The sequence below is a fragment of the Furipterus horrens genome, unplaced genomic scaffold (genome assembly GCF_987537825.1).
Source record: "Furipterus horrens unplaced genomic scaffold, mFurHor1.1.pri manual_scaffold_13, whole genome shotgun sequence".
Lineage (NCBI taxonomy): Eukaryota > Metazoa > Chordata > Mammalia > Chiroptera > Furipteridae > Furipterus > Furipterus horrens.
In genome coordinates, this window is record NW_028327183.1 from 45,907,550 (window position 1) to 45,977,489 (window position 69,940).

A 69,940-nucleotide genomic window follows, 5' to 3' on the forward strand; every position below is an offset into this window, starting at 1 on the left:
CGATTCGCAGGGAGCTGACTGAGGAGGAGGCAGGGGCTGGAGGGCCAGGCGGCCTGGGTTCAAACCGCAGCCCAGCCCTGCCATCCTCCCACCGTGCCAGCTGCACGCTGGTGCGCAGGTCACTTAACCCCTCTGGGCCTCAGTCTCATCTGGACAATGGGGGTGACCGCAGGGCCCACCCCACGAGGCCACCGCCACAGTTCACCCAGCCAGTCGACGTGAGGGCCCAGAAGGTGCCCGGCACGAGGGGGCGCGCTCGCTACGTCCTTCCGACTGTCTTTACCGTTATCAGAGCAATCACAGCGCAGGGAGCGCGGAGGAGGGCACAACTCGCGAATCCTCGCCGTCCTCTGGGTCTCCTTCCTTGTCGCCTCGATACAACCCGTCCCCCGTCTGCGGTCCCCCAGAGCACATCCCCTACTGCACTTTCTCCCAGCTGTGTCCCCATCTGCACTGCCTCTGGTTCCGTGTTTAATGACACGGTTGGTCTGCTCTCCTCTGAACTTCCAGCTCCGTGGAGGAAAGGCCGTGGTGCTCGCTCACCGCCCACAACGACAAGGCCGTGACCGCTCATGGGCACCCAGCACTGACTGCCAGGAGCTGCTCTAAACGCCTAAGAAGCAGAAACGCTGGTCCTTCTCAGCAACCCGCAGAGGCAGGCCCTGCTGCCCTTCCCCTTCTCAGAGGTGGGAAAGGCGGCACAGGCTGGCAAGCTGGCCAGGTGACCAGGTGAGTAATGGCACAGCCAGGACGTGAACCCGGCTGGTCTGCTGCAGGCCCGGGGCCCCTGCGCACTTGCTGCAGGAGCGGATGCTGAGCAAGGCGCCCCCCCACCGCCCCCGCCAGGCAGGCACCCGAGGAAGCCCTTCCCCCGCCCGGCCCAGGCGCTGCCTGCTCCCCGAGGCCCGGCTCACCGTCTCGTAGTCACGCAGGGCGGCCCGGAACTTGCACAGCGCCATGTTGCTGGCGGCCCGGCGGTAGTAGCCTTTGATGTACTTCTTGTCGATCTCGATGGCGCGCGTGGCATCAGCCAGAGCGTAGCCATAGCACTCGGTGCGCAGGTAGGCCAGGCTGCGGTTGCCATAGTAGATGGCACTGCTGGGGTTCAGCTCGATGGCCTGGCTATAGAACTTGATGGCGTTCTCGTAGTCCTTGGCTGTGGGGACAGGAGGAGGAAGAGGAGGAGGAAGAGGAGGTGTGAGGCAGGGCTGCCACCACCCAGCAGGAACAGGCCAAGGCTGCAGACAGGCCCCTCTTCCCCATTTACAGATGGGGAAACTGAGGTCCAAAGCTGAGCTCATACTTGTCTCTACTGCTTGCCCCTCTTCCCTGTCCCAAAGGTCCCACCCTTGTCTCTTCAGGTCCAAGTCCCCAGGACCCAAGGTCATTGCCACACACCCGCCCACCCGCCCATCACTGCTCCAGGCCCCAGACTAGGTGATGCTTCTTCCAGGACTTCAAGAGGGCCTCACTGATCCTCCCCATGACCCAGACAGGACATGTTACATCTGAGCCTGCCCTGAGCCCCTTGATTGTCGGGCCCCCAAACAATGACACAAGCTCAAAGAGGGGGCCCAGAACCGACTTAGGCCTCAAGAAGTGGAGACATATCAGCCGAGACCCAAAGAAAGCCACAAACCAGGGTAAAGAAGAGCATTCCCAACAGAAGGTGCAAAGGCACCGGGGGGCGGGGAGGCTGTGTGGCCGGGGCAGATGAGGGCAGGGAGGCTGGCAGCCCGCAGGCATGGCAGGGTCTGGACACTGATGGTCTAAGTGTGGAATGACAGGATGGTAACATCTGGTCAAGAGGAAGAGATCGGTTTTATTTAAAATGAGCTATGGCTGTGCCCTGCACTTTATTTTTTAATTTTTTAAAACTGATTTTGAGAGAGAGACAGACAGACAGACATCGACCTGTTGTTCCACCCATCCATGCAGTCATTGGCTGACTCTTATAAGTGTCCTGACCGGGGATCAAACCCACAGCCTTGGCGTGTCGGGAGGATGCTCCAATCAACTACTTGGTTAGGGCTGTGCCCCGCACTTTGTTATCTCAACCCGTGGCATCCTCACATTTCCATGGCATAAGCACTGTCTGGTACTCACTTTATAGATGAGTCACTAGGTCTTGTTCAAGGTCAAACGCCCAGGCTATATTCGCAGAGCCAGGCTTGACTCCCTCCCATGCGGCCATGCGACAGGCAGAAGACCAAGGCTTGCCAGAAACGAGGGACCATGACATACCATGTGCCAGGCAGGGCTCCTGGTACATCAGTCCCTTCACTGGACCCTCACAACCACGCCGGGACAACTGCATTAGCCCCACTTTCCAGATGAGGGGACGGAGGCCCAGAGCGGCAAAGCCCATAATTGAGGTCACACCGGAAGTGGAAGGCGGGAATTCTGAGCCAGGCCAAGACCCAAGTGCCCCCACTCTCTCGCACTCTCCACACCTGGTAGCCTCTGGGGGAGCCCGGCACAGGGGCAGGTGGCCTAGGCCCACCCCGGCTCTGCCTCTTACTAAATGGGTGTCCTTGGGCAGTTTACACACCTCCCTGGACCTGAGTTTCAGAGTCCTCCTCGTACCCGGCTTAAAATGGGAATGGCTGCCCGAACTCCCACTTTACTTTTCTCCAGTCATCTGATAAACCATCAGATGTTTTCTTTGTTTGTTGATAATCTATCTCCCCAATTTCAACCTAAGCCCCATGAAGGCAGGGCCCTGCTTGTCTTATTTCTTTTTGGCCCCTGCCACGTCTGTGGACACAGCACCCTGGCCCTGCCCTGCTGGGGCTCACACTCCAGTGGGGGCCACGTGGAGGGGAAACAACACACAGATCCATCCCCAGAAAGTGATGACCGAGTGTCAAGGGCTGGGGAAGCCAGAGGGAATGTTGGAGCTGAGACCTGGAGGGTGAGAGAGAGTCAGGTAAAGAAATAGAATGTAATAGGGTTTCAAAACCCATGAGTGATTCAGGAAGGAAGGAAGGAAGGAAGGGAGACCAACGCAACACTAGAGAGAGAAGAGGCCAGGACCTAGGGAGATGGCCAGGAACAATATAACAACGATTCCTTCTGTAGGCCAACATCTGGCAATCTTCCAAATGGCTCGGTGTTCCCTCCTTTACCCCCAGGCCGGGTCAGGTACCCCTCTGGGCTTACCTATCACAGCCCTGCCCAATCTGGGTTGTCACCCGGCTGTGGTGGGCATGTCCCCCAAGGCCTGTGAGCCTCGGAGGGCAAGCCCAGGACTTCCCAGAAACAAGCCAGGGCAGCACCAGGCAGCCCAAGTCAGATTGGCCCTCCCTGGAATGTCAGAGCCTTCGAGGACTCCCTCCAGCTTCCGGGCCCGCTCTCTTGCCGAGTGAGGTGTTGCTGGAATGGCCGCCTGGTGTGGCGCAGAAAGTCTGGGGTCTCGGGTCTGACACCCAGCCCTGCGGCTGCTGACCATGAGACCTCAGGCAAACGGCCTCCCCTCGCTGAGCCTCAGCTGGATTAGCTGAAATGTGGAGTCACAAACGCCCCTGCCTCACGGGGTGGCTGTGAGGGCTACATGAACTCATGCATGAAATGTGGCTACAGAGGATACTGGTGTGAAAAACAAATGAATGACTAAGTGAAGGGAAGAGAACGGAGCAGAGGAAATGGGAGGGGCCGTTACTTCATACATGTGCCCTAAAACGCCACATCCTGGCCCTGTTCTATATGTTTTACAGATATGAGCACATTTAATCATCAAGACAGTCTCCAGTGTAGAGACGAGGAAACTGAGGCACAGAGAGGTTAAGTCATTTGCTCAGGAGTCACACAGCAGGGAAGAGAAAGAAACAAGATTTGAACCAGGCAGCCTGAGCTCTAAACCACATCTACAAACTCTTAGACTCCAAGGCTTCCCTGGGAGTTAAATACCACCTCTCCCATTTTCCAGAAGGGGGTTGATGAGGTCCAGAAATAAAGGGAAGGGAGCTGAACAACATCGGGGACCAGGCTCTGGCCAGAGCCTCTGGGATGGGCCTGAGCTGACAGAGGTGACCCAGCCTTGCTAGGGGACAGGTGGGCAGGGGCCAGGACAGTCAGGGTAAGGAGACTGAATGCGGGAGCCAAGCACGCGGTGAGGAAGGGGCACATCCGCCTCTTCTGCTCCCACACTCTGACCTTGGCCACGTGGTTTCGCTTCTCTGAGCCTCAGCTTCCTCTATAAAACAAGCGGCACTGCTCCCTCCCACCTACGTCCCAGGGCCCCGGGGAGGATTAAACACAGCGGTGTACCTGGCCACCACAGGGGTTCAATTAAGGGAGCTGCAATTATCCTTTTTATTGCTATTCCAGAGCCTGCCACTGCCTGCCACACGGAGAGGGGCCTGGGCCAGGAGGGGCATTCTCCTCCATGGCAGCTCAGTGCCAGGGCCTCGGGCTGCTCACCCAGCCCCAGCGCTCCTGAGAGCTCAGACCCCAGGTCCTGGGGGCCGAGGGGCCTCAGCATCAACCCCCATACCTGCTGCTGTACCCAAGCCCATTTCAGGGATGACCCCACCTCCCACGTCACCCCCCAGCTGAAGACAGGGCCTTGTCCTGGACACCTCCTGACCCCTCAGTCCCCAGAAGCCGGGCAGTGGCCACGCTCTGTCGGGTCAGCCTCTGGAACGCTTCTCAAATCTATTCATTTCCATCCCCTCTGCCCCGCCCTGCCCTGGTCTGGCTTCTGTCCTCACCTGCCCAGGTTCCCGCCCCAGCCTCCAGTCCTGCCCCTCCAGAGGGGTCTGTCTGAAGCACAAACCTGACTCTGTCCCTGCTCAGATCAGCCCCAGCTCCCCAGGGTCCTCAGCAGCAAGTTCAGGCTCCCCGGCAGCCTCGCCAAACGAACTCTTGCCTCTCCCGCTCCAGCCCTGCGCCCTATCTCAGCCCCAGGCCTTTGGACCTTTGCCATCTGCTCTTTCTGCCTGGAGTTCCCTCTTCCTTCTCTCCAGGCAGCCACTTCGAAACATTTCTTGAGTCAGTTTCCGTCTCCCCAGCCTGGCTGGCAGCCCCGCCACCTCTCACCTGTCAACCATTAGTCTCCTCCCTGGTCTCCAGTCTGACCCTTGTGTCCAATCTCCACAAGGCAGCTGGGAGATCTTTTTCAGATACTAATCAGACCACGTTGCTCCCCCTCTTGAAACCCTCCATGGCTCCCTACCACCCCAGGACGACATCCACTCTCCCTGCCCGGCCTTCAGGGCTCTGCCTCCCCATCTCTCCCTGGTCCCACCTCCTCCTTGTTGCCCGAGCCTGATCCAACTCTCCTCCCCTCTGAATCTGTTTGTGCTCCCACTGAAGGCCAATTCTCCTCTATGGCTCCTGACTCAATTCCACCCCTCGCCCCTTCTCCAGGGCTTTGCTGAAGTCTCTCCTCCCTCCTATAGGATCAATTCTCCCTCACATGCACCAGACTCATCTCTTCCATCCTTAAAAAAAGCAGCCCTGGCTGGGGTGGCTCAGTGGATTGAGCACCAACCTGCAAACCAAAAGGTCACCGGTTCGATTCCCAGGCACGTGCCTGGGTTGCAGGTTGGGTCCCCAGTTGAGGGCGTGTGAGAGGCAACCACACATTGATGTTTGATGTTTCTCTCCCTCTCACTCCCTTCCCCTCTCTCTCAAAACAAATAAATATGTAAAAAAACTAGCAGCTCCCTCCCCTTTAGAATCAAAATACTTGAAACACTGTCAACATTTGACCAAAATACTTAAAACTCTGTCAACATTTGCCGTCTCCACTTCCACACCTCCCATTCCCTCTTCAGTGAGCTCCTAGCTGGCCGCCACCCGCCCTCATTCCCCAGAGGCTGCTCTTGTCACGACGACCACCAACACTCGTGAAGCCAGATCCAACGGGCGATGCTCCCTGACCACCGTGGCGGCATGGGACCCAGGTTACAGCCCCCTCCTTCTAGAAGCACACTCTTCTCTCATGTTTCCTGACACTGTTCCTGATTTTTCTTCAACTCACTGGCCACCCCTCCTCTGCCTCTACCTCTACCTCTTCTGCCCTAAGCATGAGAATTCCTCAGGGTTCCATCCTAGGCTCCTGCTCCTGCTGGATGACCTTGTCCATTCCCAGCGAGTTCTAACCCATCCATAGGCTGTTCACGCCCAAATTCCTCTCCTGGGAGCTCCAGACTGGCCGATCCATCTACTCACTGTCACCTCTCGGAGAGCTGAGTAAAACCCCAACTAGTCCTTGCAATGACTTATGAAACCCTACATGATTTGGTCCCTGTTCCCAACTTGTCTTTATCAGTCTCCCCACTATCTTGTTGAAGTTCCAGGTCCCCCAGCATCCTTTCCTTTCCTACCTCAGCATCTCTGCACACGAGGCTCCACCGCCCCCCAGCACCCCTCCCCAGTTCTCCTTCTCAAATTCAGTGCCTTCTCCGCAGCAAGGCCTTCCCTGACCACCTACCTAAGCTAGCCTCCAACCTTTACTGTCTACTTTGCACTCTGTTGGTTTTTTTTTTTTTTCTTAAAGCACTCATCGCAACTTCTAAGTAATTTATTAATTTGTGTAGCTACTCATTGTTTGAGCCTCCTGCTACGGTACAAGCTGTGTAAGGGCAGGGCTGCATCTGTCTCATTCGCTGCTCTATCCTGAGTCTAGCGCCGTCCTCAGCATATAGCAGGTGCTCAACAAACACGCTGGGCACCTGAACAGATGAATGAGTGCCCCCACATCTGTCTCCTGCTCAGGCTCCTAAGTCACACTCTTCTTGGGAGTCCCTCACCTCTACTCCCAAGGCCTTCCACACATCCCTTTTCCGAGTGGAACCTCACAGCTCCTACTTCCTCACCCCCACGATTCCCTGCTCTATTGGACCTGTCCCCCTTAAGCCCCACTTGGTGCTACCCACCTCCCAGCTGGGTAGAGCGATCACTCCCCCGCCCCCTGTCAAAACTTGGTAGCGTCGTCTTCAGGTCTCATCGTAGGCTAGCACCTCTCTCTTAGGGTCTCACATCTGGTGGAACCCTCATCCCCCCCCCCTTACCCTTCTCAGTCTCCCCAATTAGTAGCATCCGCTCCGTCCGCCAGTTCTAGGTATCACGTTTCCTCTCTGAAGCCCCCTCTGTCGCCCCGGGGTAGCGCCATCCTGGTCCTCCCCACGCCTGCTCTCTTGGTAGTGCCTGGCCCGCGCCCAGGCTGCCGCTCCGCGTTGCCATGGTTCCGCGAGGGCCCGGCACCCCTCGACCTGGGCAGCTGTCCACCCACCCTGGCCCCCTCCGGGCCGGGCGCACCTTTGAAGTAGTCGTTGGCCTGCGTCTTGAGCTCCTCTGCCCGCTTCAGAGCGCCATCAGCCGGGGGTTCGTCCTGGGGGGGCTCAGCACACTCAGCCCGCTCGCCCTCCGCCATCGCCATGCCGCAAAGCGACCCCCACCCTGGCAACGGCCACCAGCGGCACCCGGCCGGATCGTCGCGAAGGAGTGCCGAGTTACAGCTGCCGCTGCTGCACAAGTGTCGTAAAGCGCGGGCCCCGAAGGCTCCCTTCGCGCGCCTGCGCAGGGCTCTTTTGCCATAGAGCGCTCTGAGGACAAGGTGACCAAGGAAGCCTGCAGACTCACCCTTCCTAGAATGAGCCAATGGGAAGGTGCAAAGGGGCGCGCGGCGGAAAAAAGGCCCGGCGTGGCTCCTGCTCCCCAAGTTGGCACGTTCCGAGACCGAAGATTCTCGGGGCTTAAAGTGGGATATACGCGCCGTCTTCCGGAGTCGGTGGGTGACGCCGCTGGGACGTGTGGCTTCTCTGCGAGGCACACCGAGCCCAACGCGGAACCAGAGCTGGGAGTCCGGCCCTAGTGTCAATTACCTGTGTGACCTTGAACACATCCCCTCCTCTCTGGGCTCTGTTATTCCTCTCTGGAAATGGGTGGTTTCTCAAACCAACAGAATACGTTTCCAACCTTGAGGGTCAGTGTTTCTAAGTTATTAACTGAAGGCGCCCTAAGGCCCAGAAGCTTGTTGCACCATTTCCTTTCTTCCTCATGCCCCCCACTCCGCAGCCTTCCATAGCTCCTCGTGCCTGGAGGAGAAAATTCAAGTCCGTTTTGATGACCTAAGAGACCGCGAATAGTCTAGCCTTGTGCAAAATATCCAGATGCCACCCCTCCCCCAATCCCCACACGCTGTGCACGCTTCCAGACCATTTTCAAGTCTTCAACCGCTCCTCATGCCGAACTGTAGCGCTAAGTCCTTTAGGGCTCTTCTTGTGGCAGTCTGGCACCCACTCCCCCCAACTAAAGCCAGTCATGACCCTAGAAGATACTAGTATCATTTCCTTTTTACAAATGAAGACACAGATTTGCAGAGGTCAATGCACTTGTCCAAGGTCATACAAGAAAGTGGCAGAGCCAGGATTTGAACCTATTCCACTTTAATTCCTGGGCTCATTATTCCTCTTCTGCTGTCTGTGTGCTCCAGAGCCCACTTGATGGGACAGATTTTTGAGATTATTTTGGAGTGTGTGTGTGTGTGTGTGTGTGTGTGTGTGTGTGTGTGTGAAGGCTGCCATCATGGGTTTGAATCCTGGATTCAAGTCCAGCTCAGCCCTTTCCTCTGTTGTGACCTTCGGCAAGTGATCCCCCTCTGAACCTTGGTTTTTTTCCTCTGTAAAATGGAGATAATAGTTATGCATGTTGTATAGGATTAGTGGAGAATTTGATAAGATCACACAAGTAAAGTGTTTGGCAGAGGGCCTGACACAGAGTAAGTACTTTCTACATTCACTCCATTGTAAATCCTCAGAGTGGGACAGAGGACCTAGAGCTGTGATGGGGACAGGGGGACTCCCAGGAGGCTGAGGGAGGATCTTACCCAGCTGGGGTAGCAGGGAAGACTTTCTGGAGGAGGAGCTCTTGGAGTCTACATCTAAAGTACTAGTAGGAGGAGATAAACAAATGAGAAGAGAGTGGCAGGGAGAAAGGCATTTACGATAGAGGGAGCAGCAAATGCTAAGTCTGGAAACACAGGAGAGGAGTTATAAGGGTGATACACAGAGACATGACGGAAGAGGCCCAACCATTTGCACATAAATCTGTAGACATGCAATCTCTCTCTCTCTCTCTCTCTCTCTCTCTCTCTCTCTCTCTCTCTCTCTCTCTCACACACACACACACTGAAGTACAGAGAATCAGGTCACACAGACACCAGTGCACATAATTAGTGCCAAACAGTTCTACAAATGTACATAGATTCTCAATACCACACACACACACACACACAAGAACCAAAAAGTAAATAAGAACCAAACAAACCACAATACTTCCCATACTCAGGAACACAGAAACCCAAAGTAACCAGAAACACACATGAGGCAGAAGCCTTTCACTCAGGTACTAACACACATGTAGAAGGAATTGCAACCTCCCCATAGGTCCATAGAATTAGGTAAAAGACACATGTACACAGAATGACATCACCAGACATATGTGTTACATAGGCCCACATAGGAACACAGAGTCCCATACATTCACATAGAATCACAAAGTGACATGGACACCTGTCACCCAGTGTCCCCATACCCCCTGAGCAACCCGACAGACGAGTCAACACAGAGTTCTGGTGCCTGTCAACGCAAGGTCTTTATGGTGGTATCGAGATGAGTGGGTTTCAGCGCCAGCATGGCTGGTCCGGTCCCTTCCTGTCCCCCAGCCTAGCACAGTTCTCTTTATCGAGGGCCCAGGTCATCCCCTGAGGGAGGGCGGGATGAGATCCTTCTCCCCACATAGCACCACTCTAGATAGGCAATTCCCTCAAAAAACAGTGAAAAATGCCTTTCAGAAAGGGGGTGACTTGGACTAAGGGAGGAAGACATTTTCCTGTGGGAGATCAAGAGTAGCACCATCGTAGAAAGGGGGCTGGGGTCTCAGCCTCTCTCCCCACCTTCTGATATGTGGATAGGGCTGTGCGTGTGCCTGTGCGGCTGGGGAAGTCTCCTGGATTGTGAACCCCCCAAAGGGGGCGAGGGAGCCCCAGGTTCCCCAGACACCTGGGGGTAAAGGTAAGTGCATATCTGGAGGGCTGAGGTGGGGAGTGGAAGGGGTTCTAGGACAGAGAAATTTTAGGGGTTTGAGATTGATAAGGAAGAGGTTTGAGCGTGAAGTCCATGAGCAGAGAAACCTGGAGGATAAGGATCTGGAATGGGAAGGCTTAAGAAAGAGAGTAGGAACTGGGGCAAGTTGAGCAGAATGGGAAAGCCAGAATAGAGTCAGGAGGTTGGAGTCTGGATTCAGGGGCTCAGGGGCTGTAAGATTCAGAACCAGAGGAATCTAGTGGGTGAGGTTCGGATTCTAGCACCAGAAGCATTTGGAGGCTGAGTTTCAGAACCAGAAGAATTTGGATCTGAAATCAGAGGCAGTTGGCAGCTGTGAAGCCTAGAACCAGAGGGATTTAAAGAGTAAGGACCAGAATTAGAAAAAGCCTGAAGACGGAGTTCTAGAGGGATTGTGGAGCCATAAGAATCAGGAGTTGGGAGTTGTAAGGTCTAGAACCAGATAAATTCCTAAGGCTAGGTCTATAATCAGAGGATCTTTGAAGGCTGACTTCTAAACCCATGGTAACTTGGAGTCATAAGATCGGCAATGAGGGGGAATCAGAGACTGTCTAGGATCAAGGGAATTTATAGCATGAGGTCTGGAATCAGATACCTTTAAGGCCAAGTTCTAGAACCAGAGAAAAGGCAGATGATCATATCTAGAATCACAGGGTCCTGAAAGTTGCAAAGTCTAGAAGCCATGTAGTCTAGAACCAGTGAATAGTAGAGGTCATGAGGTCTAGAATAAAAAAGAACTGGAGTATAATGTCTGGTTTTGGAGGTCCTTGTTATAAGATCAAGACATAAAAATCAGTTTACTCTTTTTTGATGGGAAAAGCACATCTTGAGTGTGGAAAGTTAGAAGGAATTAGCAGAGACTCATTAAGATTTAGATATTAGGAAGTCTGGATTTGGAACCAAATGTGTTACAGATTGGGAAGACCAGAGCCAACAGGAAGCTTGGGGTTGTGGGGTCCAGAATCAGATAAAATAATCAGTTGTGAGGTCTGGAACCAGCAGGAATTGGAGACTGTGACATCTAGAACAAAGGAGTTTACAGGAAGAGGTCTAGAATCAGAGAAAATCAGGGAGTGAGTTCTAGAACCAGAGAGTTCCAATGGTTGGAGGCTATAGAACCAGAGAGAGTTGGAGGCTGTGAGACCTAGAACCAGACAACTTTGGAGACCATGAAGTGTGAAAACCAAGTTGGAGGTTGTGAGATCCAGAATGAAAAAGCTGAAGATTGTGAGAGCTGGACGCGGAGGGCTTTGGAGGATGCGAGGTCTGCACTAGACCGCGTTGGAGGTTTGTGCAGTCTAGAAACAAAAAAAGGTGGGGGCTGCGCTGTCCGGAACCAGGGCAGGCTGAGCTCGTATGGTCTAGAACCAGAGACGGCCCAAAGTTAGGGGGTCTTGAATCAGAGAAGGTTGGAGGTTGTATGGTCTGGAAGCAGAGGAAGTTGAAGGCTACACCTGAAAAAGGAAATCCACAAATGAATTCAGTGTCCAGGCAAGGTGGGGGGCAGCAGAAATCCAGAATGCAGGAGGGGAGGCAGGGAGGTAGAGCTGGGTGGCAGTTTGAGAGGCTAAGGGACCAATCGGAAATCACTGGGTAGGGGGAAGGTCTGACCCAAAGATACGCCTCCCCATTGACACCTGAGTGAGGAGTGGGTGAGGATTGGAGTCCCACATTCTTATGGACTCCGGGCAGTTCATAGCTATTAAAAACATATCGTGAAAACAAAATTTAAAATGATAACAAAAGAAAGACATATAGGAAGAAATGTGACTACGGTTATCAATATTTCCCAGAGCCTGGAAACACAGATCTGAACCCCAACCTCCCCCACCCCTAATTACCCAAGATAAAACCAAGAGAGTTGGAGAAGGGGGTGAGGTAACCAGTATCAAGAACCCCAAGGGAAGTCCTGAGAGAAGGAGGAGGCGGGGGCCAGGAACCCCCTCCAGAGGTCACTGAGCTGAGACCACCCCAAAGAACCCCCAGATGGCAAAGGGGCAGAAGGGTGAGGACTGAGTAGGCCCCAGGTGGGCAGAGGCTACTGAGAGGAGAGAGAGAACCCCTCTCCTGGCTCCCCCGTCCTGTGCTGCATTGGCTGCCAGCTTGGAGTGTGGTTGAGGTCCTTGCCGGGAAGAAGAGGGATGGGAAGAGGGGCTGGCTCAGTCCACCTGAGCCAAGCTTGTTGCTGGCTGGAAGTGGCTCTTGGGTTGGGTGGTGTCCTCATCCGGGTAGAGACAGAGCAGTGAAGGGCCCAGGCCTGTAGGGGAAGATACACAGTAAACCAGGAGGAATTATCACCCCAGCCCGTCTGCCCTTCTTGACAATTAAAAGTGGGTGATGGGGTAGGCACACCTGGTTTCAAACAGCAACGAAATCTTGGACAAGTTCTGCTCTCTGAGCCTTGGGCATCCAGGATATTTAGAACAGTAACTAAGGAGCCTGGAGCCAGACTCTGCCTGAGTTGAATCCAAGCTCCACTATTTACTTGCTGTGTGACCTGGGGTGGGTGACTTTACCTCTCTCTGCCCCAGTTACTGCATCTGTAAAATGGGCTAATGACAGTGCCTCTCTCCCAGAACTGCTGTGAGGAGTCAATCAGTGAAGTGCTTTGAACAATAACTAGTGCTGTTGCTACCTGGAAAACAGAGATACTTATAGCTACCTCATTTATTGAGCACCTACTATGTGCCAGGCACTGGGGACACAGCAGTGAACAGGGAGGATGAAACTCCATGACCTCGTGGAGCTGGCATTCAGTTAGGGGAGTCAATTAGGTCATGTACATAAATTTAGCACAAAGCTTGGCAGAGTGAATGTTAGCTAAATGTTAGCTCTTCATTTACAAATGTCCACTGAGGATCTGCTCTGTGCCCAGCTGCTGACCAGCCTGCTCCCACCTCCCACAGCAGAGTGCAGCAGTGACCAAGACAGGCCTGGCTCCTGACCTCACAGGGCTCACACGCCCAGGGAGAAGAGAGGCAATAATCAAACAACCACACAAACACCTATGTAAATATGGTCCGTGATGAGTGTTAGGAGCCCTGAGTTTAGGAAGTTAAGGAGGGCTTCATGGAATGAGTAATATTTGATCAGAGATCTAAAGGATGCAGTCAGTAGACAAAGAATATATGGAAAAGCATGTCAGGTACATGGATCAGCATAGGCAAAGGCCCTGAGGCAGCCTCCTCAAGGAAAATGATTTCAAAGTCATTGCAATGCCCTACAGAGGCCCTATGTAATCTGCCCTACGCCGCTCTCCCCACCTTTCTCTGCTTTAGCCACATTGACCTTGTTTTTTCCTAAATAAGACAGATACACTCCCTCTACCCCAGGACCTTTGTATTTGCTGTTCTCTCCCCCTGGAATGCTCGTCCCTCAGAAATTGCCATGGCTCACTCCCTCACTCCTTCAGGTCTTCGCTCAGATGCCACCTTCTCAATGAGACCACCATGCCTCAGCATACTTACAGCTGAAATCGCCCCACCCCAGAATTCCCTTTCCCTTTATGCAGTATTTTTTCCAGTAGTGTTTTTCGTCTCTTGCCCTCTTTCCTGTCTGTTTCTTTGTTCTTGACTGTCTGCCTCACTAGACTGTCAGCTCTGCACGGGCAGGGATTTCTCCGTGTTTTGGTCACAGTTGTGTCTCCAGCTCCTAGGACAGTGTCTGGCATGTACTGTATGCCCTATATCTATTTGTTACACAGGTAAAGGACAGAATGAATCAAGACTGACTGTGGCTGAAACAGGACGTGAAGCAGGGCGTGGTCTGAGATGAGACAGCAGTCACACCCCAGAGCTTTGAGTCCGAGGTGAGGAGCCTGGTCAGTCTCGGAAGAGCAGAGGCAGGCCAGGGTCATGCCTGGGGGTTTCAGGCAGAGCTACGGCTGCTGCCAGTTGTGCTGGGAGACCGTGACAACAGTAACACGGACAAGAGAGCGGTTTGCCCCGCGCCCTGCGGAGCGGCTGCGGAAGCAGCCTGGCGCCTGGGCAGGCTTCTCTCTCGCTCGCTCTTTCTTTTTTACTATTTAGGGGTGAAGTGTCTTTTTTAAAATGTATTTGTTTATTTATTTAAAGAGGGAGCGGAAGGGAGGGAGGAAGGGAGGGAGAGAAATATTGAACAGTTGCTTCTTGCATGCACCCCAAGCCTGCACTGAAACCACAGCCCAGGCATGTGCCCTGACTGGGAGTCAAACCGGTGACCCTTTGCTCTGTGGGATGACGCCCAACCCACTGAGCCCCACCAGGCCGGGCAAAGCAGGTATTTCTTGAGCATTTACTATAAAATAGGCCTCGTGCTAAGCTCTTTCTGTGCAACATCTTCACGGGTCCTCAAACATCTCCTTAAGGTAAGAACTATTACAACAGGTCCTCATGGACGCAGTGGGCTGGGCTGGACTGGGGGAAACAGAGGTGGGACTCAGCCCCAAAGCGTAATCAGATGCAGATTTCAGGAGAGCTAGGCTCGGGGCTGGGCCCAGCTTCCATGCCTCCCTCAGTGCCTCTTTCCCCCCACAGTGCCCCTGAAAGGAGGGAGGGGCTGCACAGTTCCACCAAGGTCACATCTGGGTACTGACAGCTCCCCACCACCTTCAGGATTGTTCCACCCAGGGGAAGGGGCACCCAGGGCCTCTGCATACTCACTGAGGGGCTCATTCAGTTGCAGGTGGGTGCTGGGATCCTGCTGGCTCACTGGGGCCGGTCCTCCTGTCAGAAGGAGACTCTGTAGGGCAGAGACAAAGCCAACACTATCATCATCATGATCACCATCATCACCATCATGATCGATATCCAAGGAGGCAGGGTGGCGCAGTGGTTAAGGGCACTGTGGGGTTCAGTGGCTGCTTATCCGCTGTGTGACTGGGTGAGTCACTGCCCCAGACACCTTCCGCATGTGCCTGCAGAGCCTCGTTCTCCCATCTTCTGTGCCCAGCAGGCTGGGTGTGGACCCCGTCCCCGTGAGACCTTGCTCTGAGTGGTCCTGTCGGGTTCATGCCGTGGGACATGCCAGCAGGTGGGAAGAAGAAGAGGAGGCGTGTTTGATCTTCTAGCTGCTGGGTTGTCCTGGGCTGGCTATGTCCCTCCACAGAAGGTTTCAGTTCTTACGAGGTCGACCCTCCTGTCTCCAAGATCTGGTGACCGTCCCTTGTCCTGTGCCTTCAGGGATGGTGCCAGCTCCCCGCCCTGCAGGCCCCGGGTACTGTGCCAGCCCTTGTTGATTGTTGTCCACACCTTTGCCAACAGTCCCGTTGTTCAGTTCCCCTCAACACCCCATTTCATCATGCTTTCTTCTGCCCAGACTCTGATACAGTTGCCTAAACTCTCATGAGTACATGAGGATGATGATGATGATGATGATGATATCATCATCATCATCCAAGAATGGTCATTGGCATTGAACAATTCAGTCACATGAGGAATTAGTGCAGTCAGCATGTGGCACATGGTAGGCACTCATAAATACAAGCTATTGATATTATCAATCACTCCTCTCATGTTCAAACAGTCCTGCTGGGTAAGGAACCAGAGAGCTCTTCTATGGGCAATAGGGAACCATAGAAGGTCCTGGGGGCAGGTCTTGTGGAAGTTACACAGTCAGGGCTGGCTTTTAGAAAGGGTGTTCTGGTTGCTGCCATGCAGAATTGGCAGCCAGGGCAAGACTGGAGGCAGGGAGACCGCGGGGGGTGGGGGGAGGGGTGCTGCTTTAGTTTGGTTGTGTTTATACCTCCCCCCTATCTACAGCCCGCTGAGGATCAGTGAAGGGCCTGGTTTCACGTGCTTCTTGTGGCAGTCCTGTGAGATGTAACCATCCCAATTTCCAGATGAGGAAACTGAGGCTCAGCGTGGTGACATCACCTGCCCAAGGTCTCAGCTACTCGGTGGCTGACCTGGACTTGAACCCAGGTCAGTCTCACTCTGGCGTCTGTACTCTTAACACCACACCAACCATCCAAGGCCAAGGCCTGTTCCAGGCTGCCCAGGGGAGCAGAGGAGATTCCTGCAGATACCAACCCTGTCACTTCCTCCCTTCCCTGCTCAATTTTCTTTCTTCTAAGCGCTTCCTACCAACTTACATAAGTATGCAATGCCCTTTCACACCCATTCCCTGGCTAGAATATCAAGGTCCTAGCTTCAAAACGACCTCACTTATAACTGGAAGCTAATGAATGAAGTAAGTTAATGAGAAAAATAGAACCAGAGACATGGAAACATGGACTGATAACTGGAGGAGGGAAGGAGGGGAGGGAATGGTGGAAGGAAGGGGAAGGGATTAGTCAAAGAACATGTATGAATGACCATGGACGATGGAGAGGGGATTGACTGTGGGCAAGAGAGGTGGGCTGGGTGGAGGGAGGGAAAAGGGGGGAAAAAATCCCTGACCACTGTAATAGAATAAACAATAAAAAGTAAAGTAGAGAGCGCTGACTGCTGTGGCTCAGTGGATTCAGCGTCAGCCTGCAAGCCAAGTGTCGCTGGTTCGATTCCCAGTCAGGGCACATGACTGGATTGCACGTCAGGTCCCCAGTTGGGGGCGCGAGTGAAAAGCAACCACACAGTGATGTTTCTCTCCCTCTCTTTCTCCTTTCCCCTCTCTCTAAAAATAAAATAAATAAACAAATAAATAAGTTATTTTTTAAAAAATAGTAGAGAAAAAGAACAAAAACGTCCTAGCTTCAGCCGGATCGCTGACGTCCCATGTGACCGCCAGCCAGCCCCGTGCCCTCCGGTTCTCCCCCCCACAGAACAGCAAGCGTAAGCCTGCTGGGTTCCGAGGGCCAGAGAACCCCCCGAATCTCTACACATACCAGGCTGAGAGGAGGCAGGAGGAAGTGTTCAGGTTCTTGGCTGGGGGACCGTTTGGGGGGTCTCACGCCCAGCAGCTCCACCCCCTCGTCCCCGTCCTCCGAGCTCTGGGCCAGGGTCCTAGAGCAAAACAGATAATAATCTCAGAACACAGCACACACGGGCAGGGGGGCACCCGTGTGAGTGAATGACGAGCAGCCATTCACCACCCCCAAGCATCTGTGTGTCTCCTCATCCATCCACCCATCCATCTTGTCATCCATCCATCCACCCACCAGTCCACCTTCCCATTCATCTACCCAATGATCCACTGCCCACCCACCCACCCAGCCATCCAATCTCCATCCATCTTTCCTTCCATTCGTCCATGTTTCTGTCCATCCACGCACTCACCCACTTGCCGTCCATACATCATCTATCCATCCCGCAACCTGCTGTATTCATTAATGTCCTCCCTCCTCCATTTAACACGTCTTTATTTTTAATTTCTTTTTGATTGTTGTTCTATGACAGTTGTCCCAATTTTCACCCTGTTGCTCTTCACTGCCCCCTAAAAAGTCTTTATTAGGCACCCAATCTGGGGGCCTCAGAGAATACTGAGCTCTATGCATAACAGCCTCGTAAGGATAGTAAAGAGACCACTCTGGAGACTAAATGGGCACCTGCCCGCCAGCTGGAGAGCAAGAACTTAAGTATTAGGAAGCTAACATCTTTGGAAGAGGGACAAGGACCCTCTGAAACTATATGCAACACATGTGTCTCCGCGTGTGTGTAAACTTTCTTGGGAAAGAGTCCATAGCATTCAACAGATTCTCAAAGGTATCAGGAAATGTAGCTCTAGACTGTTTCCCTGACATTGTGGCAATGTCCTCTCAACGATGACAAGAACGGTCACAAGGCCGGACATAAATATGTTCCAAAGGAGAGGGCCCTGGTTGACCGGGGGGACTTAGGTAAACAGTGAGAACAAAGGGAGGGCCCAAACGTGCCATGTGCGGGGCATGAGGTCGGCGGAGGAGGGATGATGAAGGCTGAGGCTGGAGTAGGAGGAGGAGCCAGACAGGGGGTCAGGGGCCCTCTTGATACTCCCTTCCCATCCATCCCCCCTCTGGCAGTGGCTCACCTCTTCCGAGCCCCAGCCATGGTTGGGGCTGAGGGGTCCCCTCTGGAAGGGCTGGAGCAGCTCAGCCGGGGGTCACTCCCCCAGCGCGGCAGCAGGGAGGGCTCGGGAGGTGGGGGTGGCAGGCCGTGGAAGCTCCGTGCGCGGGGCCGGGGCGCAGCCCCCGGAGGCCTGTGGTGGGTTCGGGGCAGGTGCTCACTGGAGCTGAGCTGGAAGTCGTCATCCATGGAGATGTAGGGGGCCAGCATTTCCAGATCCAGGGCATCGACGTCCTGCGGAGGGCAGGAGGGAGTTGGGAGCATGAGCCTTGGCCTTGGGTGGGCCTGGGCTAGCATCCGTCCCAGCTCCAGCACTGCTGAGTTGTGTGCCTAAGTTCTGAGCTTCGGTTTTCTCATCTGTAAAGTGGGTACAAGGACTCTTTGGTAACCAGTCACCAACACGGCCCCCAAGGATCCTGTCCTCTTGGTACTCACACCCAGGACGGTCCCCGACTACAGAGACTAGGGCTGGCCGGGCATTGATGAGATGTTGGTGTGTGACTTCCAACATTAGGCTACAAAGACACCATGACTTTTGTTCTCTCTCTCTCTCTCTCTCTCTCTCTCTCTCTCTCTCTCTCTCTCTCTCTCGGATCACTTGCTCTTGGGGAAGCCATCTGTGAGCAGCCGTATGGAGAGGTCCACATGGCAAGAAGCAGATCTCTTGTCAAAGGCCAAGTTAGTGACCTTGAAAGTGAATCCTCTAGTCCCAGGCAAGCCTTCAGATGACTGAAGCCCTGGATGACATCTTGACTGCAACCCCATGAGAGACTCTGAGTGAAAGCAACCCAGCTACGTGGCTCCCAGACCCCTGAGCCTCAGAAATTATGTGAGGTAATACATGATTGCTATTTCTTAAAAATATATATTTTATTCTGCAAGCCAAGTGTTGCTGGTTCGATTCCCAGTCAGGGCACATGACTAGGTTGCATGTCAGGTCCCCAGTTGGGGGCGCGTGAGAGGCAACCACACAGTGATGTTTCTCTCCCTCTCTCTAAAAATAAATAAACAAATAATTATTTTAAAAAAAAATTGCTAACCTTTAAAAAATATATATATATATATATATATATATATAACTTATTTACTTATATTTAGAGAGAGAGGGAGGGAGGGAGAAGGAGAGGGAGAGAATCATCAATGTGTGGTTGCCTCTCCTGTACCCCTAACTGGGGACCTGGCCCACAACCCAGGCATGAGCCCTGACTAGGAACTGAACCAGTGACCCTCTGGTTTGCAGGCTGGTGCTCAATCCACTGAGCCTCAGCAGCCAGGGCTGATTGCTGTTTTAACTTTCTCAGTTTTAAGGTACTTTGTTATCCAGAAATAGCTTACAAATAAGATTTTGGTATCGTGGGGTGCTGCTGTTAGCAAAAGCCCACTGCCCAGAAGAGCCTGGTAGAGGAAGCCTAGATTACCTTGAACAAACTATTAGGCGAAATCCAAACTGAGTGAAGCCTGCCAGGGGGAGCTCACAGGGAAGTGAGGAACAGGTTCATGGGAAACGGAGGAAAGGGGATTCCTGGTGGGCAGCGGCTGAAGGTTTAGCTACACTGCCCTCTGCCGTTGTGTGGAAAGCAGGCAATGTGACTAGTGAGCTGGTGAGCTAGCTAAGGAGACTTCTAGCCAGATTGTCAAAGAGCCTGCCTGATTTCTTCTTGCTGCTTGGAGTGAAAGGCAAGAGGAGAGAGGAGCTAAGGGAAGACATGTTAAACATGAAGGAGCAGGGACTCAAAAGTCTTGAGGATTCTCAGCCTCCCTGTGTCCTGAAGAATTAACTGTACCCCCAAAGAGGTCCGGCCCTTCTTCTGGCTCCTGGGACGTAACACCTTCACCCCTGGAACTTCCTGAGTGACAGGCATGCCTTTGCTGTTCACGGTGGGCCCCTTGGGCCATGCCTGATAGTTTCTGCTAAGATGACTCAGGACGGGGGCTGGCTCTGCCCGAAAGATCAACCACGTGACTGATTAGAGGGTTGGGGCTTTGGGCCATATGACATCAGCCTGACCTCCCAAGAAAGTGTGAGTCTTGCGCGAGGAAGAGATGCTGATCAAGTTAAACTACACGGGCAATAGCTCAGTCAGTAATGCTTACATCACGAAACCTTAATAACAGCTTTGGACACCAACGCTGGAGTGAGCTTACTGGAGGGGCAATACTCCATGGACAAGCTGCCACACATCAAGGTCAGGAGGGTAGCACCTCCCTGGGGACATGGAAGCTTTGCATCTGGGACCCTCCCGGTCCCAGATTCCACCCTCTACATCTGGTCTTCGGGTTATAATATTCTTTTGTTATAATACAACTGTAATAATAAGTATGGCACTTTCCTAAGTTCTATGACTAATTCTAGAAATATATTAAACTTGAGGGAGTCTGTGGAAATCTCTGATTTTTAACCCAGCTTGTGTGACGTGAGGGTGGCCCTGAGAACCCCTGAACTTGGGCAGACTTGGCAGTCTGGGGCTCTGTGTCTCTCCCTTTGGGTTTAGCTGACTCTGGGGACTCCCCGGATGGCAAATGATGCTAAAATTAAGAAATGGTTTCTGAGCAGAGAGGGGTGCTCTCAGAAGAACATGGCCTGAAGAGGAGGCCAGGGTGTGACTGTAAAATTCCTTGTTCAGACCTCAGAAAGATCAAAGGTGGTGCCTAACCGTCTCCTTCAGTCGAGACAAAAGCCTCTAGAGTTCAGGGATTATGCCTCAGAGATCTTCTCAAACCACAGGGCTTCTGTGAAATATCAGGGCACTGTCACTCAGCCATCTCGGCAGAAGCACAAGGTAGACAAGGATATATCTCAGTGATATTCATGGATATGACTTTTGCTTAACGGTGTGAACTCCGAAGAGATTCATGTAAGACCCACAAAATTTTTTTAAGAAAATTATACGAGTAGAAACATGGCTCATTTGGACTGAAAGGGACAGAGATGATACAAAATGAAGAGAGACCTTGGACCACCACAGTCCTATAAGGAGGAAGCCAGTTACGAAAACCACTCATCTGGGAATACATGTCACATTTTATGAAAAAGGAAGGATGACTGAGAGTGAGGAGCCGAGAGCCCAGAGCCATTAAGAAAAACTCCTGGGAAGTACAGTAGTCCCTCTATATTGTGATTCACTTATCGCGGGATTTTTAAAAATATTACATTTAATTATTTATCGCGGATTTTTCGCTATATCGTGGGATTTTGCGGTAATGTATATGTATGTTGTTAAAGTTACGTACGTTTAAGAGTGTAGAATATGTTTAAGAACATAAGTAGTGTTTATAAAAGTGTGGGAAAGGTTAGTAAGGGAGTGGGAAAGGTTAATAAGGTACTGGGAATGATTTATAAGTGTGTGGGAAGGGTTTATAAAGCCTTAAAATATATATAAATACTAAAATAAGTGTAAGGTTCCTTCTTCGCAGATTTTCACCTATTGCTGGGGGAGTGGGGTGTGTGTGTCTAGAACGTAATACCCGTGATAAGTGAGGGAATACTGTAGTAGAAATGAGTTCCGATCAAGGAACATTTGGTATTTGCCCAACTGGATTTCTTTTTTCTTTTTAATTTTTTTAAAATTGTTGTTCTATTACAGTGGTCCCATTTTCCCCCCGTGGCTGTCCCCTGCCCCGCCCACCACCTCTCCCACAGTCAGTCCCCAACCTGTGGTCCGTGTCCATGGGTCACTTGTACTAGTTCCTTGGCCCAACTGGATTTCAAAACTGCTGTGGGCCAGTGACACCTCTGTGTTCTCCTTTCACTTTTTTGGACATGCCTACATATGGCCGTTATTCTCTGCCCCTCCCACCGTGTGGGTGGCAGATAATTTTTCTCTTCAATTCACAGGCCAACAGATTGAGATGTACTGTATTTGAGGAACTTCACCACACCCAGATCTGATTTGGGGGAGGAGATTCTGGAATTCAGGCCGATACTGCAATGGGAAGCGACTTTGTAATGGAGCGCCCATGACCCTTGCATTTTGGTATTCACACCTGTACGTGGCTGCCTTTCACGTGTATTTAGGGTTGGTCGGTCTGACTAATACAATACAGCGGAAGTGTTGGTATGTCACTTCTAAGATTAGAGTATCAAAGACAGACAGCATCTTCTGCCTGCGACTCACGCTGTCTCTTGGATTATTTGCCCTGGGGCGATGCAGCTGGCATGTTGTGAGGACAGGTAAGCAGCCTTTATAGAGGCCCCTGCGGTGAGGAACCCAGGCCTCCAGCCACAGCCAGTGAGGGACTGGGTCCCACCAACCACCACATGCGTGAGTTTGGAAGCGAGTCCTCTGTAGCCCCAGATGACTGTAGCCTTGACTGGGAGGTTGGCTTCAGCCTCATGAGAAAGTCTGAGCAAAAACAATTGAGCAAAGCTGCTCCCAGATTCCTGATTCTCAGAAACTGTGTAACATAATAAACGTGAGTTGTTTTAAGGTGTTAGGGTTTGGGGTAATTTGTTATGCAGCAATAAGTAATTAATACATCATGCCGCTATTATTTATCTGTCCACTCAACCAATCATCCAAATGTGATCCATCCATTTATCATCCATCTAATGAACCAATGGTCTGTCTATCCAACTACCCATCCAAACATGGCCTTCATCCATCCATCTATCCCAACATCTGTCTGAACAGCACCCATCCATCAATCCACCATCACCCACCTGCTGAATACAATGGTCCGTCTATCTGTCCATCCACTCATCCTTCTAACCATCTCACTTATCTCTGAAGCCCACATTAGTCAGCGCTCATGCCAGCCCTTACCTGAGCTATATCTAGATCTGTCTCAACTGCCTCAAGGTCTTTCCCAGAGGCCAAGACTTTCTGTGCATTTTCCATGTCCCCAAGTAGTTCATCTGGGAGATCAGCCTGTGAGGAGACAGAGTAGAGACTTAAGGAAACCTTGAGCCTGGGAGATGTCAAGAGTAAGGCAGTCTAGACATCTGAGCTCAGCGGTAGAAGCAAGTCAAATGTCAAACAGCTGGATACCAAGGGCGTCAAACAGCAAATGCAAATGAGTTCTAAATGTAGCTGTTCAGAGTGCCCGCATACAGATCAATACAAAAAACATCAAAGGTTTGAAAGACCAGAGCCTGAGGCCAAGACATTCAGGCCCTCTGCGGTCAAAGGTCTTGGAGTCTGGGGGGCAAACATGCAGAGTCCAGCTATCCAACGGGTAGAGAATGAGATAAAAGATTACAGCCTAGTTCTCTGGTGGAGAGAAGGCATTTGGGGGGCATAGGAAAGTCAGCCCAGGAATATGGACCCCAGAGTCAAAGGTTAGACTGTCTGGACTCTTATGTAAAAATAGTCACCGCTGTGGTCTATTGAACACCTACTAGGTGTCAGGCTCCTACTAAGGTCTTCCCATGAATAACCTCATTGAATCCTTACAATAATCAATGAGGCGGCTATTTGCTACTATCCTAACTTTATGGGTGAAGAAACTGAGGCTCCACTTGTCCAGGGTAATGCAACTGGTAATGGCAGATTCAGGGTGTGAATGTAGATCTGTGTAATTTAAGACATTAGATGTTCTTGACTCATGGAGGTCAAAGTTCAGAGAGCCTGGGTGCTTGGCCACAAGCCAGGAAGGGGCTCACCCATGCCAATTTCAAATATCCCAGGTTTTGGTCCAGATCATAGTTGAACAGTTTAGAATCTAGCTCTTAAAGGAACACCAGGCCCTGTCTCACACCAGCCTTCCCACTACGCAGAGACGCTGAGGCCCAGAGGACAGCAAGGGGCCAGTCAAAGGGAAAAGTAGCCTGGATCCTGAGGGCTCAGTGTGAGCGACGGCTTACCGGAAGGGGGCTCTGGGGACGCCAGGTGACTGGGGGTGCGCTGGGGGTGGCGGCTACTGAAGTCCCATCTAGGATAGGTGCCAGGAGGCGACGGAGGTCAGGGCTACAGAAACGGCGGGGATCAGCGGCCAGGGTGGCCTCGCTCAGGGCAGGGGGGTGCAGGAAGGCCAGGATCCGGGGACCAGAGGCGTCTGCAGGACACACTGAGATGAGAACACAGGATGGTCACCCAGGGTGAGGGGCAGAGCCCGCCACACCAGCCCCAGGGAGCACTGCCGACACCTTCCGCAACCGACCAGGATGAACGCTATTCACAGCGCTGGGGCGTTGACCCTTAAAGACCCCTGCTGGGCCAGGTGCTGTCCCTCTGGTTGTCAGATTATGGCCAGTCCCTGGAGATGTCTATGGGAGGGGACAACATGGGGAGTGGGCCCACAGTAGGCTTGAGATACTAGCAATTGCCCAGAGGTGGGGAAATACTGTATTTCAATATTTAAAATCGACATGGCTGGAGCAGGGCACATGACTGACCCGATTCTCCAGCAGCACAGAACAGCATTTGGCCACTCAGCTGTGGGGGGCTTGAATGCTAGGAGACAAGACTGGCCCAAGGCCCTCAAGGAGGGTCCAAAGTCCCTGCAGGTCAAGAAGTGGCTGAAGCCAGTTCTGAGCCAGAAAAGGAAGGGATACCATTGACTCCAGCAATAGCTTGGAGAAGGTGAGTCCTTGAAGAACACATAGGGAGGGAAGCTCATCTAGGATTGGGGGGAGACCAGGGAGGGCCGGGGTAAAGAGGTAGTAAGGAACGCAATTTGGGGGGGGGGGGGTCAAGGTTACTGGAAGCCAAAGAGAAGTGAGGGGGAGAAGGGAACAAACTGAAGGATGGGGGCAATGGGAGCCACAGCAGGATTTGGAGCAAGAGCAACAAGACTGAAACAATCATCTCAGGGACCCAGGAGAAGAGGGAGGGCAGAAGAGAGGAGAGCACTCTGGGCAGATGAAACTGCATGTGCAAAGGCCCTGAGGCACGGAAGATCTGGCACGTTCCAAGAGGTCCAAGGGAGATGCTGTGGTTCACAGTGAGTAAGAGAAGGAAGGAAGCTGGAGACACGGGGTGAGCCAGGTTGAGGCCCTTAGGCTTTCTCCTAAGCATCCTGGGGACACAACCCCTCCCGGCCCCAGCCCTGCCCCATACCAAGTCTGTTCCCAGGATTAGGGCTATCCTTCTGAGAGGGGATGGCCCGCTGAACGGGTCTGCGAGAGTGTCGCTCCGTTTGCTCCAGGGATAGCACCACTCCAGTCTCTTCCACCCGGCTGGGGTACAGGGCAGAAAGGGGAGTGGGAGTCAGGGAGGGTCCTTGGCCCCACCCAAGCAGCCCCCTCCGATGATGGCTTGTCATAAGAGGCAACCCCATCCAGGGGCAGGAGGACATCGTGAAGAAAATAATTGGCCACATTTACTTGGTTCTTTTAAGAATTTAATTTTTCTTTCATGCTTGTATTATAATAGCATTTAAAATAAAATTAAATATGTCTTCCCAAGCTCCCTCTGTGGAAGGAAAGACAGAAAAAGAGTTGGCATTTAGTACAGTTTGGGTAGAGAGGCTGGAGGGGGTTGGGGACTGAGGCTCAGAGAAGGGGGAGAGTAAAAGGTATAAAAACTAAATATTCCCTTTATAGATATTTACTCATAAACATATTTATAAAAATGTATTAATGAAGAACATATATTTAACATTCCTATGTTACCAAATATGAAGAATCAATAGGGATATATTTTAATGAGTAAGATTTTATTGCTGAAGATTCTATTCATAGACATCCAAGGGAATGGATTTATAAATACATCCTTCATCTGTGTCCCCCATGTCTCCCCTCCCCACCGTCCCGAACTGCAGAGACAATCCAAATGTTCCCTGAGCAAATTGGCTTTTGGAGAATTGGTCTAGGGTTGAGGACCAGGCCCTCATTTGCATCTCATTTGCATAACATTCTCCAGCATAGAAGGTGGGAGGTCCTCCTGTCAGCTCTTAGAGAAGTTATGATCCTTTACCACCCTTACTAATCCCCTTCTGGGCTGAAAAATCCCAATTTAGACGGGACCAAGGCCACCCCATCCCCTTTGAAAAACACAAGCATGCACAGTGCACATACACACTTAGTACACACTGGCACAAACGGCAACACTCACATATATATATATACGCCCATGCATATACACGGATGGACAAGTGCACATGTTCCATAATTTTGGGCTGCCGCACGGAGTTCACTCATTCGTTCATTCCACAAGCATTTCCCAGACCATCAGTACTGCTAACCAGCTAAGAGCAAGGGCTCTGCAGCCAGTGCAGCCTGGGTTCAAATCCCAGCTCTGCCACTTATGAGTTGTGTGACCTTGGCCATGTGGCTGAACCCCTCTGGGCCTCATTTTCCTCTTCTGTAAAGAAGGAATAATAACAGTATCTCCTCCCCAGGTTGCCATGAGGCTTAAGTGAGTTAATATATGTACAAGGGGAAGGAGGTGGAATCTACAAAGTACAAGCACCTGAACACACACCAACACCCACACAGCCGCACACTATACAGTATGTACACAGCACTAAGCATGATTAATATCATATGCTCCTCAATTCATGGTTACTAAGTAAACTCCTATCATTCCTCATCCATTTTGTGCCAGTAAAACTGAAATCTCCAGGCCTGCTCTTTGCTTAGAGTACAAAAAAATGAAATCCCAGGGCCTGGCCATAAAAAGGCAAATCTTTATAATGAATAAAAGGAGTTTCCAGAAGAGATGGAGGCAGGTGCCCCCTCTCTCTCTCTGTAAGTTACTCAAAGACTGATTTGAAAAGGTGTTGAAGTGAGAATATTCAAAAGGTGATCAGTTTAGAAAGACGTGTATGTGTGAATACTCCTGTTACCACCTTCTGTTTTCTAACAGAATCTCTCCTTGATTAAAAAGACTTGGGAAAATTCCTAGGACTTTAGAAATTGGTGGCATGTCCTAGAAGGTAATCTTCAGAGAAAAGCTATACTTATCTGTTTTGTCTTGTTTTGTTGCTGTTTTTTAAAAAATAGATTTTATTTATTTACTTTTAGAGAGAGGGGGAAGGGAGGGAGAAAGAGGGGGAGAGAATCATCAATGTGTGACAGATACATGGATCAGTTGCCTCTTGCACACCATCAGCTGGAGGCCTGGCCCACAACTCAGGCATGTGCCCTGACTGGGAATCGAACCAGTGACCTTCTGGTTTGCAGGCCGGCACTCCATCCACTGAGCCACACCAGCCAGGGCAATTCTCTCTGTTTTATGTGATAATTTGTTTTCATCACCATGTTGTTATGGTGGGAAACTTCTAAGCTACACAGTGGGGTGGGGGCTGTGGTTTACCATTACACTTCCATTTGAATGGCTAAAATGAAACCAAACAAGAGAAAATATAAAATGCTGTCAGAGATACAGCTGGAGCCTTCATACACTGCTGATGGGAACGCAGCATTTACAGCCACTTGGGAAAAATAGTTGGGTAGTTTCTTATGAAGTTGAATATACACTGACCGTATGACCCATTCATTCCACTCCTAAGTGTTTACAGAAGGGAAAGGAAAACATATGGTTCACAAAGTCCTGGATGAGAATGTTTACAGTAGCTTTTTTCATAATCACCCAAAATAGGAAACAGCCCAAATGTCCTCCAACTGGTGAATGGATAAACAAGCTGGGGTCCAGTCAGATTCAAACCACAGAGTCAAACCACAGAATACTACTCAGCTTTAAAAAGGAACTAGGCATACACACCACAACATAAATTTTAAGTACATTATACTAAGTCAAAGAAGCCAGGCTCCAAAGGCTACATATTGTAGAATTCCGTGTACATGACAATGTGGAAAAGGCAACATTCTAGAGCCAGAGAACAGATCAGCGGTTGCCAGGGGCTGCGGTGTGACTCACTATGAGAGAATCTTGGGGGTGATGAAACTATTCTATAGCTTGACTGTGGTAGTGGTTACACAATTCCATGCATCTGTCAAAACGCATAGAACCATATACCAAAAGGAATGATTTTTCTTAAGTAAATTACACCTCGACATTTTTAAAAAGCAAAACAACTCCCCATGAATCTCATAGATTTCTCATTTTAAGTTGAATATAGACCTTTTAATTTAAATTCACAGCATACACACCAATTAAATTCATATGTACATGCAGACCCATGTATGTGTTCAGTCACACACGTTCCATACACATGTATGCATGTACACTCTCACACACAGCTACACAATATACATACACACTTGTGCAGGCACACATACACATACACACACACCTATGCACACACATGCAGACCAGACCAGGTACACAGTCACTCCACCCCCTCCCACTTACCTGATCAGGAAGTGGACGCAGATGATACTCTCAGACTGGGGGCCCCGGCCCCCTGACACCACTGTGGCCTGGGTCTGGGTCCACAGGTAGCCACCACTCCGTGCCAGGAAGCGATACCGCCCCGTTACTGCCTGTCCCTTGCTCAGCACTGAGGAGGGGGACGGGGAGGGCTCAGGGCCACCGAAGGGGTGATTGGGAAGAGAAGGCTCTGGGGGCAAAAGGGGTGAGGCACGAAGGGGCCAGGGGACCGGGCAGCAGGGAGCTAGCTGGAATTGGCTAGGGCCCCGCAGCGGAGGCTCAGGCCCAGGGAAACAGAACTGGAACACATACGGGTGTGGATGCTCTGGCCGACTGCATCCGAGTCCAGCGCGTGGATGTACTCGTAAGCAGAACAGCCAATCAGATCATCAGGGCTGTAGCCAGCGACTTCAGCAATCCTGGGGGTGAGTACAGTGGAGCCTGGTCAGTCCAACGGGGTGAGGTGAAGGGTGGGTGGGGGCAGAGGCGGATTTAACGGCGGTGGCGCACCGGGCGCTCACCCTGGGCCCCGAGTTCTGAAGGGCCGCGCAAAACCCCAATTTTACCCTTTTTTCTAATGACACCAAGTTTGGTTTCATATGTGCAATTTTAATTACGTACAAGGTTACAATCGGCGGTGAAACCTGATAGTATGTTTATATTCGCTTATTTTCATCACATCATTGCTGCGCTGCACAGGCCCCGCGGTGGCGCTACCGCCGCTCGGAGCAATAGAACCGTAGTTGCTACCTCGTACTTACAAAGGTTCTCCTGCGGTGCAGACTTACCACACACGCAAATACGCAGGGGTGTACATTAGTTTGTGGGTATGTACTTGTTTCATTTACGGTTTTAAAAATAGTTTTCTGTGCATATAAATATTTTTATTTTCCCTGTCTCTCTCTTTTTTTTTAAGGGGTCCAATATCTTCTTCTGCGCCCGGGGCCTCAACCGACCTTAATCCGCCTCTGGGTGGAGGGAAGGGGGATGGGAACCCAGGAACCAAGCCAGCAAGACAGACAGAGACAGGGTTGTAATTGAGAGAAAGGGAGAGAATAAGAAATAGAAAAAGAGTGTGGTAGGCTGAATAATGACCCCCAAAGGTGTCCTGTCCTAATCCCTGAACCTGTGAATATGTGAGCTTACACGGCAAAAGGAACTTTGCAAGTGTGATTAAGTGAAGGATCTTGAGATGGGGAGATTCCTAAATTATCTGTGTGGACCCAATGTAGTCACAGGCGTTCTTATGATTGGGAGGCAGGAGATCAGAGTGAGAATAGGAGATGTGGTGATGGAGGAAGATGCTGGAGTGATGTGCTTTGAAGATGGAGAAAGGGGCCACAAGCCAAGGAATGCAGGATGTCTTCAGAAGCTGGAAACAGATTCTTCCTTGGAGCCTCCAGTAGGAACACAGCCCTTGATTTTAGCTCCACGAGACTCGTTTCAGACTTTTCACCTCCAGAACTCTGAGGTAAGGAATTTGTGTTGTTGGGAGACACTGTGTTCATGGTACTGTTAGAGAAGCCACAGGAAACTGATACAGTGGGAGGGGGAGGAAATGGACGAGCGAAGAAAAGAAAGGGTAAAGTAAGAACGTCAAAGAAATGGGAGAGGGGGAGAGAAAGGAAGAAAGAAAAAGCACAAAAAGAAAGATCAGAAAGAATGAATAGAAATAAAAAGTAATAATGGTGATAATGATTTTAGAAATATACACATTTGTAGTGCTTTGTACCAGGCAGCTCCCTGAGTGCTCAGAACAGCCGCTCACAGCGGGTTCTGTCCCAATTCCGGTTCCGTAAGGACAGACGAGGGAAGTGTGGCACAGAGAGGTAAAATCACTTGCCCAAAGCCACACGGCCAGGATTTAAACCCAAGCAGTCTGAACCCAGAGTCGCCATTCCTCAGTGCAACTCCAAGGCAAGGGAAAGAGGGAAGATGCAGAAAAATGAAAGGGGGGAGGAAGGAAATGAAGAGCAGAGGGAAGACAGGGAAAGAAAAAAAGAGAACAAGAAAGACAGAGTGAGAATTAATAATGAGTGTTTGTTATTACGGCACTGTTTTGCATGAACTGACTCGTTTTCAGAAAGCAGCAGGACAGGGAGGGAGACACAAAGAGAAAGACTAAAAGACAGAGAGGCAGGGAGAATCAAAGCTAAAAAGACCCACAGAGAAGTCAGTGAACTTGGGCAGAAAGGAAGAGGAGGAGCTGCGTGGTGCCGGTGGCTGGGCAGCTGGGCCCCTGCCCACCTCTCATCACAGTAGGTGAACTTCATGTCCAGGCTGTGGCGGCTGAGGAAGGCCCCCCGGCCCAGCGGGGGCTCCAGGCTGCCCGGGTGAGGGATGGCTTCACAGATGAGCACCAGGCATTGCAGAGGGAGCTCGGAGTTGGGGCTCCTGGTTGGGGAAGTCTGTGCGGGGGGCTTGTAGACCCTCATGTGTCCAGAGCAGTGTAGGACCTGGTGGGGGAGGGGCGAGGCATGACGCACAAGGGCCTAGGGAAACGGTGGAGCTGGGAGGTATGTCTCTGGGCCCCACAGGGAGCTGAGAAGAAGAAATCCCAGAGGACTGCATGGACCCAGCTCAGAGAGCTCTGAGGATCCCCAGCCCCCACCCCACAGACCCAACCTAAAGAGGTTCTGGAGATCTCCAGATTTCAAGGCTCAAGCAGGTCTGAGGACCCCATATATAAACCCCATGGAGGCCCCTGGACTCCAAAACACTGTACGAATTTCTGGACTCAGGCCTTACTCCAGACCTGGCCCTGCCCACCTTCCAGGTGGCCGCCTTGAGGTTGAGGGTTCGCCCGCGGCTGGTGAGGGTGCTCTTCATGCGCAAGGAGAAGCACCGCTCTGTGGGGGCCTCCAGCTTCTTTCTGGACAGGCCTGGGGAGGGCCATGGTGGGAGGCAGGGGGAGAAGCAGGTTACTGGGGCAGCTTCGGATAGGGCCCAGTTCCCTCTAGCATCCAGGGTACTAAAGCGTCCCCAGACTCATCCCCAAAATTGAGACCTGGACCCAGAGAGGGTCTCCCCCAGGGTAGGGTGTGCCCCTTCAGGACCCACCTCTCCCCCAGGGCAGAGCCACATTCTCCTCTTCCCATTTTATTTTCAATCCAATATTCCAAAGGAAGAAGAGGTATGCTGAGGGCAGGAAAAAGCCTCAGTTTCCGTAATTTGGGGAAGAGGGCCTCCAGGGAACTCACTCTGCTGGGGGGTCAGGGCATCCTGAAGCTCCTCTTGGTCACAGGGATGGATGAAATCAAAGATACTGTGTCCAATGAGCTCAAGCTGTCAGGGAGGGAAGCAGGGGGGTGTCTGGGAGGGAAAGCAGTTTACCGTGGCCTCTGGCCCATCTCTTCCTTCCCAGTTTCAACACCTAGCCCTGATTCAGGAGCCTGGGTTATGTCACCCATCTCCCCATTCATCCATTCATTCATTCACTCATTCATTCATTCATTTCTCCAGCATACTATTAGTCAGGCCCTCATCTGGATGATATGGACACAGCAGTGACCCCAAAGACAAAGTCCCTGCCTCTCAGAGCTTACTGGACAGTGAGCGAAGATAGCCAATAAACAAAACAAAACACATATTTATAAAATAATATAACAGAATGATGAAGAAAAGTGAAGCAGGATAAGGTGATGACATGAAGGGACGCTATTTTAGAGGCAGTAGTCAGGGACAGTTGCATTGAGGAGGAGACATTTAAACAAATTGCTGAACAAAGCCAGTGAGGTGGCCATGTGGCTCTCTGGAGTAGAGTAGACCAGGAAACAGAACGGCAAGAGCAAAGGCCCTGAGGTGAGACCCCATTCAAATCCCACCTGTTTGGCAAGCCAAAGACCCAACTCCCTTTTTCAATTTAGGCAATAAACCTGGTGCTGGCAGCAGGGGACACAGACGAAAGGGGACCCATATGGCTCACCATCCAGGGGTGATGGTGACCAAGGGAAGGGTGAGAACTCCCTCTTCTGACACCTCTTGTTGTGGGATTCGAATCCTGACTCGGCCACTTTCTAGCTTTGGGACTGTGGGACATTCACCTCCCTGAGCCCAGGAGCTCAAGCTGAAGGACAAACTGGTACTCGGAGTGAGGTAACGAGGCAGGGAAGAGGAACAGGTGTAACTTGGAGCCCATTTAGGAAAATAATGGTAACTCTCTCCCAGGGTTTGCTGTAAGGATTGGCTGGAATTAGTTCCACTTCCAGAGGGTCTCTTGTTTGTCTTCCACCCTCAGCACCCCCTACTCCTACTCTTCTCCCTCCCGAGGCCCTGCACCCACCTCCTTAGGGTCTCCCTGTGCAGCACCTGGAGGAATCTTTCTGAAATATAAACCTGATTCTACCTCTCCAACATGACCTCTCCTCTGCTTAAAATCCTTCCATGGCTCCCCAGTGCCCTGAAGATAAACCTTCTAATCTGGACCTAATTCTCTGGCCCCTGCTGGCCTCTCTAGCCTTTTCCTCTCTCACTTTCTCCCATTGTAGTTTGAACCTAACCAGGATCAATGTCTTTATTTTCCCAAAACGCTGTTTTATCTCACCTCTGGGTCTTTGCATATTCTGTTCCCTCAGTTATTCCTAACCTTTGCTGGTCCCATTTATTCTCCATCCCTTCTGACTGGCTAGGTCCTTCAGGTTTCAGCTCAGAAGTCTTCTCCTCCTGGAAACCCTTGATTCCCCCCAAGTTGGATCCAGTATCCTATCCACCCCCCTCTGGCTTGCACAGCCCCCCTTGGCCGCCCCATCCAAGCCCTGAGCATCCTGAGTGCTCCTGTCTGGTGACCCAGCTGTCTCCCTCTGTACTGTGAACCTGTAAAGGCAGGGCTAAGGCGTTTCTGGCCACCTCCGTATCCCAGCATCCCCTGCATGGACTAGGCACAAAACAGGCAGCTCTTCTCACCTGACTGAGGCCCAGGTGTTTGCTGACATTCTCCGACAGGTAAGCCATGTCTCCCTCAGAAGTAAGCACCATGACGAAACCCTCCAGGGCCTTCAGGTAGCAGGCATCCAGTTGTTCGCCCCCTGTGCCCACCTGGTTCCACTCCCCTGGTGTCCAGACCGGGGTGGGTGGGGCATCTCCAGTCAGCCGTGGGCCCCACCGGCCAGCTCCCCTCTGCCTCCCTCACTCAGAGGAAATTACAGGTTCTCGCAGGTGGGGGAAACACATCCCAGTGGCTTGGAATCCCAAGGAAGAGGGCAGGGCCACCAAGGACTGGACTTCTCAGGGAGCAGGGCCTCACAGGAAGACAGAATTCTAGGGCAGCAGGGGTCTCCCAAGGGACTAGAACTCTTAGGAGGACAGAATTCTAAGGGGATGAGATTCCCAGTGGTCAACATTCTAAGGGGCCAGGGCTTAGGGGGAGTCAGAACTCCGAAGGGGGTCAGGTCCCCCAGGGGTTCAGAATTCTTGGGGCATGACCTTCCAGATGGGCAAAATTCTAAAGAGGCAGAGACTCCTAGGTGACAGAATTCTAAGGGGACAGAGCCTCCCAGAGAAGTAAAATACTTCAGGTCAGAAGTTTGACAGGATGACTCTACTTTTGACATAATATAATCTTTCGAAGGGTCCTGGGATTCCAAGGCGCTGGCGCGCGCGCGTGTGTGCGTGTGTGTGTGAAAGGCTCCTGCGTAGTGGAATTCTAACTGGTGGGAATTCGAAGGGCTGGCTACTTAAGAGGACAAGAAATAGAACTAGGGAGCTGGGGAAGGGGAGGGGGACTTCCTCAAGTCCTTAAAAATTGGGCAGAGAAGCCTCCCAGGGATATTTATTATAATGGGACCAGGTCTAGCCGAGATGGTCTCCCGGGGGACCAAACACTTAAGGGTTGAGGGGCTTTTAAGGATTTAGCCGGCCTCCAACTCCAAGAATTCTAAGGGGGCGGGGCTTCCCAGGGGTGACCTCCTAAGGGGCGGGGCCTCACAAGTGATAGACGTCTAAGGGGGCGGCCTCCGACTGCTCAGAATTCTAGCGGGGCGTGGCCTCACCAGGGAAGGGGATTCCAGGGAGGCTGGGGCTCCGCAGAGAAGCCGTCAGGGGGCGGAGCCTAGTCGGGACAAGAATTCCCAGAGGAGGGGCCTCCCCCGAGTGTAGCTTCCCGAGGGCGGGACCTCGCCAAGGTGGGAATTCCCAGGAGCCGGGCTCACCTGCGGCGCAGAGGCGGTGCATGCGCAGGTAGCTGATCGTAAGGCGCATGATGGAGGCCTTGTCCAGGTGGGCGCTGACCCCGCGCGCGAAGGGCAGCGTGTGCGCCAGCTGATAGAGCACCTCGGTCTCCTGGCTGCGCCGGCTTCGAGCCGCATCCCGAGATTTCTCCTTGCGGAGTTCGGTGCTTGACCTGCGGGCATGGGCAGCGTTCACTGGTGGCCTTTCGGGAAGGCAAAGTGGTGGACGGGACAAACACGTGGGACGCTGCTGCCACATGGGACCTGGGCTCGCTGTAAGGCCCCGGCGAGTTCCTGGAGCTCTCTGGGCCCTGGAAGGGTTATATTCTGGAGTTGCTCATAGCCTTGGGTTTTATGTCTCTGCGCCAGCCCATGGTGCCCTCCTGTGCCTTACAGGGCTGCTCTGTCCCCTCCCTGATTTATCTGCCATTTATTCCCCGGCTTGGGACGCCTGGGGGACAGGGAGGCCTCTTGCTGGGAGGGGACTGGCCGAGCTGGCTCGCAGCCAGGAAAGGGAAGGAGCGTGAAGATGCCCGTAGCCTCCCAGACCCTCTGCTCTACAGCCTCCCAGAATCCCCTCTCCTGACCTGCCTGCCCCCTTCTCAACTCAGCTGAGTCCTCAGAATCTTGGAGCATAGATCTCAAAGTCCAAGGGCCCACCAACAGGGCCCCACCAGGGTCACACAGCAAAGCAACCACCGGGGGTTCTGTCCAGCCAACAGCTAAACACTGACCCCTGCCCTTTAATCCACTTCAGAGGTCTGAATTCTTCGAGTGCAGTTGGGGGTAGAAGGATGAGTATCTTTTTGTCAGAAACATATGTCATTTACTCAGCTTTTATAATTATGTCAGTCCTTATGCCATGTGTGTAATACATGAACCCACTTCGAGCTCAGACAACCCTAGGAGGAGAAGTAATTACCCCACTGAACAGATATGGAAACCGAGGCACAGCATTTTCTCATAAGCGCGAAACCATGGTTTGAACACTTCTGTTTTCTCTGTCTCCCTGGCTCTGGGTTTATATTGGTGCTTCTCCCTGTTTCTGCAACTGTCTGAAAAGTCAAACTCCAAGCCTGTCTGAATCTGAACTCTGTAGATTTTGAAGAAGAAAAAAAGTATTACATATAGCATATATAATCTTACCTATATTTATACTATTTATAAAACCATTAGTAATAAGCAGCTATGATTTGCTAAGCATTTATGTGTCTGGCACTGTACCAAGTACCCGGCCTGTGTGTACTTAGTCAGTTCTAGGAGAGCTCTGGTGAAGGAGGCAGTTAAGCCTCCATTTCACAACGGGGAAACTGAGGATCTGAAAGGTGAAGAACTCAGGCAGTGAGGTTCCAAAGCCTTCCTACTTCTAATTCCTGCCTTGTGACCCACTGCATGGAAGCAGGACTTGAGGTGGGGAGGCTGTCCCTTCCTAGAAACCAGAGGCCACTTCTGGGGGTGGCATCAACCTCCACGCACAGACATGACAGGGAGTGGGGAGAAGACTGTCCTGTCTGTGGAGGAAAGACACCTCAGGCTGGGTCGGGGGTGGAGGGAGCCATTGACAGATCACCCCATCTCTTCCCTTCTGGCTGGTGAGGGGTGCAGGGGCCTCCAGTCCTGCTCTGCCCAGAGGACATTCCGTCCTGTCCTGTTCTGGTTCTGTTCCAGCCCTGTTTGTCATCCTGCCCAGAGGGTGGGGGTGGGAGGGCCTCACGGAGCTGGAGGCCTGGGCTGAGGGAACAGGGAGTGGGAACAGGAGTGGGGGTGGGGCGGGCCCCCACCTCCCAGGCAGCTGGGCTTTGTAATCTTCTCTGTGGCAGACTTCTCCCTCCATAGGAGGAGCCAGCTGGTGGCTGCTGCAGACCCTCCTCCCAGCCCCCAGCCTGTTCGCTGACAGGAAGTGTGGGCCTCCCATGGGCTTCACCAACGCCAAGGTCTCTGGCCTTTCCCATTAAAAAGAGTGGAGGGCTAGTTCCTCTGGTTCAGGGTTCCAGTCTTGACCCCATTACTAATTAGCTGTGTGCCTTTGGACAAGTTGCACAGCTCCCCTAAGCAAAACAACACCTACCTCACGGAGTTGCTTGAAAGATTAAATGAGTTAATATATATCAAGGGCTGAGAAGAGGACTGGCAATTGGTTAGTGCTCTCTATATTAAGTCCCCCTTTGCCTGCATCAGGGATGGAAGGTGTGGGAGCCCCTTGGGCACTGGAGAAACTGGGGGTTCGCTGGCAATTCCCTGGTGTGGTGTATGTGCAGTTACCTACGTGACTTTTGCACAAGCGATTTGGTAAAAAGGTTAAGTATCAGTGATGGCAATGACAATGACAGCCTTGGTGTACTGAACACTCATGGAGCTACAGACCCCATTAAGTTCTTTCAACAAAGCTGTGAAGCAGGCAAAGTGACCTCCCTGTGACAGTGGCATCAGGAGCCCAGGGAACCCAGCTGCTAATCCCAGACCCTCCACCAATACCCAGCCACGCTCAAGGCATCTCAGTCTGGCCTTGTAGTTACGAGTGTTTGCCCCATTTTCGTGAAGAGGAAGCAGATCCAGGGAGGTGATGGAACTTGCCTGAGGCCACACAGCTTTTAGCAGCAGCCAAATTAAAAGCCAGATCTGTCTGTTTCTGCCCAGAGCTCTGTCTGAGTTGAATAGGGTTTATTGCATACCAATGGGCTGTCCTGCTCCCAAAGAGCCGCTCCCTCCCTGCTCTTCAACTTGATGTGGTGTGGCGGAGGGGAGGCATGATGATATTTTTCCAGGATATGAAACTGAGCCTCAGAGAGGCAGTCACTGGCACAAGGCCACACAGCCAGGAAGCGGGTGAGCCGGGATTTGAACCCTGACTTTAGGGGCCTGTGCTTTTAAATCGCATGCTTTGGCAGGTGTGCCCAGCCAAGGGAACCCTGCCCTGTCCCGCCTTTGCCCAGTGGCCTCAGTACCTTCCCTTTGTACCACCCTCACTGCCTCCGGATTTCCCCAGCTGGACAGTCTCCCCAGCTGGCCCCATGCCCAGCCCTGGTCCAGCCCCCTGGCACTCTGCCCAGCTCGGGACGTGCAGCTGGAACCCTGCCACCCTTCCTCTGTTCCAGCAGAGAACAGGGGGTGGGGCCAGGGCCTGGAGGCCCCAGGGTGAGGCCTGAAAATGGGGACTGGAGCCCGGTACCCCTCCAACCAGGAGAAGGAAAAGACCACTTCTTCCCTGTCCTGAAGAACTGGCCACCCACAAGCAAAGGCCCAGAGAAAGTGGGGAGACCCTGGCTCACATTCAGGGCTGCTCCTGAGCCTCTCTTCTGATACCAAACTGGGTACTGGGGGTCTTGCAGAAAGTGTAGAGGACTTGGTGGGGGGGCTTAGGCTGTATCTGGGGCAGGGACCCTCTCGGCACTGCTCAGAGGTGATCTGAGAGACCAGAGTCAGGTTTGGATTTGAGAAAGGATTTGAAGTGTGGGCTGGGAGGAGTCTCTCTGCTCCCCAACTTGCTCATTCCCAAGGTCATGGTAATGCACTGGGTGCTCAAGGTTACCTGTCTTCCTTGGTAACCCTCTCACCTGGGCTCTGGGAGAAGATAGAACTTATGGGGCAGTGAGCCCATCAGGAACTTCCCAAGATCATCACTGATCAGTGTGGGATGGCAGGAAGCCCAAGCTGGAAGAAAGGAAGGGGGCGAGGGGACATGGAGAACCCACTCACCATCGCCCAGGCCCCCTTTGGCCCAAGTGCCATCCTAGGGGTGGGGGAGGGGATGGAGCGTAGCCAGGATCTGGGTGTGAGTTAGCAAGTGGTGTGCGGTGCTGGGATGACACTACAGGAAAAGACTGGCCTTGGGTGGGGATGGGAGAGCACCCCTACTCAGCCAAGAGGGGCCCCCATCCACCCAGGAGGGGGGTCTGGGAGGGGTTGGGCTGGAGCTGGCCCAGAAGGGATGGGATGGAGTTCCCTGGTGGGCCCAGAGCCAGAGACTGGAATAGATTGCGGGGAGGGGTATGGCTTGTGGGGTGTGTGAAAAACAGGGGTGTGTGGACAGATCCAATCAGAACCTGGGAAGCCAGGGAGGAGAGAAGGGGGTGAGGCTTCCTAGACACCTCAGATTGGACAGGGGAAACCAAGGCCCTGGGACATTTTCTGGGGTCCCCATGCAAACATGGCCAGATAGGACCCTTGGCAGGAAACCTAGAGCACAGGTTCCCTCCTGCCCCAGCACATCTGCACCTGCTGGGAGCTGAACACAGAGAGCCCCCTCTGCCCAGGATGGCCCCGCTGCTCACTGCGGCAAGGGTGCCCCTAATATGGTTTGCACTGAATCAGGCACAGCACCCTCCTTTGGGTCTTCCTCAAAAGGCTTGGTGCCCCCACCCCCATGGTTACAAGGACTGGGTGGGGTGGCATTGGGATATAAGGCCCTAGACTTTGGCAAGTGGGTCAGGCTGTTGCCCTGTCATTGAAGGGGGGGTCACCCTACCTTTCGAAAGGATACAAAAAGGCCTCTGAGGAGGGTCCCAGGTAGCTTTTGAAAGGCGACTCCCCACCCACCCTGCCCGTGTATTTCTAGGAATCCCAAGTTTGGGATACTGTGTCCGAAAAGGTCCAATGAAAGGAGATCTCTCTTCTCTTGAACTCAGGAGATGACTCCCCATTTCAAGGGACTCCCTATATCTGGGAAGACTCAATCTGGGTGTATCCCTTAGGATCCCAGGGGTCTGGTGACAAAGAACAACCTCAATTTTGAGGTTTCAGAGGCCAGAAGCGTCAAGGTGTGGAGGGAGAATGCCTCCCGGAGAAGCCCAGGAGCCGCTCAAAGTCAAGAACCCTAATTCCATAGCGACGCCGAGTTTCACCCCTAACCAGGAGGGGAAGCGAATCCGGAGCAGCAAGAAATCGGGGATCACGACTCTGAAGTCGCTCTTGGCAAGAGAGGCGGGGCAGCCGGGGACTTGGGGAAACCCCGCACCCCTGCAGCGCCCTAGGGTGGAGGGTGGGGCAGGGACGTGCCTCCAACCGCCCGTTCTGGGGCCTCCTTGGCTTGCACCCACGCAACCCCACCCGGATCAGGGGTCCCTAGAAGGAGAGCCCCCCAACTTTTAATTATTCCTGCCCCTGAACCCCAGTACCTTGCGCGCTGCAGCCCCAGCGCCATGCCTCGCGCGTCGCGGCTCGGGAGCCCTTGGAGGCCCCTAGCCCCCTCCCCTGCCCGGCGAGCCCCCTCCTCAGCTCCTCCCCCGCCGTGTCATTGGCTGCTCTGAGCCCGGCCCTCGGCTAGGATTGGCCTAGAAGACTGTCACTTCCGAGAAAGAGGCGGGATCAGAGGCGAAGACTTGGAAGGACAGGGTGGAGGAAGGGGGGGATGCGGTGGAACACACACACCTCTCCCGCCACGCCCCTCGCCGCCTACTTTCTCGGCGGTGTCGCCAGCCGGGTCCGCGGCCGCACCTCCTGGCCCAGCCTCTCTCGCGACGTTCCGACACTCTTCTGATCCACCTAGTTCACTCCGTTCCTTGCACTCCAGCCCCCACCCTCTAACCCCCGCCGCAGGCTCCGACCCCTAGTCGAGTCCCTTCGACACCCAGTCCCACCCACTCCACCCCAGTCGCCCCGCTCTGCCCCCTCTCGCTCCTCTTCCTTATCCACTGAAGTCCCCACTTCTCCCGGACACCCTCCAGCTCCCAACCCCACTCCATTCTACCAACTCCTTCCCTCTGCACCGCACCTTTGCCTCTCAGTCCCCCCTAGCTCCCCTTCGCCCCCCTTCCTCCACCCCTCCCCCACTCCCCCAGGCGGCACCCGCCGTGGCCGCGGCCCTACCTGCTGGCCTCTCTAGCACCCTTTCCAGGTTCCCCTGCTGAATGTCAAGTCTATGTCAAGTAAATATGTAAAATTTAATCACACCCACTGTTTAAAAGAGCATAGAAATGGTATCTTTCTACCAGTGAAGTAAAGAGGGAGAGGTACAAGGTCACCAAGGAGTGGGAAAAGCATTACAATTGGATAAGGAACCGGTTTGTATGTGTGTGCACGTGTGTGCGTTCTGGATGCAGCTTTGGGCAGAGGAGGAGATACTATAACACAAATCTGTGGTTTTTGCCCATCCACGACCCCACTCAGTTTTCTTCTGGGAAACCACTTCTCTTCCCTCTCAGTCTATTCAGTTTGAGTAGAGGCGGCTATAATCCCCGCCAGCTCCAAGGACTTAGCATCCAGACCCAGCCAATCAGCTAAATCTGTTTCCCTGGGCAAGGTGATTGGTTCCCGGGAGGCATGTGCCCTGACCTGGCCCAGTGAGAACCAACCCTGAGACATTGGATGCAACTATTAAAAAAAGAGATTTTCTCTTTCTGCAGATGGGAAGTGAGCCAGAGCTAATGGGGTTCACCCTGCCATCAAGAAAGGAGAGTACTTATGAGATGAAAGTCAATACAGAGGAAAATAGAAATGAGTTTATGAAGGACATGCTTGACACCAGCACTTGGGTGCCTGGATTCAGCCATACCTGAAGTCCAATTTAATTCCTTGAACGTTAAGGAGGCTTTTTTTTTTTTCTTTCCTTTTCTTGTTTGGTTGTTGCTGCTATTAAATACTGCTTTATTTATTTACTGTGTGCTTTGATTTGTTTGAGTTGATTTTAGCTGCTTGCACCCAAAAGAATCAAGATATAAAGAGAAAATATCTCCCAAGCCTCTGTATGGAGGTATGTGGAGGGTGAGAAAACGAGGCCCAAATTAGAAAGGGCTGCAGGGGAAGCAGGGTGCTATTCTGAGCAGCAGGGGCTGTCCAAGTCGTGGCAGGTAGCCAACCCGAGGGATTTACAGTGCCCAGGGAAAACTGGCACTTGTTATACAAACATTAAAGCAGTACTAAAACCTATATATACACGAATGCGCCAGACATCTGTGATCTGGGTTGGCGTTAAACTTCACCTTGAGGGCGATGGGGGCCTGGGAGGCTTTTGAGCGAGTAAGCGACACCTGCGTTAGGTTTGAATGAAGTCCTCCATCCCCTCAGGTGGAAAGGAACAGGAAGCGCTCTGATTTACAAAACAAACCACCCCAACGAGAAGTTTTCTTGTTCATGAACCTGCAATCTGAGCAGGGTTCAGTGGGGACAGCTCATCTCTGCTCCGCTTGGCCTTTGCTGGAGCAGCTTAAAGGCTGTGGGCTGGAATGATCTGATGTTTCCCTACTCCCCTGCCTGGTAGTTGATGCGGCCTGTCAGCTGGGGCCTCCCCTGGAGGTGGTGGCTGGAACATCTACGTGTGACCTTTCTATGTGGCTGCTTGGGCTTCCTCACATCATGGTGGCTGGGTCCCAAGGACGAGGGAAAGGGAGCAAGGAGATGGGCAGAAGCTGTGTTTCCTTTGTGGCCTAGCCTTGGAAGTCATTCAATGTCACTTTCATTCGTGTTGTAAAAGGCAATCGCAAAGTCCCGCCCAGCTTTCAGGGGGAGGAAAACAGACTCAACTTCTTGGTGGGGAGAAGCAAGCTTCAACAGGAAGAACAGGTGAGACTGGAAATATTACTATGGCTGTTTTGGAGAAATATCTGCCATACTCTTAACAGGACAATATCTTGGAGCTCTGCCTATAAGCAGCACCGTGGAGGTGGACCTTTGGCCTCAGGATACTGAAGAAGAAACACTTGTCTTATCTACAGGGAAGAGGTTGCAACAAAAAAACCCAGAACTGTATACACATCCAATTCTGGTAAGTCAGGGTCTCTGGTTACTGTCTCCTGTACATCTGCTCTGACGTTTTACTTGCTGATGTTCACCTCTGTATGACTCACCCTCCCTCCTGCCCAAGGCTGGGGGATTGCTCCAAAGCTCTCTACCGCTCCCTCTTAGGATTTGATTTTATCTCCACTCTCCCTTCTCCTGACTCTGACTCCTCAGAATATGGGTTTATAAAGGCCAGCTGGCATTCCTGGAGCACTGCCAGGGGCAGAAATTCCCTCCAAACGCAAGGCAAGGCCAACCTGGAATTAGGTGATGGAAATAAATAGCCTGAGTCCTGAGCAGCATGCTTGGGGCCTGTGCCAAGTGCTGTACTAAGTAAGCCCTTCGCATTCCTGCACTTACTGGGACAGGATGGCGGTCTGGTGGGCGGGCTCCGCTCTTTCCCTGTAGTGCAGCGCTTTCCATTCAGGGCTCTGGAGCCAGCCTGCTGGGGTTCCAATCTTGGCTCCATCGCTTGCCAGTTGGGTGACCTTGGGCAGGTGACTTAACTTCTCTGTGACTCAGAGAGTCATTTCTGAAAAAATGCATTTGATAAAAAATGTATCACTTGTAATATGTTGGATTATTATTTCCAAATCTCTATTCCCTCTGAGTAATAGAGCGATATACTCTATACATCCACGACTTTACCTTGTGACTTTAGAGGCCCTCCTGAGTAAGTCCGATAAATTCCCTGGCACATGGAGTTTGGACTTGGTCATGTGACTTCCTTTGACCAATGAGATGTGACAGAGGCTGTTGTCATGTCTCTCTGCATATAGGGTAGAGCTGCTTTGACTCCTTGCCTTGGCGTACCTATTCTGTTGTATGGGGCGAAGCCTTAGATGATCGCCAGGGTGGGCAACCTGCTTCACCCCTTTGTGGCTCTTTATGTGGGAGAGGAATTGGAGAGGGGACAACACCACTGCCTGGCTGCTGGAGGCTTGCTCAGCACTCGCCCCATTTCCAGTCACTTCACCCACTTCCCATATGCGACTGATGCCCCTCTAGCTGCTGCCCTGGTGGTGGTCCCCAGAGTGGGTGGGTTTGCGTGTGTTCTAGGACTGTGTGGGCCCTTTAAGTGGACTTCCCTGAGAGAGTCTTCTGCCGCCCCAACCCCACTGGTTTTACAGCCAGAAATCACGAAGCTTTATTTTTCAGGCTGTGGGACCCTGGGCTGCATGGCCTGGCCTAGGGCTGGGATCACTGGCTCCCCATGTATCCCTCCTGACTTTTACCCCCGACACCTGAATGTGGAACTGCCTGTTCCGCTGCCCCCCCGCCCCCAGGTCTCATGCACACACCTCTAGCAGAGCTCCGTGAGCAAGTCTCAGTGGGCAGCTCCGGGAGGTGTATGTAAATCTGTCAGGCTTCTGGTGATGGGTGACCAGTCCAGGATCCTCGTGATGCATTGCACAGCCCAGACATTCTAGCTGGTCCCTCTGCTTTTGCTTTTCTCATAATCTACATAGTCACATTAATATATTCGCTTAGCCCTTATATCAAAATGCCAACTATAAAGAAAAATAGACATTTGACTGATTTTTTTTTTTTGAGAGAGAGGGGAAGAGAGGGAGAGAAACATCATTGTGTGAGAGAGAAATATCGATTGGTTGCCTCTTGTACATGCCCAACTGGGGACAGTACCTGCAACCCAGGTATGTGCACTTGTTACAGAATGGGGGTGTCCAAAACCCCCCAGAGTTTGCAACTGGGAGATGGGGAAAAGGAAGCAGCTTTCAGGATGTCTTCACATGCCTGGGACTAGTGGCTGGAAACTTTGTTGCACAAATGGCTTTGAAACTTCCAAGTCCCAAGAAGATGGGAGGGGTCTTGGACCGTGGGATGGTGCTGAAAGAGTGGACAGAGCCTGGGTAAGGTTCTGTGAATGGTCAGAACTGGTTGCCACACCCACTGCATCAGAGGATGAAGTCGAGGATTTAAAAAGCAGTTGCAGACATTTTAGCGGGGGGCTCTTGCCATGCGGTTTTGAGAAGGAGAGGAGATCCATGCGGTTTGCAGGAAGAAGGCGCTCTCTCTCCCCATGTGGATTAAAGAAGCAGAGTTCTCCATGTGGTTTTGAGAAGGTTCTCCATGCTGTTTTGAGAGGGAAACACCATGCGGCTTTGAGAAGGCAGTTTACAAGGAGATTGAGAATCCACGTGGTTCTGCACTGAAAGCTGGCAGGCACCACAACACAGAAAGGCCTTCCCAATCAGAATTGAATGATTGGAAGCTACCGGTAAAGCTGAACTGTGTCTAGGAAGTAGGGAAATGGTATTTCTAACTTTTCTAAAACTAGCCTGGTTTGGTAGGGGGAGGCAGAACTATGTGTTTGTGGGTGTTTTAAAGAACATAAGACTTAACAGCAGAAATCTGCAACTAATCTAAATCTATATAACTGTTAAATAAAGTTATTTTTCTTTTTACTAAACTCTGGTGTTGAGAGTTGTAATTCTGGCGGCCGGCAATAGGGCCCCTAACTAAAGAGCCCGTGGGTTCTGTTTCAATCGGAGCAGCCCAGGGGTTCTGTTACACCCTGACCAGGAATTGAACCAGTGACCTTTGCTTTGCTTGACAACACCCAACCTACTGGGCCACACCGGTCAGGGCTGACTGCTTATTGTCTTGTTCACCTTAAACCTAAAGTTATAAATGATCAAAAGCAGGAGCACTTGGCTCTGTTATGTCTGTGAGCATTGACCTAATGGAACACCTCTTGTGTATTATAAACTACATGCTCCCCATCAGGCACCAACAATTCCAAGGTCCAAATAACTGCAAAGACAGATTGTTGTCTAACTCGCTTGATGGCAAAACCTGACCTGACATGATTACTTGGTAATCTGTACTTATCACAGTTTGGTGTGAATAGCTCATGTTTCACTGCAGAAACATGAATGTGTTTGATTCCAGGAGCCACCCTGACTCCAGCTGGGTTGTTATATTGTATATGCCACATAAACATGTCACCTTTCTATTAAATGAGGACATTTTTTCTGTTGCTCTTAGAGAGACAGAGGGAGAGAGAGAGAGAGAGAGAGAGAGAGAGAGAGAGAGAGAGAGAGAAAGAAAGAGAGAGAGAGAGAGAAACACTGATGTGAGAGACAAACATTGATTGGCTGCCCTCTCACATGCTCCCCAACCTGGGATCAAACCCACAACTTGGGCACGTGCCCTGACTGGGAATTGAACCGTGACCTTTTGGTCTATGGGACAATGCTCCAATCAACCGAAGCCACACCAGCCAGGGCACGTGCCACGTTTCTAAAGTCCAAACACCCCCTCGGTGCTTACACACTCATATCTGGTAAAGAGTTGTAGACTGTATTTTCTTTTGTCCCTTCTCTATATTACAGATAATATATTGCAATGATTTTTTACATTAGAGATTATATACAGGTAGGAGTAAGTTAGTCTGGATATGAATTTCATTTCATAACAATAAAAGAAATATTGTAAAACATTTATTTTTTAAAGGGAGGATACTGGATTGAATACAGTTAAGAACAGAAAGTCTAAGCCAGTGTTTCCCAAAGCATGGTCTGCTGACCCCTGAGGGGTCACTGAAATCCTTTCATGGGTCCACAAGGTCAAAACTAGTCTCATAATAATAGTGAGAGGGTATTTTCCTTACTCTTTCTCCCAGTGTAAGGTGAAGTTTTGCAGGGGCCACGTGATATGTGGTGATGTCCTTGCTCCGATATTACCATGGAATGGATTAAGGATTGTTATTTTAAATAAAACAATAAATCTTTAAACATTTTCTCAGTTTGAATTTTTAAATTTTATTTATTTTTAGAGGGGAAGGGAGGGAGAGAAACGTCAATGTGTGGTTGCCTCTTGCACACCCGCAACTGGGGACCTGGCCTGTAACCCAGGCATGTGTTCGGGTGACCCTTTGGTTTTCAGGCTGGTACTCAATCCACGGGGCCACCCCAGCCAGGACTGAGTTTGAGTTTATGTAACGTAGGTATGAATAGCTATCCAGTGGTGTGCTCGTGCTGACCCCTGCTGGCCGGAGAGTTTTAGGCAAGTGAGCTGGTTAAACCTCTGGTAGCTTGAAATGGGATATGGTGGGAGTATTTACGGCTATTCTTCCTTCAGAGAGCTGGTTTACCAGTACACCATATTGTATACAACACACATAAACAAAAACTCTGTGGGTCCTTAATAATTATCAAGAGCATAAAGGAGTTCTGGTACTAAAATATATGAGCACCACCCGTCTATTTAAACTAAAAACCAGTCAGGCCCTAACCTAAGCCTGAGAGGCCCTCTGGCGGTAGAAACACACGCCTAAAAATGTGTGTGTGTGTGTGTGTGTGTGTGTGTGTGTGTGTGTGTGTGTGTGCTTGTGAGGAAATAGAAACATGCAGATAAAGGTCACACTAGTTACATATGTTTAGTGTCTTGATTTTATATCATAACATCTTCAATTCATTAAAGGATTATGTGGCAAGAAATGTTATAAGATTTTACAACGTCTAATTTAATCCTCACATCTATCCTATGAGATAAACATTATTACCTTGCTTTTGTTTAAAGGACCAATGTAATGTCTTATCACCTCACCTTTGGATATTTGGCTGTGTAAGTGTTGCAAACAAGGGCACCTCCCCTGCATAACCAAATCCAAGGTCAGGACATTAACATTATACATCATGGCCACGTAATCCTCAGAGCTCCTTTGGGTTTCACCACTCGCTCCAAAGCTGTCTTTATAGCCAAGGGGCCAAATTCAGAACCACGCATTAAATTTCCTTGTCATGTCTTACTTTGACTTTCCTGGCCTTCACAGTTCTGAATGATTTTATAGAACATTCCTCAGTTTAGGTTTGTCTGATGTTTTCTCCTGCTAGCTTCAATATTTGCATCTCTTGCCCTGGTTGATGTGGCTCAGTGGATTGAGTGCTGGCCTGTGAACTGAAGTGGGATTGAGCACTGGCCCATGAACTGAAGGGTCGCTGGTTCAATTCCTGGTCAGGGTGCATGCCTGCATTGCGAGCTGGGTCCCTGGTTGGAGGCCTACTGATGTTTGTCTTTCGGCACATTGATGCTTGTGTTTCTTTCTTTCCTTCTTTTTTTTCCTTCCTTCTTTCTTTCTTACTTTCTTTTTTTGAGATTTAAGTATATTTTGTCGATTATGTTGTTACAACTGTCCCAATTTTTTCCCTTTGCTCCCTTCTTCCCAGTACCCCCCTTCCCTCCAGCAATCTGACCCCCTTAGTTCATGTCCATGGATCATGCAAGTAAGTTCTTTGGCTTCACCCTTTCCTATATTATTCTTAACTCCCCCCTGTCTATTTTGTATCAACTAATTATGCTTCTTAGTCCCTGCACCATTTCCCCAATTCTACCTCTCCCCCCTCCCAGCTGATAACCCTCCAAGTGATCCCCATACCTATGATTGTGTTCCTGTTCTGGTTGTTTGCTTAGTTTGTTTTGTTTTTATTTTTTAGATTCAGCTGTTGATAGTTGTGGATTTGTTGTCATTTTAATGTTCATAGTTTTGATTATCTTTTTCTTAAATAAGTCCCTTTAACATTTCATATAATAATGGCTTGGTGATGATGAACTCCTTTAGCTTTACCTTGTTTGGGAAGCACTTTATCTGCCCTTCCATCTAAATGATAGCTTTGCTGGATCAGGTAGTCTTGGTTGGAGGTCCTTGCTTTTCATCATATTGAATACTTCTTGCCAGTCCCTTCTTACCTGCAAAGCTTCTTTTGAGAAATCAATTGACAGTCTTAATTATGATGTGTCTTGGTGTGGTCCTCTTTGGGTCTAGCTTGTTTGGGACTCTCTGTGCCTCTTGGACTTGTTTGTCTATTTCCTTCGCCAAATTTGGTAAGTTTTCCTTCATTATTTTTTCGCATAAGCTTTCAATTTCTTTCTCTTCCTCTTCTCCTTCTGGCACCCCTATGATTCAGATATTGGCACGTTTAAAGTTGTCCCAGATGTTTCTAAGCCTCTCCTCATTTTTTTCAATTCTTGCTTCCTCATTCTGCACTGGTTGACTGTTTGTTTCTTCCTTATGTTCCAAATCATTGATTTGAACCCTGGTGTCCTTCCCTTCATCATTGGTTTTGTGTGGATTTTCCTTCATTTTTTCCCTTATGCGTTTGCCATACTTATGCATATTTGTCAAGCCTGTGAGCATCTTTATCACCAGTGTTTTGAACTCTTCATCTGTTAGGTTGGCTATCTCCTCGTCACTTAGTTCTCCCACTGGAACCTTGATCTGTTCCCTCTTTGGGGCCATACTTCTCTGTCTCCTCATCTTGACAGGCTCTTGTGTTTGCCTCTGTGTCTTAGGGAGAGCTGTAGCACCTGTTCCATTGTAAGGGGCGGAGCCTTAGGTATCAGTCAGTATGGGAGACCTGTTCCACCACATAGTGGCACTGTGTGTGGGAGAGAGTTTTGAGAGGGATCAATGCAACTTACTCTGCACTTGCCTGCTTTCCAGGCACTTCTCCCACTTCCTGTATGGGACTAGCGCTCTTCTAGCTGTTGCCCTGGCCATCTTCCCCAGAGTGAGTGGGTCTGTGGATGTTCTAGGACCATGGGGGCCCTTTAAATAAGCGGCCTTGGCTGAAAGACAGGCAGTTTCTTCCTCCGCCCCAACTCCCACTGGTTTGCACAGTCAGAAGCAATGAGGCTTTATTTTCCCTGGCACTTGGACCGTGAGCTGCATGGTCTGGTCAGGAGCTGGGAATGCTCCCCAGGTGTCCCTCCTGACTTTTTAAAACTTGTGACTGAGCTTTCCGCCAGCCTGCTGCCGCCGATGCCACTGCCGCCTCCACACCGCATCCTCTCCGCCCCGGCTCCACCCCTCCTACCTGTCTGGATGAGTATTTCTTCTTTATATCTTTGTTTGTTGGACTTCCATGCAGCTCAATTTTCTGGAACTTCTGGTTGTCTCTGGTTTTGAGGTAGTTGTGTTCTTTCTTAGCTGTGGAGGGAGTCGCAGCATGTCTGTCTAGGCCTCCATTTTGGCCGGAAGCCAGGAGCCTCCCTGTTCCTTTCTTTCTCCCTTCCCTTTCTCTGAAAAGAAAGAAAGAAAGAAAATCTTTAAAAAAAAATTTGCATCTCTTGCAGGAATACCATACAAGTGATTTAGTGTTCTCATTGCATCCTTTCAGGTGATACAGGATTCTGATTTGCCCCATTTACCATGAGATTCACTTTGATCACTTGGCTAAGTGATCACTTGGCTAGGTTTCTTCTATGAAAAGTGGCTCTTTTTCCTTTTGTAATTAAGAAATATTTGGTGAAGAGGAAATTTGACAATATGTAAATATCTTTCCTCATCAAACTTTAACAGGAGTTATTACTATGAAAGTTGCCACACGATAATTTTCTAATTCTGTCTGTTCTTCTGCGTTTATTAGTTACCGTTCTATTTTAAGAAAAATGTTTGTCTTCTCATTTATGTTTTAATTCATTACTTATATCATTATGAACTTTTAGAATTCTATTTTATGCATTGGGTTATAGTTTATTAACATCATTATTTTGATTCTCTAATTGTGGAGATTTGGTGAATGGCAGCCCCTACCAGCTGGCTTCTGTGCTCTTTTTTTAAAAAATAGACTTTATTGTGCAGAGCAGTTGTATGTCCACAGAAGAACTGAGCAGCAAGTACAGAGGTCATACAGGCCTCTAGCCCCTACACCGGTACAACCTCCCCCACTATCCACCTCCCTGGTGGTTTGTTTTCTAATTGTCACCAAACCAAAGAGGGTCTGTCCCCTCAAAGTGCAGCAGAGCTACACACAGAACACCTAGTTTTGCAGTGGACAAATTAAAGCCACTTACTGGTAGGGTGCCAAGCCAGGAGACCATGGACTGAGAGCTCAAAATCCCAACTCCCTGATGTTTTTTTATCAAGAGTTTTTAAAGGCAGAAATTAAATTTTAGGGGTTAGGGATCATGGTTGAAGCTGATTGGTTAGTTCTTGTGCAAGCTTCAGTGTTTTGTTTTGTTTTTTAGTCTGATTAATTCAGTTCTTGACTGTATCTCGGAAGGTGCCTTCATCCCCGTCCTCAGGTGATCTAACTGAGTGGAAGAACCAAGATTATGCAAGATACCTCAGGTTTGTGCATTCATGATATTATTTTGAAAGCAAAAGCCAGCCCTGGCTGGTGTGGCTCAGTGGGTTGAGCACCGGCCTGCAAACCGAAAGGTTACCAGTTCAATCTCCAGTCAGGGCATGTGCCTGGGTTGCAGGCTGAGCCCCAGTCTGGGGGCTTATGAGAGGCAACCAGTGGATGTTTCTCTCTCACATGGATGTTTCTCTCTTTCTCTCCCTCCCTTCCCATTTTCTCTAAAAATATAAAATAAAAATAAAAATAATATTTTTAAAGAAATTAAGCAAAAGGCAGAAACTAAACACCTGATGACCTTTGTTATTGTTTGAGCTATCATTGTTTTATGCTTTACTAGCTGCATTTTTCTATTATTTCAAGCAAAAGGTACTTCTAAAAATTTTTCCTGGAACTTGCTTTATAGGCAGGCCTTCGGGACATGATTACCATATTTTATAATCTTAGACTGTGAGTGACTAACAGGATTTCTTAATCTTTGACTATAAGCCACATGACAGCCAACGCAATTGGAACATTTAGCTAAAGCCTATACGGACGTGACCTAATACGTAAACATGTTTACTGTTGACTGTTGGTCACATTATTGTTCACTTTTAAGAGTTCTTTGTGGTTTTTTGGATAAGAGTCCTTAATCTCCCCCTTTCTGAAGGCTGGGGAACCGGGAAAGCCAGTGGGATAATTCAGTTTAAGTTTGAAGGCCTGAGAGGATCAGGCGCTCCAATGTCCCAGCACAGGAGAAGAGGGACATCCAAGCTTAAGAAGAGAAAGGGAATTTGCCTGTCCTCTATTTTTCATTCTGTTCGCGCCCTCCATGAATCGGATGGTGTCCACCTACAATGCTGAGGACAGATCTCTTTACTCAATCTACTCATTCAAATGCTAACGATCTCTTCCGGAAACACCCTCATAGCCACGCCCAGAAGTATTGTTTCCCCGGGAATATGGGCATTCATTAGCCCAGTCAAGTTGACTTATAAAAATGAACATCCCCTTTACTCTTTGCCCAGAATATTTGTGTTTTTTTTAATGAGGCAGGATAGTAAGAAGCTAGGAAAATAACTTGGCACAGGGAATAGGGAAACTGAGACAGATATCGCAACAAAATGGCCAAACAATTCACAGCCAGATACAGAAGGTCACTTCCCTAGAGATAACATCCAGGTCTCAGCTGTATTTCAGCTCCAGGCCCAGAAAAGCAGCAAAACCAGGTGGGCGATCCCACGACCAGCTGCAGTGACTGAGGACCCCCCGCCTGGCTCTGACCAATCAGTAGAGACCAGACCCTGAAAGGGCACACCTGGAAAACTGATGCATATTCCCCTGAGACCTCCCTTAAGATTTCTGCCTGCAAAAGAGAGAAAAACTCAAAGACAAAGGACCCAGCCTGCAAGTGCTCCCTCTGGGAAGCAGCCCTTCCCATTTCCTTCCCCCTCTTCTCCCTCATTTCTTCCCCCACAGGCACACGTCTCCTAAACTCTAAGGGACCCCGAGACTTGCAACCACAGGAGCAGTGGGCAATGGCAGCCCAGCCGAGACTCATTTCCCCACCTATCCCTCTTCAGTTGCTTCTATACTAAGCCCTTTTTTGTTTCACTGTCCCCAGCTTTAATAAATTTACCCTTAAAGTCACCTGGACTCATGTTATGAAATCTTTCCTACACAAAGTCAGGAACCCACACACTACCAGGAGGCCCTAGGCAGACCCACTCAGCGCTGGGTCCCCTGTCCGGGAACGCTAACCTAGACTTATATCCCACCAACTCACACAGTCATTGTAAGCCTTGAAACCCTGCACATAAAGTTCCTGTAAATTCTCCAGATACTTTCCACTACACCCCACAGGAGACGTGGGTAATAAGGGGATGTTGAAGCCAATACAAATGGCAGGTCTATCCTGTCTCCTTTCTTCCCGCTGGATTTTTCCACTGCAACGTGGGTGTGAATGGAGATGAGAAGGGGGAGAATGATGTTCATTAAGCTTTAGTAGAACAACTTTGTTCATCTGGACTCACTGTTGAGCTGACAAAAGAAATTCAGAGTGACCATCAGCCACACAAAGTCACACTGCAAGGTGGAGTGGGACCCTCCTTCCCACTGTCACCATGAGGGCATTTTAGAAACAGCTGTCCCAGGTCTCCTGGTGTCCATCAGCTATAGACTGTGCACCCTTGGCTAGTGCATTTCTGGGTCCCCAGAGCTTCGTACAAGACCACAGCAGAGGCAAGTTCGGGGAGGTTGGGTAATGAGAAACTCCTGGACTGAGGAGATGGGTCCATTCGCCACGGGAGGGAGTGATCATGGTGGAGATGATGAAGGAGAGACCATTTCTCTACAGTTCTCTCTCCACAGTTCCACAGTTTAAATAGTGTTGCTACCTCTCAATACTTCTCACTTGACTTCATAATGAAATTTCTGTTGTTGATTGAGTGTAAATGAATCAGCAGGCTTTGCTAAAATTAAAAATTGCAAAGTTTTAGTTCTCTGACTAGTGTGGTTCAGTGGGTTGGGTGTTGTCCCACAAACCAAAATGTCACTGGTTCAATTCCCGGTCAGGGCACATGCTTCATTTGTGGACCAGGTTCCTGGTTGGGGACGTGCAAGAGGCAATGGATCAACGTTTCTCCTGCACATCAATGTTTCTCTCCCTCTCTTTCTCCCTCCCTTCCACTCTCTCTAAAAGTAAATACATAAAATCTTTTTTTTTTAATTTGCAAAGTTTTATTCAAGGGTCCTAGGATTTGCAAATTTGAAACTTCCAGGTAACATGCAGTGTGTTCCAAAGAAAATATTGTAGAAAAGTTGAGTTCCTGTATTAAAATGTGCATTCTTGAAAGAATCAGTCCTGCATTCTTAGCCTCTGGATTGGTCCAAGATGGTAATCTCCCTGATGACCAAAGATCTGGAAAGCGGATGTCACGTGGTCTGAACACATAAATGTTCTTTCCTAAGTTCATCATTTTTTCCTAAGTCCTTCAGATGGTTACCCATAGGAATTTATATATCTCTAAACATTGACACATAACTGAAAAGTTCAAATGTTTAAGTCCTCGGACTAGTTGAAATAGAATAAAATCTATTCTTCATGCTTCAGCCCAGTTGGTCTAAACCAGTTTGGGCAGTTGACCATACAGACTCCATTTTAAGTCTGCTTAGCTATACTGATGTCATTTTGTCTTCTTCACTCATTCCTCTGTTTCATGCATTGGTATGAGGTGTATCTGCAAGTAGAATTCTTTGTTAAGAAGTCCTCTAGGTAAACCCAAAAGTAAAGAGAGACAATTGTTACCTTATCTTTCTTGTAAAATACTACATAATGCTCCCTGAGGAATGTCTTACCAGATATTGGAAAATAGGGCATATCTGGGATAGAAAGAATTTATTTAAAAAAACAAACCCTGCAATATGTTAAAAATATATAGTATCATTTCAATCAGTTATTCATAAAATTTGAAAATTAGATTGTGAATGTTCTGGAAAAAATGTTCTCAAAGACAAGCAGAAAAGGTAGAATTTGGAAAACAGACAAAAATTACTTTCAATGCTAATATGAAATCAAAGCACAGTGTACATCTGTGTTATTAAAAGCAGTGTGGTCTGCCCTGAATGGTGTGGTTCAGTGGGTTGGCCTTCATCCCACAAAATGAAAGGTCTCTGGTTGGATTCCTGGTCAGGGTGCATGCCTGTGGGCTGCTTGTAAGAGGCAACTGATTGATGTTTGCCTCTCATATCAATGTTTCTCTCCCTCTCTTTCTCCCTCCCTTCCTCTCTCTTTAACAATAAGTAAATAAGTAAGTAAATATATATATATATATATATAAAAGCAATGTGGTCATGACAGATGCATGGATATCAACCAAGTAAGCTGAAGCAAAATAAAAAGCTGGTCAATTTATATTTGTGCATTAATGTGTGCTGAAGGTACAATGTCAAATCAATGAGAGTAAATGGAACATTTTAAAATAGTATCTGACACATGGCTATTAACTTGAAGAAAAAGAGTTAGATGCCAACTTCACTGCATTCATAAAACCGTAAAATGATCCGGAAGAGAAGAGATAAATAGAGGGCAACAAAATTATTAGAAGAAAATATAGGGGAATAAAGTTAAGCAGGGTGATAAAAATGCCTTATGACGGTACATGTGAGAAAGGCTTTTGAATCCGTCTCTATTCAAACTAAAACTTTATATTTTGTGTGTAGACTGAGCAATGGTAATGTACATTGATGTGGTACGAAGTACCGTGGTTTTCTCTGTGGGAGAATGAAGTCAGAAACGTGGAGGGTGAAGAAAGAACTCTGGGGCAGTGGGTGGGAACTGGGAGTCCTGCTCAGCCCCCCTCCCCGAAGGACCGTGGCTGCTTGGGGAAGGTGCTGACTCTGTGTCTCGGGACGTGGAAGGGCCAAGGGAGTCTGGCATGTGTTGTCGATATACAGAATGAAGACATTCTCAATAAGAACTGGCACATTTTGAGAAGATGAAAAAGCCAGCATGAATAGGATGGATCCTTGTGTTGCAGTCGAATGAGCAGCAGAGGGGAAACAAAGGCAGGGCCCTCACCGTTGCAATCTAACAAAGGACTTCATAGAGGAGGCTAGAAGCAGAGGGAGACGTCTCTCACCTGCTGACTCAGCCGTCCTGGGCCTGGTCTGGTAATATTGCCACGTGTTCCAACGTCACATGAAACACCATGTTAGCATAGGAAGAGGAAAGTCCTTGGAATTCTATGCATCCTATCCACTATTTGGGAAGGAAAGTCTTTGAAAATGCTTTCATCCCAAGGCCAGAAAGGCAGGAGAGGGTCCGTGGTGCCCAAAGAAGAAGCCCATAAAACAACTTACTGGTCACTGTCTTACAGGGAGTCCCTAATGCTTACAGAAAGAGCCCATAAATAACTTTGGGTAACTGCCCTTCCCTCTGTGTTTTACAACAAGATGAGCAAATGGAGTCTGGAGCAAGTTAAGGATTCGGGCTAACAGACCCCACACATACCTAAGTTTGGGTAGTCACACACACCCTCCCCCGAGAAAAACTGGCACCACCTTTAGCTGCCAATCAAAATGTAACTCCCTCACCCCCATCCTACCAACCATATAGGTCCTCAGAACAAAGGACTTGCTCTCTTGGCGCTCTTAGCCTTCTGGCCACAGGGCCTCTAGCCACCCTGGGGTGAGTTTGCCACCCCGGCCTTTGGCCACGCTTGCTTTGGCCACCCTCGCTTGTGCTCTCCCAGTCACCAATAAACTTTGCATGCACGCTCACAGGCTCGCTGATCTGTCATTCTTTCCTGCATTGGCAAGAAGAACCAGGGATTCTCTGATGACACTTGTATACCAAGCTGGGAGATTGGAGCATCTCCTGGATGTAGTGTTGCATTACAACATTGAATGAAAAATGACCCCCCCCTCCACAGGTGAGAACAAAAGACGTGATCCGTTTCTCATTTCCTGCCCCCTTTCTGTCATATTCTCGATATGCCCTGATATAGTTTTCTTAAAAGACTTGGGGGCCAAATTGAAATTAAATAACTGGAAAAAAAAATACATTCTTAAAGATTATATTTTTCATTATGAATTTTATTATTTATTATAAAAGCTAGGAAAATGACCAAAAGGCTCTTGATTTTTAGGACTTACAAAGGCATTTGGAAGCCCTTGTTCATATGTGAATACATGAAACAGATATTAAAAAATAATAATTTCTATCCTTACTACACCAGATGGATATAGTTATAGCTCTCTTCTTTATTCTACTTTATTTTAAAAAAGAATTTCATTTAATTATTTTCAGAGAGAGGAGGAGGGAAGGGAAAGAGAGGGAGAGAAATATCAATGTGTGGTTGCCTCTCATGCACCCCCATCTGGGGACCTGGCCTGCAACCCAGGCATGTGCCCTGACTGGGAATTGAACTAGCGGTCCCTTGGTTTGCAGGCCGGTGCCCAATCCACTGAGCCATAGCAGCCAGGGCTCTCCTTTAGTTGTTTTAAACAACGCTGAGAATGACTGGACCTTGCTCATCGGTATCCACACCCCCATTATTACTCTCACTACTGTTTCCGGTCCTGGTGTGTCTCCCCCGTCGCCCCCAGAGGCTGTGGAGGAGGCGTGGACTTTCTCTAGTTTTGCGGCGTGGCTCAGGTGGGGGTCCTGGACGAGGGTTGTGAATGCATGAACCACCCTGCGCTTCCGCGTCCTCCTCTGTCCAGTGGGATTCGCTCCAGTCACTCAGAGCCGCTGTGAGGAGAAACGTGACCCTGTGAGACCTGGGGTGATTCGGGGGCAGGGTCACCTCATCCCCACACTTGTTCAGACACAGATTCACCCACTGCTTCCGCAGCTGCAACCGATACGATAGCTGATATTGCATTAACCATGGCTGAGGTTAGCAGCTTTTTCGTCTTCTTCCAATGGACCTCACGCTTTTAAAAGGAGGGTGAGTGATTCTGTGAGGGATTCCTGTCCTTGAGGGAATGCCCCCACGCTCAGATGCTGCACGCAAATCCACAGGTGTTTGGGTGGGAACCCAGAGGGCTGGCTCCAGTGGTCAGTCCCAGGTCTAGGTGCGGAGACAGCACCAGGTGTGTAGAGGGGCTTTTTGTGTATCCCAGATTCTTGTTCCAGATGAGGTTATGCCCTGAGTGCAGTACTGGTTTGAGAAAGTGGGTTGAAAATAGTATTTTCAAAAGTGGTTTGTTGAACCTGCATGTGAGCATCCGAGGGATACAAAGACCAACTGAATATGCAGTGAAAAGAATCTGCTTGTAAGTGGATCTCCCACAGTTTTGATAGGGAACTCAAATGTTGGCTAATTTCAGTTTCAGGGAACAGCTAATAAGCTTAGTAATCTCGATGTGTGTAAAAAGCTATTGTTTCAGGAGCTGGAGGTCTGACCCACCTTGAATTCAGGAGACCATAAGCAATCCCACCTTGTGCCTCAGGAGGCCTGCAGGCCATCAAGACGGCACCTGAGCCATTGTACATCAGGATGAGATGACCAAGCCCAGGACACAAAGGCCACCACCCAGGGTGCGCTCTCATGGGTTTGTGTAGTCGTGGTTACTGACATCCAGGCTGCCAAGCCAGCTTGTGTCTCCCTGGATGGCGGTTCTCCTGACCATCAGCACCAGCCTCGTTCTCCTGTGCTGTGCCCACCGCCCCTGCCTTTCCCCTGTGCCTTCCACACCACCCTGCTAACTGGTTTCAGGTCCGCTGCAACTCTGATGGGTGCAACTCCTTGAATTTTCTGTCCTTTAAAAATGATTGCAGTTCTGCCAACAACCGGTATTACTAGTGTATTCTCTCACAAACTATTCTGTGTCCAGGAGGACGATAGCAGGACTTGGTTTAATAAAGAACCAGGTTCACCTAATGACTCAGGAGGATTTTTGGTGAAATCTCCGAGATCATCGTCTGCCTGTGTTCCTTACCATTACTGTTCACTCCTAGTTGTACTTCTTCGTCCCTCTGGAAGGAGGGAGTTGGAACCTCTCTGCACAGACCAAGTGATGGGGAGAGAATAGGTTTCCTGGACCCGTGCCCAATGTGGCTACTTCAGAGAAATGTCCCCTAGAAAAGAACACTCAGTCACCCCAGCATCTACTCATGGTAGATCTTCTACCTAAGTCTAGTATCTAATTCGAAATTCTTCATTCAAATTTGAAGGGAGGGCTGACCTTGCACTTGGGGCACATCTGTATTGTGTATGCTGAATGGTTTCCACTTAGAATTTTACTAAAAAAAGCATAAAGTTCCCAGTCCAGAGGTGTTATTACAGGTCATTTCCAAGGTCCTGGCATGGACCCAGCGATGTAGCTCTGGCATGGAGTTGGCAGACCCTATTCCGGTACTAAAGCCCCTTCTATTTATAGCAGTCTGAGTGCTTTCTTTTTTCTGCAGTTCTTGCTGCTGCTGCAGAGCACTGAAGCCTGACCACCCAGGTGTTGGCACGTAATGAACGGCCTTTGCATGGAGCAGAGACCTGCCTGGAGCATGAGGTTCACAGGTGGAGCAAAGGGCACTATTCCACCCAATCAGACATTAGAAGGTGGGCCCTCTGCCACTTGGGGTGTAGCCCCTCCTCCTCAGCCACATCCCACATACCTGACATTCTTGTGGAAAATGGGAAGTTCCCCCAAATTTCTGCCAGTTCCCTGGAAGGAGCTCCCTGAGGCCAGATGGAAACAACACTGGATGGAAGCAGGAGGAAGTTCGTGAGCACCTAGTGGTGAAGGGAAGCCTGTGATCAGCAAACAGCAGTGGGTGGTCTGTTTCCCATTCCAGGGTCCCGGCTGAGCCGGCAACACCAGGCGCTGTGGTTTTCTATCTGGGGTGTGTTCCGGGGGAGCCTGATATCGGGGCTACGTGCCCTCTCCAGAGGGGCTGGGCCTGGTGCACATTGGGGTTCTCTGGTAGGGATTTGAGGTGTCTGGGTCTAGTCCACACTGTGGTTCTGGCATACAGTGGGTCTTCATGCCAGGGTCTTCCTGAGAAATTGTGCAGAGAGAATACACCCATGGGGCTTCCAGTGGACCCTCTCTCAGCGTGGGCCCGGCATCCCCATGGGGCTCTGGGTCCAGCAGAGGAGCCAGGCTCCCCGCAGTCCGATGGGCCAGACAGGCAGCACACGGATGGGGACGTGGGGCAGCTTGTTGGGCGCTGTTTATGTGGCTTTCTGTTTCCTTTCTTTCTCTCTCTTTACATTTTTTTTTAAGAGGAAGTGAGGGAGAAAGAGAGGGAGAGAAACATCAATGTGTGGTTGCCTCCCACGCGCCCCTAACTGGGGACCTGGCCTGCAACCCAGGTGTGTGCCCTGACTAGGAATGGAGCTGGTGACCCTTTGGTTCGTAGGCGGTGCTCAATCCACTGATCACACCAACCAGGGCTCTTTCTTTCTTTTTAACATGTATGGACTTTTAGTTTTCTACTGTGCAGGTGCCTGCCCAGGAACTGTGATGGACGCCAGGCACTACCAAATATGAAATAATGCTTACCGTGGCCCAGGAAACAGCACTGGGACTCCCCTGAGGAGATGGCTTCAGGTACCTTCCCATGTGGAACAGGTGTGAATGTTGACATTGCCTTTTTTTTGCCTAGGACCTTGGGCCGGGGTTAGGTTCCCGTCTGCAGGCTGGGGGTGGGGGACTGACGTCTGTTCTGCTGCAGGGAAGGCACACGTGATCGGCTCCGATGTGCAGTGGAAGGGAGTGAGATGGGACTCAAAGCCGACAGAATCCAAAACAAAATATCAAATCTCCCTCCTATACAGGGGAACGAACAGAGCTACTTGTAATAGCCTATACGACCCTTTGAGAAAGTGCAGAGATTCGAACCCAGGACTGTCTGATCCCAAAACTTCATCACTGTTAACTCAGGGCTCTCAGTGTCCGCGGACCAGACATCAATGCCCATTTCACCAGCACAGTCTCCGAGATGCCCCTCCCCTCCCCTGGCCTCCCTCCATGTCCTCCCCAAGTCCTGACCCAGCCGCCTACAGAGATGAGGATCCAAGCCAGGAGGGCTTATGGGCTCCTCCCTCCTCAGAGATGCCAACCCCAACTCTGCCCCAGGGGTCCTGTTTTTCTCTGGGACTGGCAGAGACACTGGGCTGGGTGCAGGGCCTACTTTCAGTCTGCCAAGGAAAACGCCTGGGGCACAAGAAGTGTGACCTGAAACTGTGTTTTTTAGAAGACGTGATGGGGCAGTTAAGTCAGGAACATAGACACAAGTTTGTGTCTAGTGCCTTCCCACTCCCATGTTTACTAACTGTGTACACATGACTCACTGGAAAAAATAGATATTACATCTAAAAGCAAGTGGAATTACCAAAAATGGTAATACTCTATGCAGTGTGCACTATTCTATTTTCAATAAACTCTATTTTAATTTTTACAGTGTCCATTTTGACAAACTCATTTGCTTTACAACTGAAACTGTCATGATCCACGGTCTGGAGGCTGCTCCCCTGCCCTGCAGCTGTAGGAGAGGCGAGGCCTGAAGAGCGGGGAGAGGAGCTGCTGTCCCCCAGCCCCTGGGGACTCTGGTGTTGCAGGACCATTTCTGCTCTCAGAAGCCTCCTTCCTGCTCTCCTGCCTCGTGTCTCAGCCCTCCTGTCCCCCTCACAGGAGACAGACACTGGGGACTTCCACAGATGCAATCCTCACCACTTTCATCCCCTGTCTAGGACCCTCCTGGGGCTCCCAGTGCCCTCAGTTTAACTTCCACAGGGTGACTGGCCCTGCCATGCCCTCTGTCCTCCCAGGGCTGAACCCGTGAAATAGTCACAGTCACATTCTTAAAACCACAGCTCAGATATCCTCTCCTCCAGGAAGCCACCCCTGATGTCCTATGCCCTACTTCCCAGCCCTATTCACTCTGGATAATTGTCTGGGGTGGTCTCTGTCCCTCACTGGAAATGAAAACGAGAAGGACAGGGCCTATGTCTAAGTCACCACTGGGACCTCAGCATCAACTAGCACAGCGTTGATGACAGAGCAGGTGCACAGAGATATTGAATGAATGAATGAAGTCACAGAAGAATGAATGAATGAATGAATGAAGGGGTGGATGAATGAGTGAAAGCTCTGTGTTCAGGGTGCATCTGTCCTGACGTACTGACTTTCTGAGAATTGGTGCCTGAAGATCAAGCCCTCCTTCTCCAGGCAGCCTCCCTGTGCTCCCTGTAATGCTTGTGCTCAGCTGCACCCTGGATCTCCTATGCTGGGAAGGCCTACGGGCCCCTCTGTGAAGAACCTCCCTCCCTGCCTCATCTCCACTGTTCCCTCGGTCCCAACCCAGGCGGCCAACACCCAGGCCCTGCCTGCACTGAGTGAGCTGGGCCAGGGCTCAGAGCCCTCTTTGTTACTCATGTTACTAACTACTGATGTTACCGATTTGGCTGCAATACTGGAAAATACAGACGTTGCATCATTGTTCAGTTTACACAGTTTCAAAAGAAAAAGAAGAGGAAAACAGGCAGAGAAGTGCACCGTCATGCTCCCTCCGGGGCGCGGTCCTTCACCTTCTCATCCCATGGGGCTTCTCTTAGAATAAAATGCTGGCCTTCCCACAGATGCAGGATATTGAAGCCCAAAGAAGAAGAATTCCAATGAAGGGGAGAACGGAAAGCCTTTCCCTTGCCCTGTTGTCATAACTCTTATAGGGTCATGATTTCCTAGAGTCTTTGGCCTTTTTGTCCAGAACGTCAATGAAACAAGTAAGATGATAATGGCATTGGTTACATCAGTGACCTCTAAAGTCATCAATAGCCTAGCAAGGGTCCCGCACAACCTCTCCCATTCTCTCATTCACATTCTCTTCCCCTCTCCCTCCCACTTCCTTCCCTCCCCTTCTCCACCCATCCCTCCCCTCCCCTCCTCTTCTCTCTCTTCCTCTCCATGAAGCAAATGGGAACGGTGGCGTTCGCAGGGCAGCCTGAGCATGAATCTCAGAGCGTGCGCCTGTGCCTGAGAGGTACAAACCGTGTGTCATTGAATAAATGACTGAAAAAGAAAACTGAAGTAGACATAGTGTCCTTTTGGCACTTGAGTTCCTGTCTTGGTTTCTGGAGTGACCCCAGAAACCTGGCAAATTTTCCCATTTGCCCACTTTACAAAATTAGTTTCCAAATCTGTAAATAAAAGGCCACTGGCCCTCAGTGTCTTTCCCCTGAATAGTAACATCAGCTGGGCTTAGGTGAGCAGCATCTACCCTCCGGTCCTGGGCTGGGAGTGCGAGGTGGGTCAGGGTGTTGACCAGCTCCGTCGGGAGAGTTTGAAGTTTACAGAAGAACGTGGGCAAAGCAGAAGGCGCGTGGAGCCAAGTGGATGAGGCGTCTTTTGCTACTTCACTTTGGGAAGGTGGGGACGGCTCCGAGGTGTATCCTGTGCCCTGCTTTTCCCTGAAGCGGCTTTATTACTGGGGGACGAGAGGGTATTAACCACTTTTGTATGTACTCATTGTCAGAACGTGTCTGCAGCTGGATTGTCCAACAGGCCTTTTCACGTATGCAAATGAACTGCATGCAAATTAACTTGGACCTTGCCCCTCCCATAAGGAATAAAAATGGACTTTACTCGTTCCCAGAAGAAATGCTGATGGAGCTAGCACGATATATTGACTGGCCTGGTGGGGGTAAAGCTGGGAGATTAAATAACCTGCTGAATGTGTCCATGGGTACACTCACCAGGACCAATGTGTGTTTGACCAAGTGTGGTGACAGCTCCTGCAGAGGCTCAGGCAGGTGGTTTTTAGTTTCCTGTGTCTGCTGTAGGGTTTTGTTTTGTGGTCATCATATGTCAGCCTGTAGGTACACCAGGCTATTTTGAGCAGCCAGCAAGTTAAGTTTGAATGCAATCTAAAGCTACATTTTTTATTTACATAGGAACGTCATTAAATCCCAAATGTACATACAAATCAGGACATCTATTACATGAAAACACCACTCAAACTGAGTCCGTATTTACGCAAACATTATCATTTCTTAAGCAATTAATCATTTTATTGTTATTCTATTATCATTTCCACAAATTTCCCCACTTTGTCCTAGACCCCCATCCGACCTCCCACCCCATGTTTTATGATTTGATGTTTCATAATTTTTGTAAGTTTCTGTTTTCCTTAAATGACTGCTGTGTCCATGGGAGGAGGCAAGTTCAGGACCCTCTGTGCCGCCGTCTTGAACCGCCCTCCTCACCGTCACTGTTAAAGGGAAAGCACATCAGGACAACCAGGACCTACAGCTTCAGCTCACTAGAGTGATGATTATTTTTAAAATGGAAAAAATTGTTGGCAAGGGTGTGAAGAAATCGCACACCTCATACTTTGCTAGTGTGAATGTAAAACGGTACGACCCATGGGAAATTGTTTATACATCAAAAATTAAGCATAAAATTACCATGTGAACAAGCAATTCTACACTTTGATATAGAACCAAGCAAACTGAAACTGTTGATCAAACAATCACCTGTACAAAATGTTTCCAGTAACATTATTCACAAGAGTCACAGGGTGGAAACATCAAAAAATGTCCATCAGTTCACAAATGGATAAACTAAATGTAGTATATCCGTGCAATGAATTATTATTTCTAGAAGCAATGACGTATTGACACATGCTACAACATGAATGAATCTTGGCAACACTGTAATAAGTGAAAAAAGCCAGACACAAAGCATCCGTTGTATCTTTCTGTCTGTATGAAAATTCCAAAATAGGCAGATATATTGGGACTGAGAGCGGATTCAGTGGCTTCTAGGGACGGGGGGGAAGATGGAGTGGGCAGCGATTGCTCAGTGAGCATGAGGTCTTTTCTTTTCTCCTTCCTTCCTTCCTTCCTTCCTTCCTTCCTTCCTTCCTTCCTTCCTTCCTTCTTTCCTTCCTTCCTTCCTTCTTCCCTTCCTTCCTTCTTTCCTTCCTTCCTTTCTTGTGAGTACTAGTGTAGAGTTTGCTTTTGGGTGATGAAAATATTCTGGTGATGGTTACACAACATCTTGGATCAGTAAATGCCACTGAACTTACAAAGGTTAAAATGGCACATGTTACAGTCTGTGTATATTACCACACGTCACAACGAAAAGTAAAAGCATTGAAGGGCCTGTGTGTGTCCTGAGAGCAAAAGGAGCTGTCCACACCCCTGGTGCTGACCACTTTCCTTCCTTCCTTGTTCCTGAGTGTCTTCATTTTACGGTGTGACTCTGATTCCCACCTGCGTGTGCAGAGGGGAGACTGGTCTGGTTAAACTAAATCTAAAACCCTTGATCTAACTGGTCCCTGACGCCCGTTGTTCCCCTCTCACTGATGATCAGACACCAAAACTCTGCCTGATCCTGAAGGGTCTTCCCTGATGGCAATGGAACAAAGAGATGTAAGAAGTGCTCAGCAGAAGACGCCCACGGTGTCATCAGGGTGAAATAGGGTGACTCCCTGAAGCCTCTCATTACAGGGATTTTGGGGGAGGTGACATTTCACCTGAAAGCTAGAGAATGAATACAACGCGTGTGAAGGGAGAAGGGACAGAGGCAGGAACCATCCTGCATGGACCCTGGAACACGTGGACATGGAGGGGCACAGACACTGAAGCTGAGGAACAGAAAGTGAGGAGAGAGCAGTGAGGCCTGCAGCTGTGAGACATGGGGTGGACCACGGGAGACATTTAGGGTTGCATGAGGAGCTGTAATAAGTTGAAGGTCAAGAAGAGCCATGAAAGGTGGGCAGGACAGCTGGTCTCCATCCCAAGGACTCAGGGGCTCCCTGTCTCCAGAGGAGGAGCAGCTTCAGACTGCCATCCCCAGGTGGCCCTGCCGCTGGGATGCTTTGAAGGTCTGGGCAGCACAGACCCCACCAGGTGTTTCCCCAGCAGCAACCGCAGGCCCAGGCAGAAGCTCTGAGGAGCCACAGGCTGCAGGGGCTGCAGCAGTAACGTCCAGATCTGTGAGTCACATCAGCAGTGCCATTATGGAGTCACAGCTACAGCCTGCTCCTCCGGGTCCTCCTATGACAGATAGGCTCTTCACTCACCATTTTACCTGGAGGATCCAACCAGGGCTGAAGTGGGGAGAGGCTGTCCATTTTTCCGTTCATTCTTTGGTCACTACAAGTCCCTTTGCAAGGAGAGGGGTCAGTTAGTAAAATCCTGATGATGTGACTGGGGTAAAGGAGTGACACATCTTTCTCATCAACCCCAAAAGGAGGAGGAGTGTCTGTCCCTGGGGAGCCCCTGCCCCTCCTCCTGCATACCTGACATTCTTTCTATACACAGGAAACCACCACATTCCTGCCTGTCCCCTAGGAAGGAAGCTCCCTGAGGCCAGATGGAAATAACACCCACATGCTGATAGGAGGGATATTTTCAATTAATACCTGGGCAAAGGAAATGCCAGGAGGAAATCGGGTGAAAGCAGGAAATGCCAATGTCCTGGGTTTCACATCCACAGCCCAGCTCTGTCAGTCTCAGCTGGGAGCCCCGGAACCTCTACCTGGGTCTTGCCGAGGGCTGTCTGTGAGCAGAGCCTCCCTGTCCTTCCCAGAGGGGCCGGGGGCCCTTGGAGGCTCCCACACTGGGATTCAGGAGTCCTGGGTTCTGTTCCAGCCTGTGTCACTGTAGGACTGTGGGTCAGTGTCTTGCTTGGATCCAAGGAGCAGGATCAGACAATAAAATAAATGGTTGATTGAGGCCAGGACCTTACACTTACTACCAAGAGAGACAAAAACTTTTCTAGCCATTAGCAGAGGCAGAATCCCAACAATATCAACCAAGACAGGCCCAATCCTGACTCCCAGAGGTGGGCTCAATGCAGAAGACAGAGCTGTCCCCAGACAGCTTGTGTTCCATGGTGGCCACAGTAAGAAGGGGATGCCTGAGGCAGCTGGTGATGGAGTTGGACAGGACTGTGTGCAAAGGCTTCTCTGAGGCCCTCAGAAGAATCCAAGGTGGGGTGCACATCCCAGAGTGTGTCACCCCACAGCCTCAGTGCTGTTGAGTGAGTGGCTCTCAGTGTCCACAGACCTCAATGTAGGGACAGAGACCCCATGTGGCCTGCCCCGTAACCTGACACTTGAGTCAGGCCTTGCAAAACAGGCTGTGGCCAGTGGTCACTGTGTCTCTGGAACTGTGGCCTGCAGTCACGCAGGCCCTGAGCCACCACCTGCTGAAACAGAGAGGGTCTGTGTCACTGGCCACGCACCTGATCACGAGGTTCCCCATTAACAGGGGCATAGCCCCATTAACTAGGCATACCCCATTAACTAGGCATAGCCGGCTTCCTGCTGAGAGCTAATTACACCCCTATTGCCCCATTGCCCCCTCACCCCCTTAATCACTTCAAAGAAACAAGGACCAGAAGTCTCCTGACAGTCATCCCTAATCAGGGCACATTGATCTTTCTCAAACACCTATACCCTGGACTCTGCAGCTGACCAGCACGGTGACCCATTCCCCTGAGGGTTTGCTTCATGCCCTTAAAAATCCCTCTACTCCATCCTTTGGTGCTCAGTCCAGTTGGACTGAGCCACCTACTTGAAGATCCCTCAAAAAAGGTTTAGTACTGGTCCATTTGACTCCTCCCTTCTTCTGGGAACAGACCCAACACAAGTCCTCGAACCCTTACCATGTGCCAATCTCTGCCCGCCACCCTGTGACTCAGCTGTGTGATGCCTGGCGAAGGCTGGGTGGTTACTATTTAGGCACAACTCCAACATCCCTCACTCTGCGAGTGTCCCAGATTTTGGAAGAGGTGATTGGGTCTGGGTCCCAGCCTGCCTGGCCATATCCTGGGAAATGTGTGTCTCACCATGTCCTCACCCTGGTTTGTGTCTGAAATGGGTGAACTTTGTGGAGGAGCCCCAACTGGGTCTGGGCTCCAGGTGGAGGGGCATTTGGGACAGCGAGTGTGGGAGGGTCCCTTGGACAAGCAGCGACAGAAGGCAGGAACCTTCCTAAGGCAGGAAGGAGGTGTAGAGGGGCACTGTGGACTACTAGAGTGACAGATCACACGCCCTGGGCCCTGAAGAGAACCTTGTGCATGCTGGAATGTGGCTGGGGTGTCCCTGAGAGATGATTCTGCAGGAGCTGGGGGAGGGGCCTCCCAGTCCTCACTGCATGCAGTGGGGGGATCACCAGAACTTGAAGAACTACTTGCCTGTGTCCCTCAAGGAAACTGTGCTTCACCTTCTGTCTTCACATCCTGACCCAAACGTGGCTGTCTCTTTTCAGGGAAATCCCACATGCTTCTCCCTCTAAACAGGCACTATAAGGACCAAAGACTTGAAGAATCTCTTGACGGTGTTCGCATTTCTCTCACAGAACAAGTAATACTGATAATGACACTGACCACAACAACCCAACTAAAATTCCTTCCTCCTGGCTGGTGTGGCTCAGTGGATGAGTGATGGCCTGTGAATCAAAGAGTCACCACCAGTTTGATTCCCAGTCAGGGTACATACCTGGGTTGGGGGCCAGGTCGCTAATTGGCGGATGCAACAGGCAACCACACATTGATATTTCTCTCCTCCTCTTTCTCCTGTCCTTTACCTTTCTCTAAAAATAAATAAATAATATCTTAAAAAAGAAATGTGGGAAAAGCAGACAACTCAGGGGTGTGATAAAAAGCTCTTTGGTGGATTCATTCTGGAAGAGTGGGCTTGGCTCTGAGCAACGCCCTGTGCCATCCTGCCTGCTGACAAGGCCGTGCTGCTGGGCATGCACGGGAGGCATTTGGAGAGTATCCAGGTGGGGGTGGGGGCCTCTGTCGTTTCCTGGCTGCCAAAGGATTCCAAGTGCCAGATATGACTTCAGGATATCTCCAGACCCCAGGTCCCAGCATGTCTCTGCAGGCCAGGACAGAGGTAGGAGAATTGGTGACGTCACCCTTATCAAATAAAAGCACCTGCTAGACGCCGCAAACCTTCCTCTGATTTTGCTGCAGCCAACCCAGAACCATGGCTCCCCGATGCTACTGCCTGGGTAAGGGGGACCCAACCCCAGTTCCCTAGGAGCCCCTCTCTGATCTCAGCCACCACCCATCCCTACCTCAGCCCCTCCCTCCTCCTTGGTGCCAGGCCTTAGCCAAAGCAATTCCCAATCTCCTCTCCATCCACATCTGACTGAGTTCTGAAACTCATGCCCAGGGCCATCCATGTCCCATCCCCACCAAACCCGGTCTTCTAACCTTTCCTGTGGGTCCCCCGCCTAACAGCCCAGTCAGCTCAGCCCCCGGAGAGCCTGACAGCGCCTGAGCCTTGCGCTCAGCTCCTGCCCAGGAAACACGCACCTGCCCCAGCGCCCTGCGCTCACTTATCTCAGGAGTCCTGCCAGGAGCCCTCACCTTCCACGGGTCCGAAATCCCAAGGCCCCTGAACACAGGGGACTAGGTCCCACCCTGTACAGCTCTGAGCCTCCCTCTGAGCCTCAGTCAGCACACAGACCCCCTCAGTCCTTCCCCCGCCCCAGGCTGGGCTCCCCTTCAGCCGCACCTCCTCCATCCTCTCCCACAGCTGTTCTGGCTGCTCTGTGCATCGTCACCCTCCTCTGCTCCCACGGAGCCCCAGGTGAGGCCACGAGGGACAGGGACACTTGGGTGTTGGGTGCGGCTCCCAGAGGACCCCGGGCTGGGCCCACCTGCCCTGCCATCTGGGCCACAGCAGCTCTGTCTCCTCCAGTGTCTCCCACGGGCGCTCATCTGATGCTGTGCCAGTCACACACACGATGTGGGGACAAGTTCTACGACCCCCAGCAGCACTGTTGCTATGACAACGCCGTGGTGCCCTTGAGCAGGACCCGGGGGTGTGGAAACTGCACCTTCAGGGTCTGCTTCGAGCAGTGCTGCCCCTGGTCATTCAGATCCCAGGAGACCTTCGTGGTAAAAGTGAGAGGCCAGACATGCTCCTCGGCCCGGTCCTTGGACGACAGGGTTTGTGCCAGGTAAGGTCCTGTCCTCTCACAGGAGCAGGGCGTGCAGGGGACCGGGGAGGGTCTGGGTGCCTGGACTGTCCAGGATACCACCTTCCTGCCCTGTTCTTGGTGTCCCCCTGCCCCTGGCCACCTGTTCTACTCAGTATACCTCCCCCATTCTCTCTTTGTTTTTCTCTCTCACTCTCTCTGTTGTCCTCCTGTCTCTCTTTTCCACTCATCTGTCCATGGTCCATCTGTCCCTCCATTTCTGGCCCTCTTTCTGCAGTGTCAGCAGACAGAGAACCCGGTGACGAGTTGCCTGCTGGATTCAGCTTCCTGAATGAGCCTGGTGACAGGTCCCTGGTGCTGACAGAGATCTGGCACGTGACATGGATATTTGGGGACAACAGACACTCAGCTTCAATCGCTCTTCTTATTCTTCTTCCTTTAATTCTCTAAATTGTCCTAAATTGGTGATGGGTCCTCCTTCTATGTTTCTGAACAATCCTGAGGGATACTTTGCTGTTGGAGGCCCCGACACCTAGAGCCGGTATCAGGTGCAGGATCCCCAGGCACTGGGCACCCTTCGCTGAGACAGTCCATTGCTTTAGATCGTTTTCTCTTCTCGGTGCAAACACAAGGCACTATATAAATTTTGCAGTTTTACATTTACTGTCCTGGATCGTGAATGGTTCGGAAGGTCATAAATGGTAGACAGGGGTCCTCTCTCTGGCTTCCAGGGATTGCAAGGAATATCCACTTCTGCCAAATACAAACAAATTTCACCCTGTTCTGCTTGTTTCACTAATAAAAACTCCATCCCATTCACAGGGCTCCGCTTCCTGTTTCGCCCTCGCTTGGCTGGGACTGGGAGGGGATGGATCCACCGGGAGGGAGGGGGCTTTTGCGCTGAATCTGAGTGTCCCCCCCCCCCCGCCCCCACCACCTGTCTTGCCTCATTGATGGCAGGTCGTGGCCGCCTCGCCCCCTGGCGGTCGGCGGTGGAAGAGCAGTGGGCGCGGGGGCGGGGGCGGGGGGCGAGCGCCTCCGAGTGCGGGGCCCCGAGGAGTCTCCAGCGCTGGGACGAAAACTTGCCTCTCCTGCAGCCCAGCCCAGGGCTGGCCTTCCCACTTGTCCCCGCCAGCCAGTAACTCGTGGTGTGGGAGGCTGGGACCTCGGACAGGAAGGATGTACTTGCCTCCAAGAAACTGTTTGGAACAGACATGGGGGGGTCAGCATTTCCAATTGTCCGCTTTCCCCCCAAACGGAGGGTGGGAACGCCTTTCCCGAGGCCCTGGCCTCTCCCAACCACAATCCCCGGGAGGGA

The 69,940-nt window shown here is 50.6% G+C and overlaps 3 protein-coding genes across 4 annotated transcripts in view; 1 reads left to right on the forward strand and 2 right to left on the reverse strand.

The window, feature by feature from the left end:
• Window positions 1-7,478, reverse strand: part of PPP5C (protein phosphatase 5 catalytic subunit) — a 22,446-nt gene extending 14,968 nt beyond the window's left edge. Inside the window, exons 1-2 of the mRNA XM_090259974.1 lie at window positions 7,267-7,478; window positions 915-1,156 (exon numbers count right to left, since the gene is read on the reverse strand). Coding sequence (XP_090116100.1) covers window positions 915-1,156; window positions 7,267-7,387 — 363 coding nt within the window. The 5' untranslated portion in view covers window positions 7,388-7,478. The remainder of the gene's footprint in view (window positions 1-914; window positions 1,157-7,266) is intronic.
• Window positions 7,479-11,911: 4,433 nt separating this feature from the next.
• On the reverse strand, window positions 11,912-39,574 carry HIF3A (hypoxia inducible factor 3 subunit alpha). Of its 2 annotated transcripts, XM_090259664.1 has the most exons (15): window positions 39,524-39,574; window positions 34,392-34,582; window positions 33,148-33,293; window positions 31,446-31,530; window positions 31,015-31,127; window positions 30,493-30,701; window positions 28,558-28,664; window positions 28,228-28,375; window positions 25,030-25,148; window positions 23,835-24,025; window positions 22,795-22,899; window positions 17,997-18,265; window positions 16,876-16,993; window positions 14,714-14,792; window positions 11,912-12,330 (listed from the first exon to the last, which is right to left on the reverse strand). In XM_090259664.1, exons 1-15 carry the CDS (start codon window positions 39,547-39,549, stop codon window positions 12,233-12,235), a joined length of 2,004 nt encoding a protein of 667 aa, XP_090115790.1. In that variant the 5' UTR covers window positions 39,550-39,574; the 3' UTR covers window positions 11,912-12,232. The 2 variants fall into 2 exon arrangements, with proteins under 2 accessions (XP_090115790.1, XP_090115789.1); XM_090259663.1 differs by lacking the exon at window positions 39,524-39,574 and having other exon boundaries at window positions 34,392-34,668.
• A 28,087-nt stretch (window positions 39,575-67,661) lies between these two features.
• Window positions 67,662-69,281, forward strand: LOC149994957 (insulin growth factor-like family member 1). The gene is made up of 4 exons (XM_090259100.1): window positions 67,662-67,686; window positions 68,217-68,270; window positions 68,382-68,643; window positions 68,900-69,281. Exons 1-4 carry the CDS (start codon window positions 67,662-67,664, stop codon window positions 68,922-68,924), a joined length of 366 nt encoding a protein of 121 aa, XP_090115226.1. The 3' UTR covers window positions 68,925-69,281.
• Window positions 69,282-69,940: the final 659 nt, after the last annotated feature.

What these genes read in the sequence shown, in the direction of transcription:
- HIF3A (XM_090259663.1), bottom strand. Translation starts at nt 34,668, where the DNA reads ATGTGGCAGCAGCGTCCCACGTGTTTGTCCCGTCCACCACTTTGCCTT. An exon ending in TCAAGGCGGCCACCTGGAAG is followed by an intron (nt 30,702 to 31,014) that starts GTGGGCAGGGCC and finishes CTCCCCCACCAG; the next exon opens with GTCCTACACTGCTCTGGACA. An exon ending in GTCCCCAGAGCCCCCTTCCG is followed by an intron (nt 22,900 to 23,834) that starts GTAAGCCGTCGC and finishes GTCTCCTCACAG; the next exon opens with GCTGATCTCCCAGATGAACT.
- LOC149994957 (XM_090259100.1), top strand. Translation starts at nt 67,662, where the DNA reads ATGGCTCCCCGATGCTACTGCCTGG. An exon ending in TCCCCGATGCTACTGCCTGG is followed by an intron (nt 67,687 to 68,216) that starts GTAAGGGGGACC and finishes CCTCTCCCACAG; the next exon opens with CTGTTCTGGCTGCTCTGTGC. An exon ending in CTGCTCCCACGGAGCCCCAG is followed by an intron (nt 68,271 to 68,381) that starts GTGAGGCCACGA and finishes TGTCTCCTCCAG; the next exon opens with TGTCTCCCACGGGCGCTCAT.